At 39.9% G+C, this 72089-nt stretch overlaps 2 protein-coding genes and 1 long non-coding RNA gene across 4 annotated transcripts; 1 reads left to right on the top strand and 2 right to left on the bottom strand.

The window, feature by feature from the left end:
• Nucleotides 1–23756: 23756 nt before the first annotated feature.
• Nucleotides 23757–24503, bottom strand: LOC138897406 (uncharacterized). Its single transcript, XM_070183373.1, has 2 exons — nt 24309–24503; nt 23757–24140 (listed from the first exon to the last, which is right to left on the bottom strand). The coding sequence occupies exons 1-2, from the start codon at nt 24501–24503 to the stop codon at nt 23757–23759; spliced, it is 579 nt and encodes a 192-aa protein (XP_070039474.1).
• Nucleotides 24504–24690: 187 nt separating this feature from the next.
• LOC138897407 (uncharacterized) lies at nt 24691–28989 on the bottom strand. Its single transcript, XM_070183374.1, has 8 exons — nt 28908–28989; nt 28472–28539; nt 28139–28425; nt 26343–27796; nt 25964–26074; nt 25822–25840; nt 25252–25599; nt 24691–25189 (listed from the first exon to the last, which is right to left on the bottom strand). Exons 1-8 carry the CDS (start codon nt 28987–28989, stop codon nt 24691–24693), a joined length of 2868 nt encoding a protein of 955 aa, XP_070039475.1.
• A 24604-nt stretch (nt 28990–53593) lies between these two features.
• Nucleotides 53594–62303, top strand: LOC108945970 (uncharacterized). Of its 2 annotated transcripts, none has more exons than XR_001970196.3 (2): nt 53594–59291; nt 62033–62303. It is a non-coding gene; the product is annotated as an uncharacterized lncRNA (long non-coding RNA). The 2 variants fall into 2 exon arrangements; XR_001970195.3 differs by having other exon boundaries at nt 53594–59269.
• The last annotated feature ends 9786 nt before the right edge of the window (nt 62304–72089 follow it).

The raw sequence follows: 72089 nt of genomic DNA on the forward strand, positions 1-72089 counted from the left end.
AGTCATCGTTTTAGAGTTTTGCTATAGAATTATGGGTAGGCTGTGGCCTTGTCCCTATCATGTTTCGATGTCAAATACTCTTAGAGGCTTTGTAGACATAGGTTCATTATGCATAGTATGTCAGTATCCTTTATGGCTCGTGTGTATTCATGTTTTAAGTAGGATGGCTCACTGATACAACATTTGTCCACTTACTATTACACATTATGAGTTGTGGCCATGTTGGCCCATGATAGTTACAAAAAGAATGAGTTCATCCAAGTCATCCTATATATATTCTAGTTTTCGTCTAACGATCATGAGTTACTGAGTGGTTCTCCAATACGACACCGGGTGCTAGCCACGCCTCCCCAGGTTTGGGGCATGACACCTTTTCTTGTGTGACGAGGTCAGACTACTATTGTTGCCATGTGGATGAGTTGCGGTCTATTGCAGCCCTAGTGTCAGTGTAGTCCACAGGTTTGGGGCCATATACAGTGTATTGTGATGATTCAGCGTTGTCTTGATGCGGTGTGAGAGTAGAATAGTAGGGTGATTGCTTAAGTGCCCTGTCATAGAAGCACATGCGAAGGATTACTTGATTAATAAATTGGAGTTTGGCATTTGTAACATCAGAGGCGAGGCATTTAGGCTATGGATGTTCATGCCTTGGTTGATTCATTTATGAGATTGGGTGTTTCTGAGTTGAGTAGTGCTCTTGAATGTGTTGTTGTGCAGTCTTCCTTGTTTGGGCGCATTAAGCATTGTTGGTATGATGGTTTTTGTTTTCTTGTCCTCAGAAACACAGTCTTATGAGGTAGTGCTAAGGAGGTGGTCCTTAGTGGGGCCGATGCGTTGCGACTTGGGGCCGAATTTGTATTTACAATATTGATGGTTCGAGGGAGATGATCATTGGGGAGGCTCGCAGTTGTGGTATTCTATTTGTACAGAAGATACATAGATGTATTATGCTTCGAGGTAGCATTTCTATGGAGAAGGATGAAGAAGGACACTATTGGGCAAGTTTCACGATGTTTGATTATTAGTAGGTCGAGAATAAGCATCAAAGACCGAATGCTTTACTTTGGAAGATGGCTATACTGATGTGGAAACAGTTGAGGGCATTTCTTATTTGTGGTGATTTCTCACATTTTGAGAGTTCGAAGTTGACGAGAAGGGGTTCGCTTGGGCTACTAAGGAATTTTGAATGCTTGATTATCATCTTGGTGTACATACCGCCACGTGTTTGGAGGTGTTGAAGTCTTCTAGTTGTTCATTGATGGAATGAAATCAATTTTTGCATCTTGTGAACGAGTGTGGTCTCGAGAGAAGTCATTGACTACATAGCATTGTACCATGGCAAGTCATAGAAAGATGTTGATACGAGTCACATAGGTGGGCTATCTCCTGTGAGGAAGTTACGGGTTGCATGATTTCTTATGAGGTTCCTATGAAAAGTTTCACCTTCTATCTAGTGGGGTGTGTGTGCTACGACGTGGATTCAGATCGCTTGAGGAAGATGGCACGATTGTCACGAGATTGAGTGTGCATTTGGGCTAATAATTTGGGATGAATTATGGTTGGCGCAACATGAGCTTATGAGATATTATGTTGAGTAATAATGTGGGATTATGGCAGTTAAAGAGGAGCGATCATTATGGGTTCTTGGTTATGTGGTTGCGGCTTAGAGCCAAGTGGGGGAGTCTACCATCAACGATTGGGTCTCCTAGTCATGAGTTGTTATGAATTTTGGATTAAGGATTATTTGTGGGTTAAATTTAATTGTAGGAGAATGACTTCGAGGATGATTCGAGCAAGGGATTAGTTTGAGCGTATTGTATTTCACCTTAGAAGTATATGGAGGTTGTGGGAGGACTCATGTCCAATATTCCTCTATGAAGGTAATGTGCAAGGGAAAGATTTGAGCAGTTGCTTACTTTTTGAAGTATTCATGTGCTAACTGAGCACTAATTGTTCGACATGATTGGTTATGTATTCGGGACTAGGATTGAGTGGCTGACGCTCAAGAAGGTTCTAATCGATTCAAGATTCAATATGCGGTATCTAAGAATTTTTTGATTTGTGTGTGACTAAAGATTCGAGATTTATGATGGTTTGCAAAAGAGACTTGGAGCATTTATGTATCATTATCGGTTCTGCAAGGCAGTGTTTGAGAGATGGAATGAACAACTTCAGATTCGTAGAAGGCTTCTTCTGAACAGGTACGTGGGCTAGAGGTACTACTTGATGAATAAGAGGGAAAACAGTGGCTCACGAGCCTTAGGACAACAAGATTTCATATTGTAATCACGTAGGATGAGTTTTGATTGAGGTCTATAGTATATTTGGGAAGAGTAGCATTGTCGTGAAGGCGGGTCATGAGTGATCTGAAGAGGTTGGGTCTATTTAGCAGTGGCTTGGATCAGCATGGTAATAGCGACGATCGGTTTCTTTGGTATTACAAGGATGTGCATATGTTTTGTGGTAATACTATTAGGATTGGCAGTCTATATGACTTGGGTGATATAGAGAGATTCAGTTCAGTTGGTTTGGTTGTGTGCATATGGGTTCCGAAGAGTTCCCGATGATGTTGACCATGACTTGCGGTTGGTATCTTCTACACGCATGGGAATTTTGTTGTGTGTTGTGACTTTCTCCTGAATTGAGATTAGTGGAATGCTTCTAGTCGTTGGGGTGTGTATCCTATTTATGATTCGGAGTTGTTAATGGGATTCTCATATTTTTGCATATTATTAGGATAGTTGCGGTGAGTTGTGTGGAAATTAGGATTGCATGAACAAGGTTGTTGTTTAGTTTCGAAAGGAATCTTATGACTTCTAGACAATTTGAGAAATATTAGATGTTAAGAGACTGGTAGCACTATTTTTGTATCACTTGAGCAGGTGTGTGTTTTGTGAAAGATGCATTGTGTATTGATTGTGGACGCTTGACTAGTACTACAGAAATCACATGGTGGGTAGCCACTAGTGTTCAGATTCTGCCTCATTAGTGCAGAAGATTATGGGAGTTTTTCACATGGGTTGATTGTGTGTTGATTGTGTATGCGTGACATGTTAGTCATTTAGAGTTCATGTATGAATATTTTGGTACTTTCACTGTTTGGAGATCTTATTTTGGAGAGGTGGATTATCCCTCTGGTTGTGGACTATGGAAGTGTGTTCAGGTATTGGCAGTTGATTATATGTATCATGGATAGGGTCACCATGGAATTTAGAAGACTATGGACCTATTTTGGAATTACATGTATCGGTTTGGAGGCCCATTGATAGGTCTAATGAGAAGGTGTATTCTACATGGGATTGGATTCGCTTATTTAGCGCAGCATTTTCTGCGGATGTGTCATCGGGCGCAATGGATGTTATTCATGTCTTGATCTGTTTTATGTGTCACTTTCTTATGCCATGATGGGTGATGAGACGACTTGATTATTCACACACATGTGGTGATTCTGTTCAGGATTTGTGGTGATATTTGAGCAAGATCGCTCTGGAGATGTTGATTTTCCTATTGCACCTTAGTCGTGCTTGGCCTTTTTCATTGCGCATTATGCCCTGTGTATCCCCGTGGTTATGTTTATGAACTTTACGAGCTTATTGTTGTTACACATGTGTTTAGAGAGTATGAGAATTACGGCTCGATGGATATTGCCATGTAGACGAATATATGTGGATCGGGTTGCACACCACAACTGTATTATGTGTTGATGGGGTTGCACGCCCAATGGGGTTATGTTGGATATGATTCCTTGTGCTTATTTTGTCTATTTTGTTTCTCCCTTGAGGGTTAGATTCATAGCATTATGCTCTTATGGTTGTTTTTGTTAAACTTGCGGAATAACCCTTTTGGTTCTCTTTCTATTTACTGATCATATTCAAGCGATTTCTTATTGGCGCATAGATAATGTCGTATGAGGTTCTTGATTGTATTTGATGTGTCATGTAAGGTCGAGCAGCGGGTGAGACGAGGTTATTGGACCTGGAATCAGTGCTATCAGATTTGCGTAATGTATTTTTGGAAGAAGAATGTTACTAATCAGCTCAGAATTGGCAATTCTTCTTGTCGAGTGATAGAACTCCATGACTTATTAATTTAACGGGTGGTTATGAGTTTCCACATGTTCCTTTCATCATTTACAGTATTTTGAGGGTTGGTACAAGTTTTTTATGCGTCATGAGGAATATTACTAGTACCGGGTTTGGTAATGAACAACTATTATGGCCGGAAGATATTGCTATGGGCATCTGAGTTATTCTGGTTTTAAGGATTATATGCTAAGGTTGAAGGAAGCATTTTCAGTTAGGATTGTGTTAATGAGATCATATGGATTGAGATGGCATGAGATCATCCATGGGTATCTGTATGGTGAGTTATTCAGTGATTTGGCAGCTTTGAGAATGACTCTTAGCACGTTTGAGGACGAATGTTTAAGTGGAGGAGAATGTAACAACTTAACCGATCGTTTTGAGATTTAGCATGAAGTTTGGAAGTTTGAGACCTTGAATAGCTTCACATTATGCATTGTGACTTGTGTGTATGGTTGGTTTTTATTTTCGAGAGGTTCTGAGTTGATTTGGGAGAGTAATTCTCAATTCAGAAGCTTTAAGTTAGAAGAGTTGACCAAGAATTGACTTTTGAGTAAATGACCTCGGATTTGTGATTTGATGATGGCAATTGATTCGTATGGTGATTTTTGACTCTGGTGTATGTTCGGATTTGAATTTGGATGTCTCTAGAAGGTGTTGACTCTATTTGTCGAAAGTTGGCAATTAGAAGAATTGAAGAGTTCATAAGTTTGATCGGGAGTTGACTTTGAGGCTATATGGGTAAATTTGTTGTTCTATAATTTAGAATAGGTGCATTTCATTATTTGGGACTTGTGTGCAAAGTTCAGGTTCATATCAGATTTGTTAGGCGTGAATCGAATGTTTTTGAACTTATGAGATTGATCTTGATCGATGATTCTTTGTTTTGATGTTAATTACGGTGTTTGGAGCCCTTGTGTCACGCCCCGACCATGGGGAGCGCGACCGGCGCCCAACTGAGATACCCCGGCCGAGCAAGCCTGTACAATAACTTCTACCCAACTCACCCATGAATAAAGAGAAGATACATTTATATCATTAATTAAACATTAAGAGGTCATGTGAATAACACCAGTTCATTTCCATTAGTTACATCATTAACAAGTCCCCAAAACAGTACACAATACTTTCGTAGTTAAAGTGGGACAAATGATACAATTACAACAAGTTTAGTTCAACCTTCCCAAAACAAGATACAACCCACACTATGTCTATGGAACCTCTAACAGAAACAAAAGAGTGCTACGACAGTACCGGCAACAAGGCCCCGACTATACCTTAAACACTATGTACAAAGAACAAGAGATACATGACCTCGAAATGAAGTGGGGATCACCAAGTCAGTTGAGGAGAGGGTGTACTGCTATCACTGATCAATACCACCTGCTATGGAACTACCTACATCCATTAAAGATGCAGCGCCTCCGGCAAAAGGGACGTTAGTACATATGGAATAGTACTATTATTTAAACTTAAACACCCTCTCAATAGAACGAGTAACAGCAAACAGAGAAGGAAACATGAAATCAATAAGATAATCAAATAGTATCAAGGTGTCAAGTTAGGGGAAAGGAAAATTTCAAGTAAGTTCCAATCTTTTTAAGACCAATACACCACCGTGTTTTAGCACAAAGTCCAATCTCATCCCGATCGGCTAAGCCGTCTCACCCTGAGATATCTACTCACAATACCACCATGTGCACGGCATGGTATCCGATCTCATTCCGATCGGCTAAGCCATCTCGCCATAATTCCGTGTGGGTCGACATCACTTCATATCTCGCTAGAAATAATCTCCTTCCATACAAGGGGAAACAACTCAACACATCAATCTCATCCCATATAAGGGGAAACAATCTCATCATATTAACATGGGGCTTTACCCCTCAATCACTCCTACACCGGCACGTGTAGTTTCGGGGTTAGTTTATTTCGACCTACCCTTCCTCGGTGGCTAATCGATACTCCCAAAGCATTTACTATTAAAAGGATTTACCACTTATTTCGTAATCTTTTGCATATCATTCATTTCATTGGCACCAATGGCCATGACGCAATATCATTCTTGGAACGTTGGCTGCACATCATATTCCATATTCTCTTCTTTCACTTTCAAATATCATCATATATAATTAACAACAAGGCCTTTCAAATTAATACTTTAAACACACATTTGAGCAATTTAGGGTCTTAGGCACATGTGATTTCCTACACAATTTGACTTGATAGCTTTCATTAGAATCATGTTTTTAAATCATAACATAATAACACATAACCCATACTTAAACCACATTCTCAAAAAATAACTCAACATAACAAGAATCTTTGGAATACATATTGAACGCATATTTATTTTGACACAAGGCTTATTTGGAATAATCAATTTATAATAAGCATCACGGGACTTACAAGGCCATGGTGGGGTTCAATTCTAAAAGAGGAGTTTAGCCAACATATCTTAATTTGAGCTTTCCTTAATTCACTGCACAGTTCCGGAATCCTAGCAACTTTCATCTATTTAGAGACACAACAACATTGAACACGAATTAGGAAGGAGTTCATGATTCCAGCTCATTTGAGCATTTTATCAAATACTAGATGGCCATTATGATCTCAAGGTCCTCTTATGGTGGATTCCTCTATTTCACTACCCAAAATCTATCAAATTGAGCTCAACAATCTCCCCAAACCCTAGATAGTACATGCATGCACAATAAATAACGCCCACACCCATGAATTGCTTGGCTTATTACCTATTTTCAGTCAAATCTCGAAATTGAAGGCTAGGGCTAGAACCTTACCTTTTGGTTGAAGACATTGTGAGTTACCCTAGAGAATTCTTCAAGGCTTGAGCAAAGATTGATGAACAAGTGACTTGGAAATTCCTTTTCTCACTCTAGACCACCTTCCTCTCTCTAAAATATAAGTTTGAACCTTCTAAAATGATCCCTAAGACTGTTTTATAAGAATAGTATCGGGTTCAAAAATTAGAAAAAATAAAATCCCGATGCAGATCTGCGGTCGCATATGCGACCGCATAATGCTTCTACGGTCTGCAAAATGGACTACATAATGGCCCTCCAGAATTGGGCACTTCTGCCTCACTCTGTGACCGGTCTGCGGTCCGCAGACCAATTTTGCTGTCGCATGATGTGCCACAGAACTTCCCTCCTGAAAGTTTTGTGTTGGGTCTGTGATGGGTTATGCGACTCACAAAATGATTATGCGGCCGCATAATGGACCGCATAATGGTCCAAATATTTGTCCAAGTTCTTGCTTCAATCTGCGGCAGATCTGCGACCACAGAATGGACCGTAAAAATGCCCTACACTTCCAAAAAATTTTCTTCAACTCCCCAACGTACTGTTGAGCCCAAAAATTCCGAACCGCGGCGAGCTTTAGGTAAAATAAGTCTACTTTGGCACCACGAAACCATGGGTTTTAGGTAAACTTTACGGGGCCTTACAACTTGGATAGGTTTGGAAGATGTATTTGGACTTGTATGTATGATTGGATGGGGTCCCGTGGGGCTCGGGGTGAGTTTCGAGGTGGTTTCGTGCCATTTTGGTGAAGTTTTGAACTGCTGAAGTTGCTAGTTTCAGTGGTTCATCACAATCGCGGATAGGCCTCGCGATCATGGAAGGTATTTGAGGCAGAAGGATTTTTCTTCATCGTTTTTGCTACCTAGTATCGTGTTCACGAAGAGTCTTGGTCAGGAAGGCCGCGTTCGCGAGACTGGGCACGTGTTCGCAAAGTTGTGGAGTTTGGCCTGGGATTGGTTCTCTGTGTTTGCAGTCGTTATGACGCGTTGGCTTAGAGTATGTAGAAGATGCATCGCATTAGCGCTTTAGACTTTGCATTCGTGAAGAGTAGCTGGGGTTCGGAGGCAGATTGGCCTTCATGATCGCGAGAAGACGACTGCGATCGCGAAGTGTTTACTTGGAGCATATCTTTAAGTTGTCAATTTTGGGACTTTGCCCAATATTTTATATTTTGATCCCTAGACTTCGAGAAGAGGAGATTTTGAGGAGAAATTTCTCTAATACCTTGGAGGTCAATAATTTTTACTTGGATTTGGTATTATATATTGATTACCCATAGATCTTTATACCTAAAACTTAGAATTTTGAAAGGAAATTTAGGGTTGTTGCCTACACTGTAATAGAGTGTATTTTGGGGATTTGGGTACTGATTTAGACTAGATTTTGGAAACTAATTACATTCTTAGACTCGACAGGTTATGATCATCGGATTTTAGTATTTGTTTCAAATTTCGGGCACATGGGCCCGAGTTGACTTATGTTGACAATTGGAAATTTCTTCAAAGATCGAAGCTTTATGGATTGGGATCACTTCCTATGAGATTGTTGACATCCTTGGATGATGTTTTGCTTGGATATGTGCAATTGGAGGGCTAGATCAAGACTTTGATGTGATTCGAGGTTGAAGACTAGCTCAGATGAGGTAAGTATCTTGTCGAAGTTTTGTTTGAGGCTAATTTCCCCATTGTCTATGATATTTGTTATATGTTGGGGGTGACATATATGCGAGGTGATAAGAGTACATGCGTGCACCGTGGTTATTCATGATCCGATTAGAACTTAGGCTATTATATGCCTTGTTTTGCTATCATACTTTGTTAATATCGTGTTCTCTCCACTTCTATGACTATGTGAGCTATTATTCATACTAGAAATCATGTTTAGGCTATTTGTTTATCTGTTGAGACATAATATGACCATTTTTGCAATGTTGAACCATTTGCCTTAGCCGTAGTCATATTTTTCATTCATGATATTAAATCTGTGAGTTATATCTCTGCCTCCATGCATTTTTATATGTTATCTTATATGTTGTTGGTGTCATAGTACGTGACACAAGTTTGAGCTAAATTGTAGTACGTTGGCTTATTCCATGTGGTATGTTGAATTATGTTTCTGTGAGATGCTAGCATATTCCATAGAGGTATGTTCGTATTGATAGTGAGGTGAAGCGTGCACCAAGCCCCATGTTGGGATGACTGGTATTGATATTAAGGTGATGCATGCGCCAGGTCCCATGTTGGGCTGATTGATATTGATCATTGACTTAGATCCGATCGGTGCTTTGGCTAGGACTTGCCCCTCTGAATTCACGTATTAACTTGTGGGTGCAGGACCACGGGTCATACATGTGCTTGGTGAGGGACTTGTGTCATGCAGGTGTACAGTGCTGAGTGTATGTGAGAGTGTGCATGTGTGATGGTCCATGGGCATTTTGCCAGGTATCGGGAGAGTAATTTGAGTATGATTTTGGGGCATTGTGCCAGGCACTATGAATGTGATGAGATTATGTATATCTGATATTTAAATTATGATTCTTTATTGATTTCGCACATATAATTGACATGCAAGCATATAGTTGTATGAATCCTCATGCTAGTTGGTATTTGATGTCTCTATTTAATGTTTAGAGCTTGATATTATAGTTCTATCTTGTTAAATCCATGTCTTAGTGAATTGTGTGAAAGAGTTGATGTCTTGACTGTTATATCTAAAAAGCATGCCCATTTCTCATTTTGTTTTGTTTAGCCGAGCCTATTATTATTTGCGTTGCTTTTCTTTATATGCTATTATTCTATTGTTATTATGTTTATTGGCTTTGAAAAGTGAGCATCGACCCTTGCCAATCTCGTCACTGCTTTCAGCCCGAGGTTAGGCTTGCTACTTATTGAGTACATAGGGTCGGTTGTAGTTATACTATACTCTACACTTCATGTGCAGATCCAGGTGTTGCTGATAGCGGCGGTTATGTCACGACCCAAACCGATGGGCCGCGACGGGCACCCCGTACCTTACAAAACCGAGTACCAACATAATGTATCTTTTCGTATCATACTATCATAGATAACTGAGCCGGAGAGGCTCTCGTGAGATAAGCAGAATACAACATGTAATACCAATTTATACATAAGACATACGGGCCTATAAGACCAAAATAACCACTCGTACACTGAACTTAGGCCGACAAGGCCATACAATCTTTTACGTACATGACATCTGTCTACAAGCCTCTAAGAATACATAATTATCATAAAGGTCGGGACAGAGCCCGGCCATACCAAACAATACACGTCAAAATCATACTGACCAAACAAGCAACTCCGGAGCAAATGTAACACACCAACACCTTTCGCTGAGCTGATAGCCTACTTGGAGGACTCTCGACCTGTCTATCGGGACCTGCGGGCATGAAATGCAGCATCCCCAGGAAAAGGGACATCAGTACAAATAATGTACCGAGTATGTAAGGAATGAACATCAGTAAATAATAGACATGAGAGGAACATTGAGTAAAAGACTCAACATGTAAGTCTGAAGAGCTAGTGATTCATTAATATTTACAATGTCATGCATATACATATAAATGTCATACCATGCTTAGGTATATACGTTCATAACATCATCAAGCCTCTGGGGGCATCCCATCATATCATCTCTGCCACTATGGGCAAATCATCAACGTATACCAGCTGATCAGGTGGTGGTGCGTATATAACACCATAACCTTTTCCCATATCCCATATACAAATAATATACGTGTTTATAATGCCATCTGGTCATGGGTCAATGTACATGTATAAATGCATGAAATGTATAAGAAATACGTTAATAAGATTTCTCAAAATGTCATAAAATCAATATGTTTTTCGGATAAACTTTATCAAATACGTATTTTTCTGAGCCCATGAACAGAAGATATAATAATAATTCACATGGGGAATCAAGAATATAGGCACCCCTAGTACTTCTATGAGTAGAGTCATTTATGGAAATTGTGCATTTGCTCGTTTCGCTTGTATCGTATTGATCATGCCAAAAAGAATGAAGGGATAGCCTTAACATACCTGGACCGATTCTCTTGACAATTCCTCTACGACACGTCTTTTGCGACGAACACGTAACAACAGATCGAATTACGAAAAAATCCATATGATATTCTCGAGAAAGATTGCACCGTACTCCTTTAAAATCGCAAAAAACTCGTTGCTATAACATTACGTAGTATAATTTTGTATGAAGATTTCTTGGCTGAAGATCCGTTACATTTGTAGATGTAGAAGACCTCCATTTTGGTGAATTTGATCACAATTTTGGATGGCTTTTCATGCTGAAGCAAATCACGTTTTCCATTCTATATATTTTTGAATTTGAGAATTTAATGGCTTAGCCAAGATTCCTTCTAACTTTGACTTGGGAGATTCATTAACGTTGTTGGAGTCCTTTTGATGCATAAATTCATGCATCCAACTTCCATAATTGAAAAGTGTATTTGTTTACAATAGTTGGTCCAGCAACATCCATGTTTGATTTATTTTGTGCCACCGTCATCTGTGCATGCAAACACCAACACATAAGTTTAATTCAAATTTCCTATAACTCAGTTCTATAGCACGATTTAGATTTCAAAGAAGTGTAACCAACTCCTAAATGCCCTGTAGTTCCTTGCTTATATAATGTGGTGCACAACACATCTATAAACAAGACCCTACTAGACACGGCTTGTAGACTCCCTAGGACAGAACTGCTCTGATACCAAGTTTGTCACGCCCCGAACCTAGGAGCGAGACAAGCACCCCGTGCCTCACCTAACCTGGCGTACCAAATTGCGACTAAGGGACTCTGAACACATAATGTCATACTTTGGCCATGGGGCCACCTTGCAAGACAATTTGCGAAGCAAAATATAAAACTGAATGGAAACTAGCACTAACTAAATATCAATATAAAGCTAGGCCGACAAGGCCGTCATAGCTACTACAGCTGACAAACCACCAATTTATACAAACCCAACATACTGCACTAACCAACAGGATATGCCTACAAGCCTCTACTGATAGATGTACTGTGATCGGAACAGGGCCCCGACCTACCCATAACATATATACAGATATACATAAGATGTACACAAAACTCTAGTCCTGGCAACTCCGAAAGACGTGGAGCTTACCGATCAGGCGGAACTCGGAAAACACCTACTGAGGAGGTCTACCCGTCTGTCTGTCTGAACCTGCACGCATGAAATGCAGCGCCCCCAAAAAGGGACGTCAGTACGAAATAATGTACCGAGTATGTAAGGCAATAAAATAACTGAAATCTGAAACTGAACTGATAATATGATAACTGAAATTAACTGGGAGTCAAAGATGATCTGGAGATATACTTACCTGCTGATACTGACTCAACTCCTTCAATATAGTAAGTAAAATAATTGTACGGCCTTATAAGGCTCGGTATATATATAACTGCTCTGCCATAGTAGGCTCGCTCATAGGCGCTCGGCCATACTAGGCTATGTATCTCGGCCATGCTGGGCTCGCTCATAGGCGCTCGGCCACAGTAGGCTCGGTATATAACTTTCCATCTGATCAGAGGTTGCCCAATAGGGGCCTGCCCATCGATTATAGCTCGATGGTAATGAAAATACTGTAATACTGTATATATAGGCTTGCTGCTCTCTTGACTGAAAGAAGACAATACTAAAATTGAATATAGAGTCTCGATAAGGAATAATATTGTAACTTATGAGACTAGAATAGTGTAAATAAATTCATGAATATGAACTTCTCTTTTTGTCTCATTACTAACACATGTAGCTACGAGATCATGCCAAAATGAAGGAAGGCTTAGCCTTAACATACCTTATCACAATCTTTTCAATCACCAAGTTGAACTCACCTCTTCGCACCTTAATCTACAAGAATGATAATAATACTATCGTTAAGTTACGAAAGGTACAACTATCGCACAACGAACGACAAACCTATTTTGTATTAAAACGGGCAGCATCTCCCCTATAATATGCCCTTCCTCCAACTTCAAGATAACACCAACAATACAAGGACAGAACAATAACAACATATATACATCATTTTCCAGCCCTATATACACCATCAAATACTACAAAACAGCCCAACACACCCCAATCTCTTCGTACACAAAACGACCACCGTAGTAGTGTCAAACGACCCGAAAATGTTATGACGAATGACCAGCCAACCACCCTACATTTATATGGTGTTTATAAACCCCCTTCCTCCTCCAAAACTCCAAAAAATAGTAATAAAACACGCAGCCCAACAGCAACACAAAACAGTCCACAAAACAGTCCGCTACAAGTGAATAACTCGAACTCACGGCTTCCGATCACCATCCCGTGAGTTCTTACAAGTATAGAACGACTTACCATGAATTTACAGAAGAAAAAATGGATGAAAGAGAGCAGTAAACTCACCTTATTTGTTGGATAACTCAGCTCCTATCTTGGTTCTTCAAACTCTAAGTTTTACCTCCAATTGGAACTTGAAAGGGAGAGAAAATCAATTAGGGTTTGTGGGAAATTTTTGGGAGGATTCTTTGCAGAGCTTATGTCTGGTTATTATGCTCTATTTTAAGTCTAATATATGAAGAAAATAGGCCCTTAAAAGGCCTCTTTGGACGACCCGAAATGGCCCATTTTTGGGCTTTCATTTAAGCAAGTAGGTGACACACCTACTTGTCACCTAGCAGCTTGCGCAGTATCGCAAAAATGCACATATCTCTCTACTCCGATGTCGTATTGACAAATGGTTTAATGCGTTGGAAAATAGACTCATAGATCTTTAATTTGATATGTGGAACACACCATAACTCTAAGTATATTGGGAGAAAATTGCAGTTACATTTGACCCAAAGTTTCAGTAAAACTTATGAATGTAACTTGTGATGACTTTCATCGACTTTTGTTCCACAACTCGCTTGACTTAAAAACATAACACACGGATGTAATACGACTAATATAAATTATAACATAATCTCTTTATCATGTTAATCACCCTAGTCTCACCCCAAAGGTACATGTTATAACATTCCCAACTTGTCGACTTTCGATGAAACATTGTTTTATTTAATTGCTTTAGCTTCTGAACTATCCAACCCTCTTTGTACTTGTTGTTCATGATCTTCAATATTTGTAACCTCAGAGGTAACATGATTAACTTACTTTATATACTTTTAAATATTATCTCATTTTTTTGTCCTACATTAGTTTGCTTACGACGCATTTTTACATACGAAAATATAGGGTGTAACAGTGACAACGCTGGGTGGATTCGTGATATTGAGCATGTGACCTCACCAGGCAGATTATGATATTGAGTTTATGACTACGCCGGGCTGATTACACGTGACTACATTGTGCAGTGTGTGGATATGGATCCATCCCCCAAGGGTCACCCTCTCATGTGACTTCTTGATACTGTACACGCGGATTGTGAGAAACCGACGGGTTTCTGGTTGATGTGAGCTCTAGGAGAGCTGGTCTTTTGTTTGGTTCAGTTACTAAGATTCTAATGTGGGCCTAAGAGTCGTGATGTGATTTCTATTTAGATAGGGTTGCACACCACAACTGATTGATATTTTCTTATTTCATTTCATCTTTACTTGCAATTTTCTTGGTTGTTTACTTGATTTATTTGCATATCTTGCTTATATGCTGGATTATTTACTGAGCAGAATATATTAAGAAACATTGAGAGCACAAAGGTGGGTTTTTTTGTGATTTAATGATTTGACATATTTTATGTGCTACACTTATGGGAATTTATGAACATGTACATGTGATAGGCGGGTATCTTTTATAACTCTTGCTTCTATAATCTCGCCAAGGTTAGTTATGATACCTGTTGAGTACATGGGGTCGGTTGTACTCATACATTACTTCTGCACCTTGTGTGTAGATCTTGGAGATGAGATGATGTCGATGACGGGAGCTGGCTTTGAAGAAGTACTTCCTTTCCGGATATAGCTACCACCTGTCCTTGGTAGTTTTAGATTTGAATTATGTTTATGTATATTTCAAACAGATGTATTTATTTCATACCAGTTTTGCAAATCTAGTCTTAGTGACTCATGACTTGTACCACCAATCCTTAGGTTTTTGTATGAAAATTTCAGTTATGTCATTTACTGGTTTCTTATTAATTTATTAGAGTTGTGTTGATTGTTACTTGTCTTACCTAGCGAGATGGGTTAGGTGCCATCACGACTAGTTGAATTTTGGGTCGTGACAAGTTGGTATCAGAGCTCAGGTTCATAGGTACAACGAGTCATGAGAAAGTATCTAGTAGAGTCTTGCATATCGGTTTGATGACGTCCATACCTATATTCGAGAGGCTACAAGACATGTAGCAAAAAAACTCCCATTTTTCTTTCCTTATCGTGCAACATCGATTCAGCTTGAAGTGTGTCCCTTTGAATTCCTTCCATCTACTCGTGTGTTATGTGGATCACTCGGTATTAGTTATGTATCGACGGCTTGTGATATCATGGATAAGGTGCGAGATGTGTTTTCGATGTTGTGGAGATAGGCCAGCCTGGAGGACTTGAGATCAAATTTTAACCGTATCTTGGGTTCGGTGGTTTCGATTGTGTGAGATGTGCTTTCAGACTTATATGTCTCGTAGTGTCCCTTGGAGTGGGATTGATAGCTCAGTGAGTGGTTGGATAGATATATAATGTTTATTATGTGACTGAGGAATGTGCTTAGACAGTTGGATGTGACGAGAAGAATCTTGCTTGGGATGTGAAGAACTATGGACGCTTGATTTCTATGTTGATGTGTTATACAATCTTGAGTAATAAGTGCATTGAGGGGTCGTTCATTTTGTTCATTTGTGGAATGAAGCAGATCCTTATTTCTTGTCGAAGAGTTTAGACTTGGAAAGATTAAGTGATTACATAGTGGTGGTGACCATGATGGGGTCATCGAGAGATACCAGTTTTGGGCTAAGCAGGTGGGTTATCACTTGCGGGGTGGCCTACTGATATTTGATCTTTATGATATTTTTGTGGAGAGTTTTCTTTCTACCATCAGGTGTGTTGCAATTTGAGTTTAGAATGATTGATGGAATTTGCGTGACTAGCACGAGGATAGATATGCACTTAGCAGAAGATTGAGGCATTCTATGGCTGGTGCTATGTGAGCGTATGAAGGGTTTAGTTGAATTACAGTGAGGGATTATGACAATTATGGAGTAAGGGTATTGTGGGTTATTTAATGTTATGTTATATGGCTTTGAGCCAAGTGGGGGAATCTGCTATCGACGATCAGATTGTGTGGTCATGTGTTATATGATTTTGGACAAGGCTTGCTTGACGATCGATTATCACTTGAAGAGGTTTCGAGGATGAATCGAGAAAGAAAATTCCGGGTACATGATGTACTACACTTTATGGATATATGGAAACCTAGGAATGATTCGGGTTTGTTATTCATTATGGATGTAGTGTGCTAGGAGAAAGGATTCACTCGATTAAAAAAAAGTGGGGTTACTTCTTAGATGTTGAGTGCTAATGGAGCACAAGTCGTTCGGCTCGTTTTGGTTGTGCATTGGAGATAAGAGCAGAGTTGATGACTCTCGAGGAAGTTCTACTGAGTTCCAGATTCATATGTGGTATTTGAGGATTTCCTAGATTTGTAAATGGACAAGATCTGAGATTTGCATGGGATGATGTCGGGATATGTGGCATTTTATATCATCATGGATTCTACATTTCAGTATCAGAGAGGTTAAGGAAACAACATCAGATTCAATGAAGGTTTGTTCAGAGTGGGTATATCGGTTGCGGTATTTTTTGGGTGCTTTAGAGGGAATACAGTGGCTTATGAGCCTTAGGACAACATGGTTCATGCTTGGATCTCTCATGGTGAGCTTGGGTTTAAGGATCATAGCTTATTGGCAAAGAGAAATGTTAAGTTGCAGGCATGTCAAGAGGGGTTCGGATAAATAGGTCAGTTTGGTAGTGGTTTGGATTAGGATGGTAATAGAAATGATCGGTTCTTTTGGTGTGGCGAGGCTTTGTAGGTGTGTTATTGCAATGCTCTTGGGTTTGGTGACCTATGTAACTTGGTTGAGTTAGAGGGATTCAGTTCTGATTGCTTCGTTATGTGCAAATGGGTTTCGAAGAGTTCTCGATGGTGTCGACCACAGCTTGAGATGGATATTTTCTGCAGGCAGGGGGAGTTTGTTGCGCGTTTTGAGCTTCTCCTGGATGGGGCATGTTGCGAACAAACACACACGCAAGTATACGTGGTCGTCAAGTAATAAAGTAGTGAGTAGAGTATCGTTCCCACAGAGACTTATGATTAACTTTCAACTGATTCAAACTCAAACAAATTATCTATTCAAGAGATTTCCTTTTTTCAAAATGTGTAAGTAATTAATTAAAAACCGAAGAAACTACCAAGCAATTAAATAAACTAGAGATCGACTAAAACACGTAGGCAATTTCGGATGAAAATCAGTAGGAGAGGATATTGCAGGGTCATAGGCTAGCTAGAAATGTTGTTGCGTTCTCGGTTTAAATTGACAAATTGATTTATCTGGTTTGTTGATTGACAAAGTTAATGTTACTCGTAAGAATCTGTCGAGTTCTTACTCGCCTTTTCAAGTTAAATTAATTCTCATATGTCTGTGGAATTAAGACTAACAAGAACGTATTTACACTTTCTATAATTCAACCAAGCAAGATAATTAGGTATATTTCTATCATAATTGCGAATCAGTTCCCCGATGCCCGAGTTTAAGAACTTGCTATATTTAATCCTATATGCAATCTAGAATTCCCACTTTTGAGTTCAACTCTAGATTCGTAAATAGTATTTCACTGTTAGCTACGTAGCAAAATAATTTAAGAACAAGATTAAATAAATAATCCAATATGATAAAATCAAACTCATCAATTCAAACTTCAAACATCAACATTCATGTAGTACCCATGACCCCAGAACTAACGTGTTTAGCCACGCATGCTCATGGTAGCAATATCAAATAATTTCCAAAAATACATAAAAATCAATAAAATAAGGAAAAGCTAAGAACTCAAGACGAATTCCGTGGTTTTCAAACTTTGTGATGGCTTTTTCTCCGCTTCCCCGTGTGTTAGATGGCCTAAAAGAGGCATTTTGGCTTATATATTGCGTACAAAGGTCATGGGCCAAAGTTTTCCTTTTCCTATTCCGACTCAGCTTCAGGGATTGATGATGGGGTGGATGCTTCGCATCCACCTGAGCTTCAACTTCTCTGCATCGCATGCTGGGGTGGATGCCTCGCATCCACCCTCTGTTCCTTCATCCCTGTTGTGCCTAGGTGCAGATGCTAAGGCAGATGCCTTCTCCCGACTTCACTGCCAAGGATGCACCAAATACATTTATTTTTCTAGGTTGGATGCGACGCATCTACCCTCTTCTCCTACAGCTGGAGCAACTTTTTCATATTTTTGCACTTCAAACATCATAAATCATCATCACACACAACTCAATTAGTCATAAACCAAAAATTAACACATGTTGGGCATTTTAAAGATCAAATAGCACAAAACAACTGTTAAAACATAAGTAAAGTAACATTATAGCATATAGAAATAAGCCCAACATCACCACCCCACACTTAAACCTTTGTTCATCCTCGAGCAAAGTAGAATCAACCTACAATAGATCAAACAAAATTAAGCTTATCGCTATCAAGCCACACATTTCAATTAAGCTCAAGCACCCATAACTTTGATTTCTACCAACAACTAGCCCTTCGCATATTCATACTCGGACTTTCTTCCCCATGTTAACAACATGCCAAGCACAATAGTGAACAGTTCAAAATAATCAAATAGCAACTTCGGGACATCTCAACCTCAGAAAATGACTCCGTAGCATAACTACTTTCAGGCCAACTTACTCACTCTGACTGAAGAGTTTAATAAAGTCACCTATCCATCATGAAACATGTGCCCTCACCACGAAACAAAGAGAGATAGTCTGCACACTCAAATAAAATTCGAACGTAATTTAAGGACTTCAAACAATAGAAGAACTCACACACTCTCTCAAAGAAGTTCACATGCACAGAAAAGGTCCCATATGCTTGCCCGTTATGTAAATCTCTACTAATGTAGGTCCGCTCAGTCTAAAATTCATTAGGTCTTTATTGTGGTTGTAACGTGGGCTATGGAACGAGTAGGATAGATATAGGAAACAATGGTTAACCCTCCTAAGCACTTTATCACATCAAGTAATCACTTCAAGCGCAACTTTCTTCAACCCCACTTCAATTTCACAACAATATCACCCCAAAAATATTCCCTTTTTCTTTATGCACTACTTTAATTCATACCCCACTAGCAAGAACAAGACAACAATTTATTCATCTCTATTTTATCTTCTTCTTTTTTCCAGATTTTCCTCTTCTTTTTTTTCAACTATTCTTTTTTTCTATTTTCAATTTTTGCTACTGGTGTATTATTTTACAAAATAAGTGCACATTTCTCCCTTTCATTGGTTCCACTCGAAAGCCACCCAAATCCCCTCCTTACTTCTTTTAGCACTCATTTCACAATTAAAGTGTTTCAAGAGGTGCAAGGATAAAAAGTTTCAATTAAGAACAAAAGAGCTCGTATTGTGGGTGCCAAATAAAAGGTCTACAGGCTCAAAAGAGTTAACTAGGGATGATTATATTTGTGGTAGCATTACAACTCGAAAAGGATCAAAGAAGGCCTAAAATCATATTTCAAACCGAGCAAAACCTAGGATTTCGCTTCAACTCACATGCAGGGCAAGTTCTAGACACAAATATACTATATGGAACTACACAAAAATTCTCACCACACTTTAGCATATGATTCAATTAGGATGGCTACATTCTAACTCTCAATCAAAGCAAGTACAGAGGTTCCATGTGTAGTTCCATATAGTATATTTGTGTCTAGAACTACACTTTAGCATGACTCCTGTGCTAACTCTCAATCAAAGCAACTCACATGCAGGGCTAACCGTTAGCACAGGAGTCAAGCAAATGAGCCTAAGCGTTACAAAAAAAACTATTCAACTTTTCAAGGCAAAAATAGTTCTCAAAAACTCATGGAGAAAGTTATAATCCACATGCTCAGGTCTAGCTCTGTTGGTATCAAACAAATCACTGAATGTGCTAAATTTCATCCGAGTCTTTTTATCCTACACTACTCTAAAAATAAAAACTAATACCCGGTTCAAAAATTCATCCCCTAAAAAAGAACCGATGGCCAAAGAAACACCAAGGAGGATTATTGCCTAATAGATTAAACTTACTAACTACTCAAAGCAAATAAAATATTGTTGTACTTTTCTTTATTTTTCTGTCAATTTCCCTATACTAACACTAATTTCAAGAATAAAATGAAACTCTTTTTGTATTTTTCCAAGGACTTTAATCCATCAAGAGAACTGTCCAGGTAGTCTGTCGTCGGGAAAAGTCCACTATTTTCTTTTTTCTTTTTTATTTTTTTTATCTACCAACTATTATAAGGCTACTTACTATAATAGACACAACAAGAGACTGAGAGTTACTACCTATAGACGAATTTAACTAACTATTACAGGCTATTAATTCAATGAATATTACAACCCCAAAAGTATCAAAAGCAACAAACATTGTAATAGTTAAGTACATTCATCCAAAAAAAAAATGAATAACCCCCACCCCACACTTAGAACCGTGCGTTGTCCCCAATACACACAAATAAAGTAGAGTAGGGTGAGAAGAAACTCCCTGAAGTCGAGGTGGAGGGATCATCCGTGGTCTGTGGAGGAGCATCAGAGATAGTGGTCTGGAAAGCCTGGACGGGAGTAGTAGCAACAATCAAGTGAATACTCGAATCATTCATGACATCTATCATGGCCCCCTCTAGCATAGCAATATCATCCTCACGAATAGGGGACTCGGTCACAGTCTTATCATCACTAGGTGGAGCTGAGTCTGTAGCATGCGGCACGACGGTCTCAGTGGGCATGGTGGATGGAGACCCCGGATCTATATGAGGAGCAGAAATAGTGGATGGTACAAGCAACTGTGAAATATCTATATCTATATGTTGGACCAATGCACAGAGGAGTAGTGATACATCCCTCATTATCGTAACCTGCTCAGCCTGGACTTGACTTAGATCTGCACGAGCTTGAATCAACTCACCTATAGTGGAACTCAACTCTGCACGAGTCTTGATCTACTCAGCCCTGTTCTCTTGCATATCAGCGCTCATCTGCTCAAACAACTGTTGAATGGTGAACTTAGAAACCCTCCCCTTGGTCGGCTCTAGTACATGAGTAACATTACACGGTCCTGGAGCTTTAACCTCGATGTCATCATTCTCCTTGTCCCATAACACTCTCATCTCCGTCAAGTAAGCCGATAAGGTATTCGCACAGAACATCCTCCACTTGTAGTTTATCCTGGTGCGCTGCATCTGGTCGTGCATGATGGCTCCCAAGTTGAGCGGGATCCCCTCAAATAAACCATACATCACTACTGTTCGGTATCGAGGGACATTAGTTTTGTGTTGGCGCGGTATTAGGCGATTGCATATGAAATTCAGCACCACACGTGCCAATGTGCTCATGAACGCTTTGGCCAGAGAATGGTACTCCACACTTCTATGCATCTTTCCTGGTAGGGCATAGGACAGACTGAATATGTGAGTAATCAGGATCTTTGCATATAGTGTCATACCTATCTGTTGGTGTGTGTGACACCCCTAAAAACTCATTCAGAGCTACATCTGAGACACTGATATCCACCCATCGTACTCTCACAATGCTGCCTCGTGAATGACACCAAATGGTATAAACTCTCTGACAATAGTAAGGTTGGTCTTGTCGTGGCCCTTCAAGATAGGTCCCCATTGTTGCACCTCTTGAATTGAGTTTAGAAGATCAGGATAATTTTTCTTCAGTGCTCCAATGATGATTGGCTTTTCTGGGATATATTTCTTTGAATCCAGGATTTTCTCATAAACCCGAAATGCTTTTTCACTAACAAAATTCTTCTCCCAAGCAGCTCGGTCAATTGGTTCACCCCCATCTTCATTGCTCATGTTGACATTTGTGAGCTCATAGTCCGAATCAGACTCAGACTCAGATTCTAAGGTAACTTTCTACTTCCCTTTATCTTTCGGATCAATCTACTTGGTGGATTTGGTCTGGTGCAGCACAGGTTCTCTGAACTCTATCCCCTTGCTTGGCGAATTTGCTGATATTTTTGTGGTACTCATTTTCACAGTCCTCCTCACTAATGGTTCCTCTTCTTCTTGCTCTGATTCATCAATTAATCGCCTAGTCGGTGGTGCCTTTGCTTTCTCAGCCCGCTTTCTTTTGTTCTGTGGGTTTGGAGCACCAGTTGCCTTTCCAGTAGGCTTTTTAGGCGGTTGCTTGTCATTATCTCTTTCTTGTTACTTGGACGTTTTGCTCGTTGCCGCCCTTGTGAACCTAAGTACCTGGCAAAACAAAGAAGTCAACAATTAGTTAGCAGAACATTGAAGTTTCAGATGTGGAGCAGCCGTGCAAAAGTGTGTACTTCCAATCATTCGCATGCTTATACCATTCAGTACTTCATTCAAACATAGCCCGTGGCTTTCAGCAGGAATCAACTAACTTGTAGTACATGAGTGAGCAATGCACTTATAGATACCATTATGCACAATGAGAGACTGATTCAAGTGTTGCTCGCACATACCGCAGCAACTTACTCAACTATATGACTTGCAACCCCACACTTAGTGGCAAGATATACCACTATGCATAGAGTACACATAATGCAACTGTAGGAATAATGTACATCACAACACAAGCTGTTAAGCACTTTAATCGTATTTAATTCAACCCGAAACTTGGTCGCTCGAAAGCCTAACGACCATCAGATGCCTCAAAATGAAAGGTGAAAGAATGATGAGCACCCCTAGCTCCTACACTATAACATGGTTGTAGACAGCCATTCAAACGACCCCAAACTTGTTCACTAGCATATACTAGTGTCGCTCTACTCAGACTTCGCCGGCGCCTAAATTTTACCTCTCAGACATTTTGTCGAACGAGTAGAGTGCAATAGTTTTGCCTAGTGTTTTCTAATAGTTGGGCAATTCAAATACCCTCCCAAAATCAATGATATGAAGGGACTTGTAGTTTATCATCTCTCAAACATCAACAACTAAGAAAAAACAACAACCCTAAGCCTCAAACCTCTTTTAGTTGCCCTCTTAGTTTATATGTAGTATTCACATCTGTGAGGCCTAACATAGGGGAAATTTGGGGAAGGGATTATGCTACTACTTAGAGAAACAAGAAGAGATGAGAATTGAGAGAAAGAGGAAGTACATACCTGAGCGTTGATCAAAAGGAGCAGCACCAGTGAGAAGAGATGTGCAAGGAAGCGTGTTTGGGTTGAGAGGAAACATGTGGGAGAAGTATTTGGGGTTTTAAGGTGTGTGATGTGTAATAAAAATATAACATTTACTTGGACGCGATGCATCCTAGCTGATTTCCTTAAATTTTCACGGATGCGGCTATGGGCGCTATGGGCAGACTTCACTACCTTGAGAAGTTGGCCCGTCAATGTTTTGCACTGAGGAGGATGCGACGCATCCACCTTGTTTTCCCATACCTGGAGTTTTTTTTCCCCGATAAATTTATACAAGAATTAACTCCTACAAAATAAAAGTTTAAGGAACTCCTAAAAAAAATCAAAAATACAAAATGAATGGGAAAATCAGTAAACTACGAAAAACAAAAGAAAATGCTTGGGTTGCATCCCAAGAAGTGCCTGATTTAACGTCGCGGAACGACGCAACACGTTTTTCAAGCATCGGCCAAGGCCATCGCGGTCTTGTGACGTGCAATGTCACCACCCCAATAATGTTTTACTTTCTGTCCATTTACCAAGAATGTACCACCTGAACTCGTATCATGCAATTCCACCGCTCCCTGAGGCTTCACACTAACCACTTCAAAAGGACCCGCCCATCGAGACGTAAGCTTTCCGAGGAAAAGCTTCAGCCTCGAATTAAACAAGAGAACTTCTTGACCTGGCTCAATCTCGCGATGTTGGATGTGCTTATCATACCACCTCTTGGTCTTTTCTTTATACAATTTGGCATTTTCGTATGCGTTCAATCGAAACTCATCAAGCTTGTTGAGCTGTAACAACCTCTTCTCGCCGGCTAAGTCCATATCCATATTTAGCTTTTTAATCGCCCAATAGGATTTGTGTTCAAGCTCAACGGGCAAGTGGCACGCCTTCTCCTAAACCAACTTATGCGGAGATGTTCCTATGGAGGTCTTATATGCAGTTCAATATGCCCATAATGCATTGTCAGGCTTTCCGGCCTAGTCCTTCCTATTTCCACTTACCGTTTTCTCCAGAATTTGCTTCACCTCTCTGTTTGACACTTCCACTTGACCACTCATTTGGGGATGATAGGCGGGGGCAACGTTGTTCTTAACTCTATATTTTGCTAGAACATTGTTCGACAACTTGTTACGGAAGTGAGTTCCTCCATCACGTATCAGCACTGTTGGAGTCCCAAAGCGCGTGAAGATGTGCATTTTTTACAAAGTTTACCACTACCTTTGCGTCATTAGTAGGAATAGCAATGGCCTCCACCCACTTAGTCGACCACCAACAAGATGTATCTGTGACCATTAGAGTATGGGAACGGTCCCATGAAATCAATCCCCCAAACATCAAAGATCTCTACTACCAGAATAATTTGTAAAGGCATCTCGTGCTTTTTCATGATTGTTCCGGTTCTTTGGCACTTGTCACACTGTTTAACAAAGGCGTGTGCATCCTTAAATAATTTTGGCCAATAGAAACCCGATTGCAACACTTTTGGGTGGTTCTATCCCCACCATGATGACATCCATATGGAGAAGCGTAACTGTCATGAAAGATTGCTTTCATCTCCTCCTTAAGAACACACTTTCGTACTAACTGATATGCGCATTGCTTATACAGGAATGGCTCATTATACAAGTAAAGCCTCACATCATGTAGAAATCTTCTCCTATTATCAGGTGATAATTCAGGTGGCATCACCCCACTTGCAATAAAATTCACATAGTCTGCATACCACAGGGCTTCACTGGAGGTGATTGCCAATAACTGCTCATCCAGAAATATTTCCTTAATCGCACCTCCCTTAGCCACATGGTTTCGATTTTCTAATCTGGACAAGTGATCACCTATTTGATTCTCTGTTCCTTTTTGATCTCGATCTCCAAGTCCAATTCTTGCAAAACGAGGACCCAATGAATCAGCCTCGGCTTACCGTGTCTCTTTTCAAACAGATACCTTATAACTGAGTGAACGGTGAAGACGATGACTTTGGTTCCCACTAGATAAGCTCTGAACTTGTCGAACACCCACACCACTATAAGCAGCTCTTTTTCAGTAATAGTGTAGTTCATCTGGGTTGGATTTAGAGTTTTGCTCGCGTAGTAAATAGAGTGAAAAATTTTCTCCCTCCTTTGCCCCAAAATAGCTCTTATTGTGACGTCACTCGCATCGCACATCAATTCAAATAGCTGTGCCCAGTTCGGGGCAATGATAATTGGTGCAGTCACCAATATATTCTTCAGCTCTTTAAATGCTCTCAGACAAGCATCATCAAATTTGAAGGGGATATCTTTCTCAAGAAGCCTGCATAGAGGAGAAGAAATTTTTGAAAAATCTTTAATGAAACGACGATAAAACACCTGCATGGCACAAGAAACTACGAATGCCCTTAATTGATGCTGGTGGGGTCAGTTTTTCAATCACCTTCACCTTTGCCTTGTCCACCTGTAGACAATTTTTGGATACCTTGTGCCCCCAGACTATACCTTCTCGTACCATGAAATGGCCCTTTTCCTAGTTTAGCACCAAGTTTGTCTCTTCACACCTAGAAAACACTTTATCAAGGTTCATTAAACAATTATCAAAAGAAAATACAAACACAGAAAAATCATCCATGAACACTTCTACAAATCTTTCAACCATGTCAGTAAAAATAGCCATCATAAACCTTTGAAAAGTCGCAAGTGGATTGCAGAGACCAAAGGGCATTCTCTTGAATGCATACGTGCCATAGGGACACGTAAATGTGGTCTTCCCTTGTCCTCTGGGCTATAGAAATCTGATTATACCATGAATAGCCATCAAGGAAACAGTAGTATTCCTGTCCAGCTAGTCTATCAAGCATTTGATCAATAAAGGGGAGGGGGAAGTGGTCTTTGCGAGTGACATTGTTTAAATTTCTATAATCTATGCAAATTCTCCACCAAGTCATAGTTCATGTGGGAATCAAGTCATTATTTTCATTAACCACTACAGTCATCCCCCCTTTTTAGGCACACGTTGGATAGGGCTTACCCATTTGCTATCAGAGATTGGAAATACAATACCTGCATCGAGCCACTTAATCACTTCTTTTCTTACCACCTCTTTCATGATTGGATTTAGGCGGCGTTGGTGCTCTACACTTGGCTTGTGTCCATCCTCCATGAGAATTTTATGCATGCAGAAGGCTGGACTAATGCCTCTAATGTCATACATCGTCCACCCAATGGCTCTCTTGTGCTCACGCAACACTCTTAACAGCTTTTCTTCATGCAATTTAGACAAGTCAGGGGAAACAATAACAGGTACAGTGTCACACCCACCCAAATAAGTATATTGATGGTGAGGGGGCAAGAGCTCAAGTTTTAATTTTGGAGCCTCTTTAATCGACGTCTTTGGTGGAGGCCCACTCGACCTATTTAACTGCTCAAAGGGGTTTAATCCTTGCATGTAGACACATGATGCATCCAGTATATGCATCATCTCCCAAACCTCATCATCAATCTCCAAGCTATCGAACAACCTGAGTGCTTTCTCTAGAGAATCGTCTAGATATACACTCTGATCTATTAGTTTCTTCTCCACCTCCACAACAGATATCATAGAGAGCTCCTCATAATAGCAGGGAAGTTGAATCTCCTTGTAGACATTGAAAACCACTTCCTCGTTGTCCTCCCTCATAATCATTTTTCCTTCTCTTACTTTAATAATTGCATCATATGTATCTAAGAGAAGTCGTCCCAATATAATTGGAACTTGTTCATCAGCCTCATAATCTAGGATAATGAAGTCCGCTGGGAAGATGAATTTCCCAATTTGCAGCAACACATCTTCAATCACTCCTTTAGGGTAAGCTATGGATCTATCAGCTAGTTGCAACATCACAATGGTTGATCTTGGAGCTCCCAGATCCAATTTCTTGAACAAGGACAAGGGCATCACATTTATGCTCACCCCCAAATCACAAAGAGCAGGACCCATATCAATATTACCAATCCGCACAGGGATGGTGAAGCTGCCAGGGTCCTTAAGCTTTTGAGGAAGCTTATTTTTGACCGTCGAAGTGCACTCCTCAGTATGTGTGGTTCTATTAAATTCAGTTAATCTCCTCTTGAGAGCCACTATATCTTTGATGTACTTAGCATATTTTGGAATTTCACAGAGTACATCCACAAATGGAGTATTTAATTGAACCTGGCTTAACAAAGAGAGAAATTTGTTAAACATGCAATCATCATTCTTCTTTTGTAACCTTTGGGGGAAAGGTGGTGGTGGCCTTGTAGCACTCGCTGGCTCTGAACATGCATCATCTTTCTTTGACTCAGGTGTTGCCTTAGGAATCAACTTTCCCTCAGGTGTAAGCTTATCTCTTCTCTTCTTTAGAGCTTCTTCCAATTCCCTCCCGTTTCTTAGTGTGATTGCATTAACTTGAGGGTTCTTCTCTGTATCACTGGGAAGAGCGCATACAGGCCTGGTATTTTGATTTGATGCTAACTGCCTAACTTGCCTCTCAAGATTTCTAAAATCGGTCCTCAATTGTTGATTGTCAAGCAGCAACTTCTTCAACAGGTCATTTGTACTCTCCTCGACTTGCTGGGGTTGCTTCTAAGGTTGACTATAAATTCCTTGAGGCCTATATTGATTCTGAGTCGCCTGATTTCCACCCCAGGAGAAGTTAGGGTAATTCTTCCAATTTGGGTTGTAAGTGTTCCCATATTGTGCTTGCTGACTCATCGGACCTCTACTCTGTTGCCCCACATAATAGATGTATTCAGGATTCGTGTGACATATGTCACTCGTGTGACCTTCACCACATAACTCACAGCAAGTCGACATCTATTGCACATGTTACATCTATTGCGTTTGGTGCATTGTCATTCTATTCATCTGATTTGCTAATTTCGCTATATCTGCTCTCATGGCTAAGAAATCATCAAGCTCAATTACACCTGCTGCTTTCTGTTTAAGTGCTCTTCGTGATTCCCCATCTCCTTTCCAATTATTATCATTAGCAATGAAATTATTTAACAGGAGTTGGATTTCACTATATGGCTTTGCCATGCAACTGCCTTCACAAGCTGAGTCAAGATTCATCTTTGATGTCTCGTCCAACCCATCAACGAAAGTGTGACCCAATACCTCATCATTCTGACAATGATGTGGGCAGTCTCTGAGTAGCTTCTTGTATCTTTACCAAGCTTGATGAAGAGTCTCGCCATCCCGTTGTTGGAACCCAAGAATCTGGCTCCTCAGCGACATTGTCTTTTTAGTGGAAAAAAACTTGATTAAGAATTTTCGTGCTAGATCATCCCAAGTATGGATCAAGCTCGCTGGCTCCTTTTGCAACCATTCTTCGGATTCCCCCAGAAGTGAAAAGGGGAATAATGTCAGCCTGACTTAATCCTTGGAAACGTTCGGATAATTGTAAGTATCCGTACTTTCTAGGAAGTTTTGAATATGCCGCTACGGATCTTCATGAGATAGACCCACATATTGCCCTGTGGACTGAATCAGCTGCACTATGTACTGTTTGAGTTCAAAGTGACCCGTGATATCAGGCTTCACAATAGCCTGAGTCATATTAGCAAGATTGGGCCTTGCGACTTCTATCACCGGACGCTCTTAATTACCTTCCATCTCTAGTGGCTGTGGTTGAACTACAATGTCCTGACCTCTTTCTATTCTAGTTCTATCTTCCACTTCCCTCCTCATCCCGTGAAGTGTTCGTTTAATTTCAGGATCTAAAGGAAGGAGGTTGTTTGCGCTTCTACTCCTCCGTATTCAAGAGAAGAGTCTGTGTTAACACAAACAAGGCAAACTGAAAATGAAAACTTCAACAAATAACTAGTAAAAGCTTAACTCAGACAAGTAGCTAATTTCTAAGTCCCGGCGACGACACCAAAAACTTGTTGCGACCAAACACACATGTAAATATACGTGGTCGTTAAGTAATAAAGTAGTGAGTACAGTATCGTTCTCACGAAGACTTATGATTTACTTTCAACTGATTCAAACTCAAACAAATTATCTATTCAAGAGAATTCTTTTTCAAAATGTGTAAGTAATTAATTAACACCCGAAGAAACTACAAAGAAATTAAATAAACTAGATATCGACTAAAACGCGTAGGCAATTTCGGATGAAAATCAGTAGGAGAGGATATTCCAGGGTCATAGTCTAGCTAGCAATCATGTTGCGTTCTCAGTTTAAATTGACTAATTGATTTATCTGGTTTGTTGATTGACAAAGTTAATATTACTCGTAAGAATCTGTCGAGTTTTTACTCGCCTATTCAAGTTAACCTAAAAAATGCCTATATGTCTATGAAATTAAGACTAACAAGAATGCATCTACACTTCATGTAATTCAACCAAGCAAGACAATTAGGTATATTTCTATCCTAATTGCGAATCCGTTCCCCGATTCCCGGTTCAAGAACTTGCTCTATTTAATCCTATATGCAATCTAGAATTCCCACATTCGAGTTCAACTCTAGATTCGTAAATAGTATTTCACTGTTAGCTATGCAACAAAATAATTAAGAACACGATAAAATAAACAATCAAATATGATAAAATCAAACTCGTCAATTCAAATTTTAAACGTCAACATTCATGTAGCACCCATGACCCCAGAACTAACGAGTTTAGCCACGCATGCTCATAGTAGCAATATCAAGTAATTTCCAAGAATACATAAAAATCAATAAAAGAAGGAAAGAGTAAGAACTCAAGACGAATTCCATGGTTTCCAAAATTTGTGATGGCTTTTTCTCTGCTTCCCCGTGCGTTAGATGACCTAAAAGAGGTGTTTTTGGCTTATATATTGCGTGCAAAGGTCGTGGGCTAAAGTTTTCCATTTCCTATTTTGACTCAGCTTTAGGGATTGATGCTGGGGTGGATGCTTCGCATCCGCCTCAGCTTCAACTTCTCATCATCGCATGTTGGGGTGGATGCCTCGCATCTACCCTCTGTTCTTTCATCCCTGTTGTGCCCTGGTGCGGATGCTCAGGCGGATGCGTTCTCCCGAGTTCACTGCCAAGGATGCACTAAATACACTTTTTTTCAGGTTGGATACGACGCATCCACCCTCTTTTCCCAAAGCTGGAGCACTTTTTCTTCATATTTTTAAACTTCAAACATCCTAAATCATCACACACAACTCAATTAGTCATAAACCAATAATTAACACACATTGGGTCATATGCTAACTAGAAATCTTGTTGCGTTCTCGGTTTAAATTGACTAATTGATTTATCTGGTTTATAGATTGACAGAGTTAATGTTACTCATTATGTCGAGTTCTTACTCGACTATTCAAGTTAACTTAATGCCTATTTGTTTATGGAATTAAGATTAACAAGAACGCATTTACACTTCTTGTAATTCAACCAAGCAAGATAATTAGGTATATTTCTATCCTAATTACGAATATGTTCCCCGATGCCCGGGTTCACGAACTTGCTCTATTTAATCCTATATACAATCTTGAATTCTCACTTTCGAGTTCAAGTCTAGATTCGTAAATAGTATTTCATTGTTAGCTACGCAGCAAAATAAATAAGAACAAGATTAAATAAACAATCCACTATGATTAAATCAAACTCGTCAATTCAAACTTCAAACGTCAACATTCATGTAGCACCCATGACCCCAGAACTAACGAGTTTAGCCATGCATGCTCATGGTAGCAATATTATGTAATTCCCAAGAAAACACACAAATCAATAAAAGAAGGAAAAGATAAGAACTCAAGATGAATTCTGTGGTTTTCAAACTTTGTGATGGATTTTTCTCTGCTTCACTGTGTGTTAGATGACCTGAAAAAGGCATTTTTCGCTTATGTATTGCGTACAAAGGTCGTGGATAAATGTTTTTTTTTCCTATTTTGACTCAGATTCAGGGTTAATGTTGGGGTGGATGCTTTGCATCCGCCTCAGCTTTAACTTCTCAGCATCGCATGTTGGGGTGGATGCCTCGCATCCACCCTCTGTTACTCCATCCATGTTGTGCCCAGGTGTGGATGCTAAGGCAGATGCCTTCTCCCGACTTCACTGCCAAGGATGCATTAAATACACTTTTTTTCTAGGTTGGATGAGACACATCCACCCTCTTCTCCTACAACTGGAGCACCTTTTCTTCATATTTTTGCACTTCAAACATCCTAAATCATCACACACAACTCAATTAGTCATAAACCTATAATTAACACACGTTGGGTCATAGGCTAGCTAGCAATCTTGTTGCGTTCTCGGTTTAAATTGACTAATTGATTTATCTGGTTTGTTGATTGACAGAGTTAATGTTACTCGTTCTGTCGAGTTCTTACTCGCCTATTCAAGTTAACTTAATGCCTATATGTTTATGGAAGTAAGACTAACAAGAACGCATTTACACTTCATGTAATTCAACCAAGTAAGATAATTAGGTATATTTCTATCCTAACTGTGAATCTGTTCCCCGATGCCCAGGTTCATGAACTTGCTCTATTTAATCCTATATGCAATCTAGAATTTCCACTTTCGAGTTCAACTCTAGATTCATAAATAGTATTTCACTGTTAGCTACGCAACAAAATAATCAAGAACAAGATTAAATAAATAATCCAATATGATAAAATGAAACTCGTCAATTCAAACTTCAAACGTCAACATTCATGTAGCACCCATGGCCCCAGAACTAACGAGTTTAGGCATGCATGCTCATGGTAGTAATATCAAGTAATTCGCAAGAATACATAAAAATCAATAAAAGAAGGATAAAGTAAGAACTCAAGACGAATTCCGTGGTTTCCAAACTTTGTGATGGCTTTTTCTTCTCTTCCCCGTGTGTTAGATGACCTAAACGAGGCATTTTTTGCTTATATATTGCGTACAAAGTCCGTGGGCCAAAGTTTTTCTTTTCCTATTATGACTCAGCTTTAGGGATTGATGCTGGGTTGGATGCTTGGCATCCGCCTCAGCTTCAACTTGCATCGCATGCTAGCGTAGATGCCTCGCATCCACCCTCTGTTCCTTCATCCCTGCTGTGCCCAGGTTCGGATGCTAAGGTGTATGCCTTATCCCGACTTCACTGCCAAGGATGCACTAAATACGCTTTTTTTCTAGGTTGGATGCGACGCATCCACCCTCTTCTCCTACAGCTGGAGCACCTTTTTTTCATATTTTGGCACTACAAATATCCTAAGCGATCACACACAACTCAATTAGTCATAAATCAATAATTAACACATGTTGGGTGATAGGCTACCTAGCAATCTTGTTGTGTTCTCTGTTTAAATTGACTAATTGATTTATCTGGTTTGTTGATTGACAGAGTTAATGTTACTCATTCTGTCGAGTTCTTACTCACCTATTAAAGTTAACTTAATGCCTATATGTTTATGGAATTAAGACTAACAAGAACGCATTTACACTTTCTATAATTCAACCAAACAATACAATTAGGTATATTTCTATCCTAATTTTGAATCCGTCCCCCGATGTCTGGGTTCACGAAATTGCTCTATTTAATCCTATATGCAATCTAGAATTCCCACTTTCGAGTTTAACTCTAGATTCGTAAATAGTATTTCACTGTTAGCTACACAGCAAAATAATTAAGAACAAGATTAAATAAACAATCCACTATGATAAAATCAAACTCGTCAATTCAAACTTCAAATGTCAACATTCATGTAGTACCCTTGACCCCAAAACTAACGAGTTTAGACATGCATGCTCATGGTAGCAATATCAAGTAATTCCCAAGAATACATAAAAATTAATAAAAGAAGGAAAAAGTAAGAACTCAAGACGAATTCCGTAGTTTCCAAACTTTGTGATGGCTTTTTCTCTTCTTCCCCGTGTGTTAGATGACCTAAAAGAGGCATTTTTGGCTTATATATTGTGTACAAAGGCCGTGGGCCAAAGTTTTCCTTTTCCTATTCCGACTCACCTTCAGGGATTGATGCTACATCGACCTCAGCTTCAACTTCTCAGCATCACATGCTGGGGTGGATGGCTCGCATCCACCCTCTGTTCATTCATCCCTGCTGTGCCCAGGTGCGGATGCTAAGGTGGATGCCTTCTCCCGATTTCACTGCTAAGGATACACTAAATACACTTTTTTTCTAGGTTGGATGCGACGCATCCACCCTCTTCTTCTACAGCTGGAGCACCTTTTCTTCATATTTTGTACTTCAAACATCCTAAATCATCACACTTAACTCAATTAATCATAAACCAATAATTAACACATGTTGGGCATTTTAAAGATCAAATAACACCAAAAAATGATTAAAACATGAGTAAAGTAACATTATAACATATAGAAATATGCCCAACATCAGGGCAAGTGGAAGATTCCTGGTGGATGGGTTGTGTATCTTGCTCGTTATTCAGAGTCCATAATGGGATTATCGTGTTTTCCTATGGTTCAATGATAGATGCGGTGCGACGTGTGGGATCGAAGTTTGCTTGTACAAGGTTGCAGTTCTGTTCGAAGGGAAGGTCATGAGTTCTAGACAACATAGGCGGCTCAGATGTTTAGAAGAATGTTTGCATTATCTGGTATCACCTGGGAAGGGTGCGCATTTCAGAAGGCACACTGTGTTTTGACTTGAGGATACTTGACTGGTATTACGGTAATTTCCTGGTTGATGACTGCTGATGTTCAGCTTTTGCTATGTGGCACGGAAGAATTATGGAAGTATTCCTCATGAGATGATTGTGTATGAGGGATGTATCAGTCATTTGAATGGTGGAGTTAGGATCAGACATGGAGATTCTTGTATTCTAGGGATTTGAAGACTAGGAGGATTCTGAGAGACAGATTGCTACTTGGTTGCAGACGGTGAATGTATGTTAAGAAGTTGACGGTTGATGGTATTGATACTTAAATTTGTCGTCATATTTTATAAAGTATTTCATATACTTTCAAAACATCATTTTGCACTATTACCCAATTTACAGGGGTCCTATAAGTGATTTCTATAATTTTTAAGCTTTTAAAATTGATTTCCTGCATCTTTAATTATTCAATATTTACTATTTATTCCCCAAATTATTTTAAGTGATTTAAACTAGTCATTTATATCCTTATGCACATTCTACTCCATTTATATAATTATATTTTGATTTTTTTATTCTTATTTACAATATTTACAATAATAGCATATACTTTACAATTAATTGTTTTATATTTTTACAATCTTCAGTTATTATTTTTAAAATACTAAGTTGCATAAACAATATTTTTATTTAGCTATTTTATTAATTTATTTTTCTTTAATTTTATTTTGTTTTAAAGCTGGCCCAACCAATTTTCGGACCCAAATTATCAGTCCAGACCTCAAAAGGCTTGGCCCAATCCCCCAGCCCAAACCAAATGACCCTTTTATGTCCAACCCGGTCGGGACCCGATTACTACCCACCCCGCTATCACTTTTAATCCTGGTCGTTGATCTCAAATGATCAAGGGCCCAAAATAAACCGCACATTTCCCCTTATATCCCCATAACCCCAAACCGTAACCCATTTCCCCTCCACATCTGCCCTCACACGCTCTCTTCTCTCTCAAAGACTAAACCCCAACCGACTCGGGAGATTTACCATTCGCCCTTTCCTTATATGCGTTCATACGCGGATCTCACTCGCCTTATTTGTTCTTCTTGCTCAGTTATGGTAACTTTTGTTACCAGTCCATCAATGGCAAGGATGATTCTCTTGAATCAGGTAGATACGACTTCAACCCTATGGATTTGGATACGATCTTGGCTTTATACACCCAGAAAGAGGGAATATTCTCTTGATTATGGCGTGTCTCCGTTGATTTCTTCGTGATTAGGGCTTGTGAGCGATTTTCCCTAAATTCGATTCCCACTGGATTTGCATGGTTTTGATTATTTCCTAATTTGTTCATATGTTAGTGGTACTATAAAAACCCCTCCCCCAATTCCCCTAAAAAATGGAAAATCATTATCACTCCCTCAGTTGCTCACTCTCACTATTCTGAAACTCATGATTTTGGTCGTCTGCAAGCCAAGGTCACCATAATCGACTCTATTGACCTTTCCAGTGCGAGCACTACTCGTGGCTCGTCTGAAGCTTCTGTGAACTCTGACGCACTGGGGTTTGGGGTTATGTTGTTCTCTCTTTGCTACTGATACTCGATTTGTTACTGTCACTTGGTTTTCTCCTTCATTTGCTTGTTAAATCTGCAAACCAGTAAGTGTTTAGACGCTCACAATTATGTTTCTTCCCTATTTATTTCATGCTTCTGAACATCTATGTTATGTGAACTCTACTAAACCAATATGACACTATGTCGACCTTGCCTTGAATTTCTTCTATCCTTCATCAGAACTTGTATAAGTCTACATATGTTCATTCAATGTATTCAATTTGGAAGATTTGTGGCTGTTATGCTTGTTTGAGACTGTCATGTCTTTGTATGCTCGAGTTCCTATATTGGTTGTTCGATATTGGATACACTCATGCCTTACCTTGAAATTTTGTACTGAAACTTCTAAGGAACTAGCATGCCTAGAATTTTCCATAACAAGTCTCTTATGATCTATCGTTTTCTCTGATCTATGCCTATGTGAACCTTGTGTGTCAAATACTGTCTTAATGTTTAGCCAAATATGTTTCTCTATTATTGGTAAATTCTAATGTTGTGCTCCCTGATTTGTTTAACTTTATATTCTTTAGTGTTGCCTAAGACTCCTAGAGTATATTTTAGTATTTAGTTTCTTCCTCTATATAAATTCAACTAGTATTAATCTAGATGCATGCCTGCCCTGTTGATCCAAGTGACATGTTTCTTGAATTCTTCTAGTGTTATGACTGATGCTTAGCATGTTAATTTCGTCATGTTCAAACTAAGTAATTGCTTGCCATGTCAACTAGGCCATTTGTTATTCTAGTTCGCTGCAAGTTAGTTGTGATCATGTCTTCATTGGACTCTCATGTTTAAGTTTTCATGTAAAACTGTTCCTTACTTTTGTTCATGATCATGACTCCTCTAAACTTACATGTTAAGAATCTTATGTCTAAACTCCCCATTTAGGCTAATTCTGAACCATGCTTCACTTTGAAATTCTGCTTAATGTGGTTTGCTATCTTATGATGCTCCACATTGTCACTCTGAACTTGTAATCTGGAAAATATAGCATGTATCTATCCTGTGTATGCTATGTATACCTGTTGAGACCTTGTGTAATCTTGTCTCTGTGCCTTTGGTTTGGAAAGCTTTTGTTTCTCTGTTAGCTGCAGCATTAAGAGCTAAGTGTGTAGATTCTAGAGTTGCTTAATTGACCTAGTATGTAGCTTGTCACTTGTACGATTAATTTGACATCCAAATAGGTAAGCAAGGCATTGGTTTGGGCCTGATTGTTGGGCTAGTTTGGTGCTGAGAGCTGCAGCATATTGATAACTGTCCGAAGCATGTGCCTTCTCATCCGCACGAGGCTCCAAGTTTTGGTTGAAAGCTAAGGAGCATCCTTTATTTGATTTGTATCTATGTTGGGCTTGTAATTGTCTTAGTTAGGACTGTGATCATTATTTGAGCTTGTATTACTATATTTGGGCCTATAATAATTTGCAATGATGAATAATGGGGAATTAGTGAAAGTGTGGGGGATGGGATATTTTAATTCTTGCATGAATAGCTAGAAAACATGCCTATAGGATTCAAAGTGTTTTACTTGGTACTTACTTAACATGCTCTATATACCGTTAGACAACATGCCTATAGGTTCAATCTTGCATGATAATTTAGAAATTGCATCTTAGGATCCTAATATTGATCTTGCCTACAAAACTCATAACATGGCTAGAAATCATGTCTATAGTATTCAACTCAAACTCGTCTGATATTGCTCAGCATCTTTTACCTCTATAGACAACATGCCTATAGAATCCCGTTTAAGTAATTGAAACCGTTCACATTGATACATCTCTCCCAATTGTGCGGCTCGCATAGAAAGCATGGTTGTAGGATTGATAAAATAAACTTGCATTTTAAAATAGCTCCATTGCCTGAATCTAACCGTCTAGAGATCACGCCTATAAGATTTTACTGTTGAAAATGTTTAATCGTGTTTTCTCACTTAGAAACCATGGCTATAGGATTAATGCAATAAGAATCGACACTACTCAACTGCTTAGTGCTAAAGTGTCTAAGTTTGATAATCTCGACATCATGCCTATAGGTTTTTAAATGACACAACCTGCTCCATTTCCATATCTGCCTACTTATAATTGCCTGTCCACCTAACAATTCTGTCTTAATCATGGTTAATTTGAATATCAACTGCCTGTTTACTTGATCGTGTGCACTTGAGCCTATGTGAGGAGGTGAATTTGAGCCCTTTTATGATGATTATGTGTAGTCCTATTTGTTTTGAATGCGCGCCTAGTTTTCTCATTTTGAGCAGCGTCAGGGAAGTCCAGAACTACCAAAATAGTAGGTCCAAAACCTCGTGGACTATAGGCAAGGGACTGGTAAAGCACGCATAGGATGCGGTTTAGAATTGAACTAGAACGTTTTTAGGTAAACAACTTCAAGATAGTAATTGGGTAGCAGGAGATGATAGTCTATGCCTACTGAATAATATGAGCAACCATTACACTTAAGGGAGTAGCGAAGTATTATTTATGTTGCATAGGGTGATCCTTTAGGCTAAAAAACTTAGGATCCCCCATAGTTACTGTTTGTACACTTGTTCGTTTGAACTTAGGTTAAACTAGGTCATGTCTTATAGTCTTGAAAGATTGTATCAACTATTTATTAACGTATAATCTGCTTTCTTTCCTATGTGCAAATTTGTTTTGACTTATAAATTTAGAATCCCTACTCTTCTTTAACTTATATGACCAAATAGAGTAATTGTAATTCAATAATCCCCACATAGTTTAAAATTCGGCCGGGAACTACAGTTGCCTCGAAGAGTGCCTAATACCTTCTCTTTGAAGTAATTGAGCCCTTACCCGATCTTTGATAATACAGACTAGTTAAAATAGAGTTATTTGCAAGTAGGTACCCTAACGCACCTTAAAAATTATTAGGTGGCGGCTCTTCTCTTTTAACACCCTTTTAAAAGAGTTGCCACATGTCAAAACCCGCTTTCGCGAGAAAATGGGGCGCGGCGACATGGCAAGTCTGCTGGGGATATACTTAGGCTCTTACCATAAATAATTTTACTTGTGTGAATTATTGAATTATTTGACTTCATCCATGTATTCCCCTCTTCCCACCCCTTTGTTTGCTTGAAATTGCTACATCATGAACCTCCCTTCCCCATCCCCTTTATTTGCTTCATTTAATTATGTTTTTAGAATGATGTGAACCATGCTAACTATTTCCTTTGTCTTTTCTTTTCCCTTTCTCTTTCGCTTATTCTATCATATTATTTAATACCGCCTTTATGTGCTTTCACCATGAAAAATACTTGGCTACATGTTATTATTTTCGCATAAGCATGCTTTCAACATCATACTGCACTCGTGCCTATTATCAACATAGCGACACTTGATGAGTGTTTGAGCTTTCCTAAAATACCCCTTTTTAAATTGAGTGGGCTTATTAACAGTAGACTAGTCAATCAATGGTGCAGTCGTCCCGTGCCTTTCTCTCTCAAGTCCTCCGCTTGAGAGTATCAGTCTAGACGCATCTAGAAACCTCATTTTAATTTAAAATGTGTATGCATCATGTTAAAACCTAGTATGGATTAAAAAGTCAATGACACATAAATCTGTTTAGATAAGCCGTGTCCAAAGTCCAAAGGGATTTCCACAATCCCAAAGGACACAATCATGCTATATGCATTACTTGGAGAAAATGTGCCAACATGTTGACCGTTATTGTGTAAATAATAAAATCTGGAGGGGGAAAGGGCTAACCTTTTATTTAATTGCAGAAAATGAGGCACGAAATTCTCAGGTTTGGCATGGTCCAGAATATCCCACCTCTACTGATTAATTGGTGGAATGACCTCGTGTTGTGTGACATAAACAATGTAAGAAGAGTATTGGGTAATTTACCGTCCTTGTTGAACATCTAGCCAAACAGAGAAATAATTGAGGCAGCCACCATGTTTTGGGATGAGAAGAGGGTTGTCATCCGGTTCAGCAATATAGAGTGGACTCCTCTTTTAGAAGAAATTGGGGGTTTTGCCAAACTTCCATGGGATAGTCCGGGTCAGTTGGTACTAGAAAAACGTACCCCATGCGGTATTTTGAAAATGCTAGGGTTCAAGAAGATTGACAAGTTGGGTTGCTTAAAGAAATCCTATATTCATTTTGAGTTTCTCTATGAACGGTATGGGCATATCAAATCATACCCTTTGCATCATGAGGAGTTGGCTATCACCTCTTTGGGATGGGTTCATCGTCGAGTTTATGTCTTCATAGTCTATTTTCTAGGTTTGCTAATTTTCCCGATGCAAGGAGTAAAGATTGACACTCGTTTGGCCATGGTTGCTAGGACCATGATGGAAGGGATCGAGGGAAAAAAATACAATATTGTTCCTATGATACTAGTTGAGATTTACCGAGCTTTAGATCGATGCAAACATGGGTTTGGACACTTTGAGGGTTGCAATCTTCTATTACAGGTTTGGCTGCTAGAGCAATTTCACAGGGGAGACTACCGTCAGGAGCTCTTGCGTAGACCACTAATGACTATATCGCCAGTCATCATCCAAAGAAGGTGACATTTGCTCCAGATAGGTTTGCAAAGCCAGGGAATGCTGAAGGGTGGGTATGCTTCTTTAGTAATTCGACTGACGAACAAGTGCATTGGATGTTTGAGTGGTTTCCCAGCAAAGTGTTCATAATTAAGTCCAAAGGGATCACTCATTTGGTATTGATTGGGTTACGAGGCATCTATCCTTATGCTCCTATAAGGGTAATGAGGCAAGTTGGGAGGAAGCAGGTCATATCTCGGGTTTCTAATATGATTCAGTATAAGGCACACTTCAAAGGGGACGTTATTCCATTCAAGTTTGAGGCTCAGCACATGTAAAACCAAAAATTCATTGTAGATGGAGAGACTATCAAGCCGGACAAGTACCACGCCAGACATATGTATTACTACCTTTCATGACGAGAGGATGACATAACCGGGGACGCCAAATCGGGAGTCATTCTGAAAGACAGGATCAAAGATGCGGTGGTCGAGGCTCAGGTAAAGTACAAGAGCTATGCAAGACAGTGTTTGAATCTGATGCCAAGCATCTAGAACAACATAAGGTAGACATGGAGCGATAAAAGAATAGAAAGAGATCACGAACAAGTCGACAAAAAGGTTGAAACAATCAGAGCAAGGGTTGATGGAATTGAAGGAAAGATGAGGAAGAGACTCTGGGATCGCCAACGTATGGGCTACGACGAGGGAGGAAAGCTGGCAATGGCATACTTGCTGCTCGAGATGCGTGACCTTAGGAATGTGATTGATGGAGCCAAAAGAGAAAAGCCTAGAGAAGGTCCTTCTTGGACCAAATAGATTAGGAGGAAATTTTCTTTACTGCTTTCTAGTTAGATAGACTTCATGTCATTAGTGACTTTGTATTATTATTTCGATTTAGTAAGAGTTTGGTGTGATTTATTTTTTGCATTAATGGGATGAGGAAACGTTGGCATAAATTTTCTCCAAGTCTACTTGTCGCTTAGGCCTACCTCGGGCACAATGAGGTCCCAAAATTAGGATACGAACTATAGCATGCCTTTCGTGCTACTTGCTTAAATTCTGCAAACGATCTTTTATTTCATCTTACTGACTTGGCTACCTTTTTGTTTTCTTTCTTTTGATTATTCCCAATCATAATGTTGGCTCGTGCATTCTGGCATCATCAGCATATCACACCAGATCCTGAGGTCCTCCACCTCCTTCTCCACCCAACGACATCAAAAGCAAAGTCAAAGGAAAGATGGACGTTTTGAGTGGTAACCGAAAAGACAATGCTACTATAGCAGAGAATGTAGAGACTTCAGATGGAAGAAGTACGCCAGGACAAAATGAATAGGTTCTACGTTTAGATCAGAAGATATTTTTGTTACAAGGGGAACTCGAGCAAGTTTGAAATCTCGCCAACCTCTACCTTACTTTTAATGTCCCCGACATCAATCATCAGAACACCACCACTCAAAACCAAATGCCACCCCAAAACAAACAACCCCAAAATCCATCACCCTTAGCTCCATAAAATCCTCCCGCAATGCATCAATATCAAAAACCCTTACCCCCGCAAAACCTTAACCCTCCACCATTACAAACTCCTCTGCTACATCACCATAATACGACCCAGTATCCATAAACCACCACCTATCATACCCCTCAGAACATGCCACAACCTACCCCCGATCCACCTCAGACCTCAATAAATGATCACCCAAACACTTAAGCCCCAGGAACACACCAAGGCAACCCGATATACGTGTAGACCCTACCACACACCCCACAAAAAACACTATACCTACCCGAACCAACCGAGAAGGACTTGCTCATCCAAAATATGGCTGAAGAGTTAAAGAAGTTGTCTGGAAGAGTCCAGAGTGTTGAGGGTGGAAAAGGTGTTGAAGGTTTGAATTATGAAGATTTGTGTATCCAGCCAGACATGGAGCTGCCGGAGGGTTACAAACCTCCTAAGTTTGAGATGTTCAATTACACTGGTGATCCCAAGGTAAATTTGAGGACTTACTGTGATGAACTCTTGGGAGTAGGCAAGAACGAGCAAATCTGTATGAAGTTGTTCATGCGGATTCTCACTGGGGATGCTTTATCCTAGTACATCAGCCAAAATCTAAAGAAGTGGTCTAACTGGGTAAGTATGGAATCTGATTTCATGGACAGATTCAGGTTCAACACAGAAAATGCGCCAGACGTTTTCTATATCTAGAACCTCAAGAAGAAGCCAACAAAGACCTTCCATGAGTATGCTACACGCTGGAGATCAGAAGCCGCCAAGGTGAGGCCGCCGCTAGAAGAGGAACAAATGAATAAATTTTTTGTCAGAGCTCAAGATTCACAGTACTATGAGAGATTGATGGTTATAGAGAATCACAAGATCTCTGATATTATTAAGTTGGTAGAAAGAATAGAGGAGGGCATCAAGAGTGGTATGGTTACTAAGTTTGAAGCGCTGTAAGCTACCAACAAAACCTTATAGTCTGGGGGCATTTCAAAGAAGAAGGAAGTGGGTGCCGTGATGGTAGCCCAAGGCCCTAAGTCTCCCCTTACCTATCAGACACCTCCACCTGCATATCAACCCACACCTCCAAAGTACCATTACCTAGCCACCATCTACCACACCTATAATACCCAGCCAACATACTACCACTCATCTCCCCCCGCCAGCCAGAACTACCCAAAACACCGACCAAACTTCGACCGTAGAACTCCCAAACAGTACACCCCTATTGTCGAGCCCATGGCCCAATTATACGAGAGACTGAAGGCTGCTGGTTATGTCACCCCCATTCCCGCAGGTGCTATTGAAAACCTTTCTCAGTGGGTCAACCCCAATAAGACTTATGTCTATAGCACACCCATGAAGGGACATACTATCGAGGAATGTCGCATGTTGAAAGATAAAATCCAGACATTGATTGACACCAAGGTTATACATGCGAAGGAGTCTGCACCAAATGTCCGCAATAAACCCCTTCCTGATCACAAGGGCGAGGGAGTAAATGTGATCAAGATCCATAGGTCTTATCAGAGAGGAGACACTTCTAAAATATCTCATGTCACTCTCTCACAAATTGTGGTGCAGACCAAGGTGCCGTTCAAGGTTAAGGTAGCTACACCCAGGCCACCATTCACTATGATGGTAGCTCCATCACCGTCCTACAAATCTAACGTTGTTCCATGGGATTATGTAGCATAAGAATGGAGAAAAGAAAAAGCCAAGATGGAAGAGATGGGTGTCGCCCAGGGAATGACCAGAATAGGCAGGGTCTACACACGGGAAAATCTTGGAGAAACGAGTAAGTAAACCGCACCAAAACCATCTGTTGTGGAGATAGGTGCTGACGATCTTTGGAGGAAGGTACATGCAAGGGAGTACTTTGTTGTTGATCACCTAAAAAGACTCCCGCTCAAATATCCATCTGGTCGCTGTTACAAAACTCAGATACACACAAGAACGCCTTGATGAATGTGTTGAGTTAAGCTTACATACCTGCTGGTATCGCTAGTGGAGAGATGGAAAACATGGTGGGACAGGTGCTGGAGAGTCACATGATCACTTTCCATAAAGATGAGCTGCTGCCAGAAGGGTTTTGATTGATGGGGGTTCAAGTCTGAACATAAAGATGAGCTGCTGCCATGAGTTTGGGCATATGTATACCAGAGATACGGATGGGAAGCATGAAAAATGAAAGGGTTTGATAGGTCTCAAAGAGCTACTATTGGAGAGATTTACCTAGATCTAAAATGGGCCCGATATGGTTCGATGTCGAGTTCCAAGTGTTGGACATCTTTGCTACCTAGAACTTGCTGCTGAGACGACCATGTATACACGCGGTTGGGGCAGTTACTTCTACTCTACATCAGGCCGTGAAGTTTGAGTGAAATCATCAGGAGGTAGTAATCCATGGGGATGGAAGTAATCCTATCTATACTAACCAGACCGTGCCAGCAATTGAGAATAGAAGGAAATTGGGAGGAGAAGCATTCTACAACATTGATCAGGTGAATACCATCGAGAAAGGATGATGGTGGAGCAACAAGGTGCTAAGCATGCTGCAGTGGTTAGGGTCTGAACCAGGCAAGGATCTTAGTCCTAAACTCCAAGGAATCACAGAACCAATATGACCACAAACTCATGGCACGACCTTTGGTCTCGGGTATAAATACACTATGCATGAATATAATGATTGGACGCAACCATGGATTGACTTCTACAATCCATTTTATCAACCCATACCACTAATACACCAGACATTCCGCCAGGCCGATATGATTTGGGGTTCTGAGAAGGATGAGGTTTTAGCTGGCATGAGGAACCTATTTCTGGATAAGTTAGAGATGGATTGCAGTGCAATCTTGCAGGAGGAGGAGGAAGACCTTACCATCCAGACAGTGGGAGATAAAGTAACAGGACTGCTGCACTATACCGGGCTCGCCGAGCACCTAGGTAGCCTTTGAACAACTAATATGATTTCTTTTAAAATTGTTTTTCTCGGTGCCATACTCGGCCCGAGCGTACCACTCTGTAACTGTGAATTTTGGAGGGGTAACCCTCAACTTAGGCCGATGAGGCCATATTCTGAATCATCTAAAAATAATGTCTCTCTCATCTGAGGGGTAAACATACCCAAAAGCTGGTATATATAATTATGCAGGCCGACGAAGCCGCCATGAGCATCTACTGATATACAAAATATATAAGACTCATCTACAAGCCTCTAGAGATGACTGTATCATGGTTGGGATAGGGCCTCGATCTACCCATCAGACCTGTATAAAAAATGGACTCCAAGGTCTAGACTTGGTAACTCCGAGGGAGTGGAGCTTACCAACCAAGCTGATGTTTGACTCTGTCTGCTGGGAAGGTCTATCCTGCTGTCTATCAGGACCAGCTGGCATGAAATGTAGTGTCCCCGCCAAAAGGGACGTCAATACGAAATAATGTACCGAGTATGTAAGATAATAGAATAACTGAAAGCTGAGACTGAACTGATAATATAATAGCTGAAAGTAACTAGGAGTCAAAGATAATCTGAAGATATGCTTATCTACTGATATTGACTCAACTCTCTCAATATAATAAGTAAAATAGTTGTCCGGCTCTATAAGGCTCGGTACGTATAACTGCTCTGCCATAGTAGGCTCGTTCATAGGTGCTTAGCCATAGTAGGCTCGTCCATAGGCGCTCAGCCATACTAGGCTCTATATCTCGGCCATTCTGGGCTCGCTCATAGGTGTTCGACCATAGTAGGATCGGTATATAATTTACCATCTGATGAGAGGTTGCGCAATAGGGGCCTGTCCACCGATTATAGCTCGATGGTGGTGAAAATACTGTAATACTGCCCAATATATATATAAACCCTATGCTCTCTTGAATGGAAGAAGACAATGCTTGACTAAATATAAAGTCCTGATAAGGGAGAATATGATAACTTATGAGACTAGGATAATGTACATAAAATTCAAGAGTATGAACTTCTCTTTATGTATCATTATCAAACACATGTCGTTACGAGATCATGCCATAATGAAGGAAAGGTTTAGCCTTAACATACCTTAACCTCGTTGAGTCCTTAATACCTTCCAAGCAACTCTTCAAACAACTCAATCTACCATAGCATAAAGAGATTCAAAATCAGTGCTGAGTAAAGGCTAAGTCCGTTACTTAAGCTATTAGCTCGTTGACGTAAATCCGGCAGCATGTCCCCTGTAACAAGGGCCTCCGCCAATAACACATACCAACAACAACAACAACAACCAGAGAAATCCAGCAACATATAAATATCAATAACAAGACACCATATAACAACAATAAGTCACCACTACTTCACGACGAGCGGCAAGCTCCGATTTGAATCCATATAGCCCATATCACCCCTTATAGACTTCTTACTTTAAATTAACAGTATCATTAACATGATAATGAAGTCATTCTTCAATGATTCTAGCCTTATACCATATATTTATAACAAAGGAAACAATCCACAACTCCAACTATCCTCAGTTAGCAACTTTATTCACTAGTTCATGTCTAGTCCATCCATTTAACTTAATCAACATCAATTTAACCTTAAGCACATGCAAGAACACAATACACATACCTCTTACAATAGATTCAAGTAGAAATCCAAGTTATATTTAGCTTACAACAACCCTCAATGCCAATACCACACCATAGAAGTGACTTAAGCTAATCTTCACTTCAAATCTAAAGTTTCATATGTTCTTTCACCAATTCACTTGATAAACATATAGACATGCATAACAACAAAAAACATATCATAATCAAGTTATTTTCCCCATTTTTCAGCCATAACAACATATATATATTTAATACAATTTTATAGATTAAGAGAGAGAGAGTACCGAGTAGGATTTTAACAACATAATCTCAAAACCACTTAATTATTACTACTTTCATCTTTTAACAACATAATCGCAAAACCACTTAATTATTACTACTTTCATCTTTTAACAACATACTCTCAAACCACTTAATTATTACTACTTTCAATTCTACTTTTACTATTATTTATATATATATATATATATATATATATATATATATATATATATATATATATATATATATAGCCTTAAAACAACCCAACAAAAGATAACAACATCTCTTCCCCTTATAAGTGATATCTTGTAATCTTTCACTCCAAGACCACAACCAATATGTAATTAACCTTAAACACCATCAAAAGGATGTTAAACATACCATAGGCAGTAGATAAAATTCGAACCCTAAACTTAAATTAGTTCACCATCATCCTTATTAACATCACAACACCATAGAGGGGTTATTCTTCACCTTTGGCTAACTTTGATGTTGGATTATGGTGTATATTTTTTGGAATTTGTTTGGAGCATAGGGGAAACTATTTGGGAGAGTTTGGAGAGTGTGAGGATGGAATTAGTTCATAAAATTAGTAAATCTCATCCCAAAAACGAGATAAAAATAGGTGAAGGTCGGCCACCGACCAAGTGGGTCACATAGGGGCTGCCTGCACAGTCTCGCAAAAATGCAAATATCTCTTTAATCCGATGTCGTATCAACAAAAGGTTTAATTAATTAAAACTAGACTCGTAGATCTTAAATTTGGTATGTGTATCATCCCTTAATTCCCAGTACATTGGGAGAAAAGATCATTTACATTTGACCTAATTTTCAGCACATTTATGACTGTAACTTGTGATGACCTTTGCGAACTTTTGTTCCACAACTCGCTTGACTTCAAAACATAACACACGACTATGATACGACTAAAATAACTCATAGCATAACCTCCTTATCTTGTTAATAACCCTAGTCTCATCCCAAAAGTACATGTTATAACATTCCCAACTGGTCGACTTTTGACGAAACTTATTTTTTTCAATTTATTTAGCTTCTAAGCCTTCCAACCCTCTTGGTACATGGTATTCATGATCTTAAGTATTTGTAACCTCCAAGTTAACTTGATTAACTTACTTTATGTTCTTTAAAAGATGAACTTATTTATTAGCTTACATCAATTGACTTGCGACGTACTTTTACGTACCAAAACATGAGGTGTAACACATTGAGGGGCTTAAATTTGGAATTAAGCTCATTATGGCTAGGGAGACCGAGATATGGACTACTTTCTTGCAGGAAATGGAGATAGCACAGAGGATTGAGCACATTCGTGGTCATAGGAGAGATGTGGTGAAGGTTAAGAGGCCTTGTTATTCAGGAGGATTCAGGGGTGCCTCGTCTGGAGGTAAGAGTCATTTTGGTAGAGGTTATTCTAGTATGCCAATCCATTAGCACTTCACACATCTCATAGTACCCCAGTCAGTCATGATCCTCACAGTACTCGTTTGGGGCAGGCTTCCTACAGTGCGCCCCCAGCTCATAGTTCTTTTGATGGTTATTCTGGTCAATAGGGACAGACTCAGTCTCAGCAGTCACGCCAGCAGAGAGCTCGCTTTGAGTATGGAGATTCAAGGAATATGATGAGGGATTTTCCTAGGCTTCATAGTGGTATATGTACGTAGGGTACTCAGACTATGATTCTAGCCCCAGTTGCCATACCATTCGCCCAACCAGTTAGGGGTGGAGGCCAGCCAGCTAGAAATGGAGGTCAGCCAGTCAAAGGTCATCCTAGAGGAGGGGGAAAACTAGTGGAGTCCAGGATCATTGCTATGCTCTTCCTGGTTGACCAAAGGCAGTTACATCCAAGGTAGTCATTACAGGAATTATTTTTGTCTATCATGGAGATGTTTCGGTATTGTTTAATATGGGTTCTAGTATTCGTATGTGCAATCTTATTTTGTATCATATTTGGTTATGACTCATGATTCATTGGATATTCTTGTTTATTTGTCTACGCCTGTTGGAGATTCTATTATAATTGATCGGGTTTATCCGTCTTGTTTGGTTACTATTAATGGGTATGATACGATTGTGGATCTGTTGTTGGACATGATGGATTTTGAGGTGAATTTTGGCATGGATTAGTTGTCTCTGTATCATGCTATCTTGACATGCCTAGATTAGAGTAGAGGGGTTCACTTGGTCATTTTACAGGTAAGGTGATTTCATTTTTGAAGGCTCATTGTATGGTTGAGAAGGAATGTCTAGGATATTTGGCTTTTATTCAGGATTCTAGTACGAAAGTTCCCACTATGAATTCGATACCGGTTGTGAGAGAGTTTCTGGAGGTATTCCATACGGATTTGCCAGTATGCCACTAGATAAGGATATTGATTTTGATATTGACTTAGTTCCAGGCATGTCACACCCCGACCTTGGAAGCGGGACCGGCACTCAACCGAGTTACCCCAGTCAAGCAAGCCTACTTAGTGCCTACCATTCAACCTTGCCTATAAATAACTCACGAATAGATAGTCAAACCAGAGGGTAAAATGTACACTTCCAATTTCACAAATTAGATTCATTTGTAGAAGGCAAAATAATACAAGTTCATAGGTTGAAAGTGAGATCAACTGACAGGTTCAATAATTATAGCTTTCTCCCATTCAAAACAAGACCCATAGTATGTGTACGGAGCCTCTAAATGACATGATAATAGTATAGAGTTGCCGATGACAAGGCCCCGGCTATATCTCAAAATAATATAAAGGTGTCAGTACAAACATACGGCCCCAATATAGAGTAGGGCTCACCGAGTCAGCTGAGAAGAGGGCACACCTATCAAGAACCCGAGCCGCCTGCTGCAGAGCCACCTGCATCCATTAAAGATGCAGCGTCTCCGGCAAAAGGGACGTTAGTACATATGGAATAGTACTATTATGTAAAGCTAAATACTCTCTCATGGAATAGAATGTGATAAGAAGGAGAGAATCATAAAAGCAGCAAGGAAAACCAATAATATCTAAAACCCAAGTTAAAACATAACCAATTTTCAAATAAGCATTAATATTTTTGGTTGGGAGATCATTAGCCACCGATCATCACACCATGCACGAAATATGGAGTCCGATCACCGCTCGACCGTCTAAGTCATCTCACCCCAATGTATGCAGGTGGACATGGATACCCAGTACCCCCCATGCACATGGAATGGAGTCTGATCTCCGCTCGATCGGCTAAGCTGTCTCACTCGGAATGAATATGGATCAACATGATGATACGAATCAAATATAATGATAAGAAGAAGGAACCACCATGTATGTGGCATGGTGTCCAATCACCACCCGATCGGCTAAGTCGTCTCCCCACAATGTTGTGTGGGTCGACATGGTGATATAAATAGGTGTTAGCAACAAACTCATCCCAATTAAGGGGAATAACCTCATCATAGTACAAGAAAGTTTCTATCACTCAGCCGTTTCCTACACCGGCACGTATAGTTTCGGGTGTGGGACTTTACAACCCACCCTTCCTCAGTGCGCTAATGATACTCCCAACAATATTTTGTATATAAAGGAAATATAAATATAAATATATTCATCTCATATCTTTTCATGCCATCTATCGCTTCATTTCACTTTTCACCATTCACAACATCTTCATTTCATTGTCTCTCTTGGCCATACCTAATGTTCCTTATTCATGGCACGTTGGCCACATTTCATATTTCACACTTTCATTTCTATACTTCAAAGGATCATTATCATAAACCTCAATATATAGAACATTCTAGAAATCATAGGTTTAATTTCATTAGTAATTCATTAGTAATGAATTCCTTTCAAAGATTGGAGCATAATGATTGGCAATTGAAATACAAGTTAAAATCATAAGAGATTAATATACCATTTATTCATGGAATACTTTTTCCAAAAGGGGAGCATGATATCTATAGCTTCAACTCATGAGTATATAAGAACTCAAACACATTGGAAATATTTACAAGGGAGAGCATGGTGATTTACAATTGACACATGGATTCAAATATTATGCATTAGTTACAACAATCATATTTGAATAATTTCCCACGAATGGGAAGCATCATATGATAGGGGTAATTCAAACATGACTCGACTACATAAGCATTTAGGCAAATCAATCTTCGAAAGCAATTTGGAACAGTTGGGATAGGAGTTTGAACAAACCACATTTAGAACTTACGAGGAACTCATGGATTTCGATTCTAGAAAGGGAGTTTAGCCAACATACCTCGATTTAGCTCTTTAGTGATACTAAAATTTCCAAATACTCTTACAACTTCAATCTACATCAACATAATTCAATTGGATAAATATTAGTAAAACTTTCCAGGTTTTAAGTTATTTTAGCATTTTATAAAACACCTAGAGTGCATAGCATTCTACTACCTCTAGTAGTGGTGTTTCTTCATCCAACAATCCCTTCTTCCCACCAAAAAGAGATACTACAATATCCTTTGACTACTAACTGCCTTCTTTAGCATCATTATAATTATTAATGAACTAACATCCACCAAAATTTACTAATTAACTAATTACAAAATCTCTACAACACCCAATAATCTAGGTTAAGAACTTATGGCTTCCAATCACCATCCCATAAGTGCTAATACTTATTTCTTGCTCATATATTCCCTAACAATCTATACATGTAAGTTTAAGGGTGAAGAATTACCGCTTGTAGCCCAAAACTTGAAAGCCAACTTTTGGGGTGTTCTTGAGATTTTGAAGAAATCCTATGGAATCCAAGACAAACCCCTATTGTAACTAATGATTGAGAAGTGAAATCTTCATAAAAATTCACTTAAAACCTCACCTTTAGTGTGTATTGGAAGTCTTGGTCGGATGGATGGTGGAGAGAAAAGCCCTAGCCTTGAAATCCCTTTTGTTTCTCTCTCCCCGCTCGTGTATTAATAGGTACAGGTACAGTAGTTTTTCACTGGTGCTATAGCAGTGCTATAAGGCTTTAGCTCACTGGTTTGCTAAAATTCCTGCCTCCGTCCTGTGCTATAACTGTGCTACGGGGAGATATTTCACTGTCTTTTCTGTATTTTTATTGCTTTGAAATTAACATCCAAGTGTTCCCCATTGATCCAACACTCAAAGATTAATAAAATAATTACCCCCAAGTATCCAAATAACATTATCCACTCCAGTAATTTCTCATAGAGTTCGAGTCTAAATTAAATTGTATTCCTAAGCTCGAAATCGCTCGAATTAGCTATAGAAATTCATGGGGCCTTACACCCTCCCCCGCTTAGAATCATTCGTCCTCGAATGAGGGTTAGAGTACACCCTAGACACCAAGATAACTTTGCTCTTCACTTAATCACCTTCATACGTCTCTTCTTACTTATCATTAATCACTAGTGCCTCCAAATTTGGCTAACTCTCCAGATTTTTAAATATTTCGACAGAGTTTTTCCTATTTTTAGGTATATCCACCTGTCAGAGAGCCACAGAACCCAATCCTAACAACACATCCACAACTCAATGAAGCATCACAAAATATAAATAACATCAATCTCAACATTACAAGCATTACATTACCAAAAGGGCATATTAACATAAGTTGTACGAGTTTAAAATATTACTCATAGATAGCACACCGCTAACATTCTTTAAACACAACCATTGGGTTATATATCAAATGGGAACATTTTCTTTTCTTATTTTCCTCGGCCTCCCAGGTGGCCTCTTCGACATAGTTGATTTTGCCACAGCACTAGACAGAGGCAATCTCTCCATTCTTCAACTTCCGAACATGTCTATCAATGATGGAAAGGAACCTCTTCATGGGTCAAACCTTCATAAATTCCAATATTCTCCATAGGGACAACGAGTGAAAAACCCCCTAATCACTTGCTTTAACTGGGACACATGAAATACTGGATGCATGGATGATAACTCTTGAGATAATCAAACTCATAGGCTACTTGGCATATTTTCTTCTAGATTCTGTAAGGTTGAAATGTGCACTGGACTCAATTTATCTTTATTAACAAATCACATAATGTCTTCATGGAGAAATTCTTGAGAAGAACCGATTCACTTTCCCAAACTCCAAATTTCTATGTCGAACATTTGAATTGGACTTTTGGCGACCCTCAACCTCCTCCACCTTATTCTACAATGAGTTGGAATGAATATGACCATAGAGTCTCATGCCCTGTATGTTTGATCATGGAATGATATTTTTACATGTTTGAACCTTAAACACCAACAAGTTTAGTTCAGTTAGGAATGACGAGGTTCGAGAGTGAGCTGGAATTATTCAAGAATTCATAAATGTGTTGAGTGGAGTCATTTTTAGAAGTTATATCCTAAGAAGTATCAAGGTTACTGTTGACACTCAATTTTGACCCTCCGTATTTAAAAATTAACTTATGCATGCTTCCTAGTCAAAAATGATAAAAATATAGTTTTTACACGTTATTTAGCATTAATACAATTTATTGATAATTATTCCTATTTTTACAAAATATGAAAATTTCTGTCATTTTATTGCAATTATTCAAAAATGTAGTTTTTGCACATTATTAAACTTTAATGCAATTTATTGATAATTATTCTTATTTTCACAAAATATGAGAATTTCTATCATTGTATTGCAATTAGTTAAATACTGTAGTTTTTGTGCGTTTTTCTAAACTTTTAAGCGATTTATTGATAATGGTCCTATTTTTCAAAAATTAGGATATTCTATCAATTTATCGTCTTTTCAAAAATAAAATAATAATTACTACAACACCATTGTAGCAGTTACATTTTAAATAAATACTACTCCCTCCGTTTCAATTTATGTGAACCTATTTTCTTTTTAGTCCGTGCCAAAAAGAATGACCTCTTTCTCTATTTGAAAATAATTTACCTTTATGCAATGATTTATAGCCACACAAAATATATGTGCCTCATTTTACACCACAAGTTTAAAAGTCTTCTCTCTTTTCTTAAATTCCGTGTCCAGTCAAATAGGTTCACATAAATTGAAATGGAGGGAGTATGAGATTTTATAATTAAAAAATCATATTTTATTTCGTAGCACAGTCTATTAAATTACATCGAAGCCAGTTCTGATTAAATTCAATGTCCAGTCAATAACTGGTGTGACAAGACGTTGACGCGACAAGACATCATGATGTGACTAGTCAATTGATGTGACTTGATGTGACTGATGTGACATGACCTCCTCCTTTAATTTTGACCACATATATTTCTTCTATTTTACATATATTTTCACCTAAAATAAGAACCAACATCTTTTATTTACACACTCACTATATACATATACCCACACCTACACACTCCCTCACTTTATAACATCAGATTTTTATAACCCAAACCCTAAATAATCTCTCACTCTCCATTGAGAGAACTCATAGCCACACACCCCATTTTTTGGGCTTTCTCAATCTCTCATTTTTGAGAGACCATGTCTGCTCCTTCTTCATCTCCAAATTCTCTCTTCATTATGGAGAGACATGGCTGTCGCTCAGGTCGCTGCCGCCGGAGTTGACCACCGGCCAGGCGGCGATTCCTATCTTTTCCTCTCTTTTCTCTTCGGTAGACTCCACTGGTTGGAGAAATTGACACTTCTCGCCAGAGTTTGGCCGGAAACTTTCAGATCTGTTGTGAAGTATTGAATGTCGGTGGCCTCTTTTACTCATCCCTTTATGATTTTTTATTGTTATTCTTTACGGACCTGGAGTTTATGGCTTTTCCGGCGGGCTCCTCTGTTTCTGTTATCCTTTCGATTAAGCCGGAGTTCATCGCCGGCTAGCCTTTTGTGTGTTGTTTTATGGAGTTTTATGACTGTTGGCCCATCTTCAAGAGACATGTGTATTTCTGGCAACCCACTGTTCGATTGGTTATTAATTTTTATGATAGTTAGGTGTCATTATCACTGTTTATAATTGAGACTAACATGGGTTTTGATTTTTCCGACGAGTTTCGCCTTCTCCGGCGGATGATGATGCGGATTCTAAGTGTTCCATTTTTGTGTTTGTTTTCACCATTTTGCTATGGCTGACAGCTTTGTTTTGATGTTGTTTGGACCTTTTTGTGCACTTTGGGCAGGCCAGCCACTGATCGATTCTTTTGGCTTTTCGGAAACGGTTTAACTGATTTTCTTGACATGCTGGTGACGGTATATATCTTGTTATTTGATTCGAACATATATTATACAAGATTGCGGACGATGAGAAAATAATCTCCGAGTTATTGAGGCCATGACGCCCCATGACACCCCGAATGACACTCGGACTGGGCCCTAAATAATGAGGTGATGATGATAAACATAGAAAAATAAAAGACGAGGATGCGATGACCCAATAAAACCTTCGGAAGGCGACACAGTTGGCCACCAGAGTTGTTACCGAGGCGGTTCCTGTTCTCTTGTCTAGACGGATATCGTATATTACATATATCTGAGCATCCTATATTATTTTTAAAACTATCTTTCGAAAACAATTTCCCAAAAAAATATTTTTTTTTTTTGCAAACAATCTTTCAAAAACAAAACATTTTTAAATCATTTTCAAGAGAAATTTCCCAAAAATATTTTAAAACAAAAACTATTTCAAAACATGTCACTTCCTTATTTTATCTTTTATGTTATATTATTTAGCTAACAATTTCATTTTTCTCTCATTTTGCGAGGTACTATCACACGGGGTTGCTTTCAGAGGATGACATTCAAAGACGAAAAGATAAATTCCCGTTAAGCTTCCCACTTCGTAACTTTCTATCTTAGATGTACAAAACGCAAGTATAGTGAAACCATAGATAGATAACGTATTTGCTAGCTTACTTATTATTTGCATATTTGCCAACACTTAGGATGAGTTGCATCAAGTTATTAATCCGTTTAACTTACGAAGTTGTGTATTATATAACTCGTTAAGCTTATATATACATGTTTAGGATGTCGAGTATATTTCGTAACTTGTTTGGATAATTGGGATAGATATGCATGTAATTAATTAAATTAGATACTACATAACAAAACAAAAAGTATTCCATCTTTTCTCAAAACAAATAAACTTACCTTTTTTATAATCATACTAGGATGCTTTTCGAACTAATCTACTTGTATATCGTTCCTTAATTATACACCCCAATTAGACATAACTTGTAGAAATCATAATTGAGTCTACCATATTTAGGATTAATTCAATTGTTACATCCATTTAGGCCTAACCCGATAATTGCCAATATTCTCCATGAGTTATTGTCTTAAAGGCTATTCTTGTACAAGGTTTATAATATTCTTAGCCTCTTTGTGTATTTGTCTGATTTCTTATATATGCATTTTATTAGTATTTATTTGTTTATTCAATCCTTTTAAATCAAACTCTAAAGTCTTTCTTATATGGTCCTGATTTTCTTTTGTCATAAAAATTTATATTCCTTTATATCTGTACATCTTAACAAACCTTTTTTACGTTTTATTCTTTATATATCTAGTCAATTATGTTAGTCAATCACAAAATACTTACTCATTTTTTAAGATAATTTTCACCACTATTTATTCATTTTTTCACATATTTTTCTTATATACTTAATATAACTCATTGTAGTAATTATTTGACTTTAATCATAAATTAACTTCTTCAGATTTATTCAAACTCTTTTTTAGATCATTTCAATTGTTGATGTACATTCCATGTTTGATTTAATTACTCAATTATCACATGTAAGATTTATGTGGATAATTTCTTTCTTATGCTTTCCTATCATCACAACCCTCCTACTATATTTGGTCATTTCTTTAAGCTAATTGCTAGTTGGTTTTTATCCAAAAATAATTCTTCACCTTATACCATGTGTATTCAATTAAGACTAACCTTTTATAGTTAAATTATTTGGCTTTAATTGTAAGTCGAAGTTTCCTTTATACTCTATTTTGAATCCAATTCTTTCAATCAAATCCCAAAAAGATTTTTGTTTATTAATCTGCTTGCATATTTTGTTGTATAAATTTTATCACAAATAAAATAGTCACGCTTTGAATATTTATTCACTACGTGACAACTGTGTTGACTGCTCTTTGATAGAAATCCTTTGTGGCGTAGTTAATCATTCTTTTGAACCTTTCCTTCCTTATTTGATCGAGTCCACATGAACTATCTTTTGTGGATCTTGAGGGATGCCTAAAACCTTCCCCTCGAGATAACTTGAACCCTTAACTAGAATCTCAATGGTTTCGTAGATCATAGTCGAAGTGTACATTATATAGTGTAATATAGGTGTCCTAGTGTACCTTAAACATTAGGTGTCGACTCTAAACTTTAATAACCTTGTAGAGTACTATAAGTTGTAGTTTATTTTGTCTCATACAAAATAGAGTGCAACAACATGGCGACTCTGTTGGGGATACTTCAAGTTCTAACCACAGCATATTCGATCCAATAGTTGAGGGATTACAGGTTCTCCAATATTCCAACTTTTATTCTCTCTATCACATGCTTCAGGTTGTATATTCTCTGCTTCAATCATATACTCTTTGTTTCAAGCTGTATATTTCTTGGTTTAAGTTGTATATTATTTGCTTCAAGTGGTATATTTTTGTCGCATGCTACAATTAGTCCATTGTTTGTGATGCGATTCAGGCGGTGTATTCTTTGTCAATCGATATATTCTTTGTCGTTTGCCTCAAGTTGTGTATTTTTTGTTGTATGCTTCAAGCAGCATATTCTCTATTGCGTGCTTCAAATCGTGTATCCTCTGTTGCATTCTTCAAGCCGCATATTCTCTGTTGCATGCTTCAAGTCGAGTATCCTCTGTTGCATACTTCAAGCTGCATATTCTTTGTCATATGCTTTAAGTGGTATACTTTTGTCATCCGCTTCAAGCGGCGTATTCTCTGTCATGCTCATGTTGTATATGCTTCCCACATGTCTATGTTGTATATTCTGTTACATATGACTGTGATGTATACTCTTTCACACATGCTCTTGGTGCTGCCTTATCCAATTATCATTACTTTTCTATTGACACTATGTCGTGCACAATCACACACAAGCCACGCGAGGATTGTCTTTTCACCCCTCCAAACCTTCTTTCAAAACTCCTTAGTTTCAAAGATCGGCAGACGAGGTTAACTACGTACCATCTCACAGTTGTCCTTAACTCATATCCGAATCTAGGCAAATCAACTCTTAGAATTCCTAGGTCACTGTACACACAATCTTGCATCTTGGTTCAATTGAATTAATCCCCGCATATCCTTTACTTGCTATATATTCTTTGTATATTTGGTATATATTCTTTGCCTGCCATTGCTTTGTGCCCTCTATCTGCTACATATGCTTTCTACTTGTTGTCCACCACTAGGTTCTCTTTATCTAACTATTTTAGTTGACTTGTGTCGAACCTTGAATCTCTCAAATGCACATACCCACTCCGGTCTTTATGACCATCCACCATAATCACATCATCATTAGGACTCTACCATCCTTTTCAAAGATACTTCAATCTAGCTTGGTATATCTTCCACTGATTTGATGTATTCTTCTCAACATACCTCACACTTTCACTGACTTCCGTCATTTGAAATAAATCCATGCGCTATGCTACCATCTATCTCTTATTCAAAGGTTACCAGTCTCCACCCACCCGGGAATTCACACTAGTAATTGCACTTCTTCTCTAGGAACAATTAATCATTCATGAGAACCATACAGATCCCTCGTGGTTCTAGTAGTTGTCTGAACTACGTTTTGACCTAATTTTTTCTCTATCAAGATACGTAGGCAACCCTACATAAGGGTTCGGTCTCCCCACTATTTCAAATTAATTTCCTCGGCATTGAAAAGTTGGGGCAGTTCTTTTGAAATAGTGCAATGATGCTCTCAACCCAGAAATCTTTGAGAGCGTCAACCAAACATCACCCAAAAAATCCAAACAAAATACCATGTCAACCTTACTCTGACCCTCACCCGACTTAAATCCCAACATATGGGATGCAAGTCCTTTCTTCAAACATCTGGCTATAGATTCATGGTGTTCACTACCACTTCCCAAGTTCAAAGATTCAATACAAGTCAACCCATTTTGTTACAGGGGCAAGTCGTTAGTCAATTTTCAAGGAGTGTCATTCTCGCACGACTCAGACAAAAAGGAAGAACGGGCAAAGACTCAAGTCAACATGAATCAACTTCCCTCCATCGAACTAAGAATTTTTCTTTGCACGCAGGAGGGACAATACAATGTCCGGAACCATCAGGGATTGTCGACATCACGTTTTCGATCACAACCGGATACACCACTATTGCGCGGCCTAACTACGTACCCTCTTAATTTTATAACTTCACCTAAAAGGGAATCTAACATTTTCTCCTCTGAGTTTTGCAGGTACATCATCTCGGGCACTTCCCAAGAGATAACATCTGGTCTCGGACTTGGTAGAACATTAGTCAGATAATCAGGGGAGTAATAGTTCACAATTAACTTCACCATTTTTTATGACTTCGTTGCTCTCACCACTTTGCTATATTCAGATCAGAACATCGTTCCCTGTTATCAACTGGGGACGATCATCAAATGGTTCATGTGGATGGGCGAAAGGTGCATCATCCTGGGACTGCACGTGAAATAGCATCCGACATCGGACATTGTGGAACATCAACCGAACAATCAGCGGAGTGTTAGTTACAATTCTTAATTCCATCATTTACGACGGCATTACTCTCACAATATTTCTATATCTTGATCATATTATCACCCCGACTAATAGCCGGGGACGATCACCCAAAGGTTCATGTGGATAGCTGGAAGGTCGCAACAAAACATCCATATAGTCAATTGAGAGACGACCACAACAACTGTCTCGCAAACAGTCAAGGGCATCGAGGCAACTGTTCGAAGGAGCAGCTAGGGCACATCTTCTGGAGGGATATGCACTTCAACTCCAGAGATACCACACCCAATCATGGGTACAACTAGGCATTACTCTAAGTTTGTCTATGCCCTTGCATTTCATACATATCTTTGATGAAATTAGTATAGTTAGTTGTAATGCCTTGAAATAGGAGAGTAAAAGAAGTGTTGAAAATCATACACCTCATACTCTCCAACCTTCACGAACTACGCGTACCTGATTCTTGACCTTGTGTCAAGATAAGTAGGCAACCCATCATGGGTCTTGTCTTTCTCGTTCTTAATTGAATGAGTCGGTCAAGTCTGGCCACTTGGGTCACAGTTGACCAAACAGTCCTTGCAAAAGGGTCATCTCTGAAAATGTAACGACCCGGCCGATTGTTTTGAGAGCTGTAGCGACGTCCCCCTATTTATTGCTCATTTTGTACTTTATAACTGTTATCTGACTTGCTGAAGTAGTCTGTTCGGGTCAGGTGTGATTTCAGAATGAAATGAGATAGTTAGTCTCAAGGTTGAAAGCTTAAGCTGAAATAATTGACCGGATGTTGATCTTTGGGTAAATGACTCCGGACCGGAGTTTTGATAGTTTTGTTGGGTGATTTTGGACTTAGGAGCGTGTTCGGATGGTAATTTGGAAGTTCGTAGTGGAATTAGGCTTGAAATGGCGAAAGTTGAATTTTTGGGAAGTTTGACCGGGAGTGGACTTTTTGATATCGGGGTCGGATTCCAATTTCGGAGGTTGGAGTAGGTCTGTAATGTCATTTGTGATTTGTGTGCAAAATTTGGGTGTCAATCGGATGTGATTTGATAGGTTTCGGTATCGTTTGTAAAAATTGGAAGTTCAAAGTTGATTAGGCTTGAATCTATGTGTGATTCATGTTTGATGTTGTTCGAGTGATTTGAAGGTTCGACTAAGTTCTTATCGTGTTATAGGACATGTTGGTTTGTTTGGTTGAGGTCCCGGAGGCCTCAGGTGGATTTCGGGTGGTTAACGGATCAAGTTTTGAACTTAAAGAATTTGTTGAAGTTGGCAGTTGCTGGTGTAATCGCACCTGTGGAGTGGGCACCGCAGATGCGAGCCTGCAGAAGTGAGAAAGAAAGCGCAGAAGCGGTCAAGTATGAAGCAGGTAGAGGTCGCAGGTGCGAGGTCCTTTCCGCACTTGCGTGTCCGCGGATACGGTGAATTTGGCACAGAAGCGGGAATGAGTGGGGAGGCTGGTCTACAGAAGCGGACTCTTTTGCATAGATGTGCACCCGCTAAAGCCCGGTTGAGACCGCAGAAGCGGATGGTCAACAAAACTGAAATCCACAGAAGCCGTGCGGCAGAAGCGGCTAAGTATCCGCAGAAGCGGAATGACTAGACAGAACATATAAAAACAAGAGTTCACGATTTTTCTTCATTTTGGACATTCCAAGCTCGGTCTAAGGCAATTTTTGAGAGGGCTTTTGAGGAGATTCTTGAGGTAAGTCCCTTGTTCTCGTTTTTGATCAACAGTCTTATTTTCCCATTGATTTGTCCCCTAGTTGGTGTGTATTTAAGGTGTAAATTGGGGGTTTGAGGCTAGAGATTTGGGGATTTGGGTGACGATTTGGTGTCGGATTTTCATAAATTTGGTATGGTTAGACTCGTTGTTGAATGAGCTTTTGGGTTTTGTGACTTTTGTCGAATTTCGAGATGTGGACCCGGGGGCCGGCTTTGAGCCGATTTCGGAATTTGATTAATAACTTCATATTTTCTAGTGAAATTGATTCCTATAGCCCGTGTTGATTGTATCACATTGTTTATGGTTAGATTAGAGGAATTCAGAGGCCGTTTCGTGAGGCAAGGGTGTATCAGAATAGAGATTTGCTCGGACTAAGATAAGTAATAGTTCTAAATTTGTTTCTGAGGGTACGAAAACCCGTATTACGTGTCATGTATTTGGTTTTGGGGTGACATACATGCTACATGACGGGCATGTGGGCGTGCACCGTAGGAATTGTGACTTGGTCAAATTTCATGGGATTGTGTAGTGAATAATTTGTTGTTATCTGTTATTCTCCATGTACTAGAGAAATTGAACCACAAATCATGTTTAGACTATGTGTGTGCATTGTAGGGACCCAAAGAGGTCGTGTACATGTTGAATTATCTGCTAAATTGTTGCCTTGTACTCAGTCACAGTTTATTTGTATATTACATCTCAGTCTCTATTGTTCATTTTTTATGCATCATATCATTGTTGTCTGGGCTGCTTTTTATGATTTTTTGAGAGCCTGAGAGACTGGAGAGGATGATGATTGAGTGAGGCCGAGGGCCTAATTGTGAGGTATTATACTATAGCACGTGAGTTGTCCGTGCAGCACGTGAGTTGTCCGTGCATATCCATATATTATATTATAGCATGTGAGTTGTCCGTGTAGCACATGAGCTGTCCATGCAGATTATAGTGCTTGGGATGAAGGTTCCGGAGTCTGCACACACCCCCAGTGAGTGTAGGTACCTACTGAGTGCGAATGCCGAGTGCTGAGTGAATGGGAGGGCTGAGTGACTGTGGCCATGAGAGGATGTATTTGGTTTCATACATGTTGCACTTAGCTGCCATGTATCACTGTCTTGATAATTTTTGAAGGATATTGCGATTTGTTTCAGTTGAACTTGACATGAAATTACTGTTTTGGCCTTAATTGTTGAACTTGAAAGCATGCCTACCTTCCATTTAAAAATCATTGTAATTGAACTATAATTGTAAAGCTCGTCACTACCTTCAGTTCTTTATTTAGTATTGTTACTTGCTGAGTTGGTTGTACTCATACTACACCCTGCACTTCGTGTGCAGATCCAGGTGTTCCCGGACATAGTGGGTGTTGATTTTCGCGCCCAGTGGATCTTTTGGAGATTTCGAGGTAGCTGCCAGCGTTTCGCAGACCTTGTTTCTCCTTCCCTATCATTTCACTTATTGTATTTGGTTTCAGATTTTCATAGATAGTATTTTTCGGACTTCTGATGTATAGATGCTCATGTACTTAGTGACACCCCGATGTTGGGAATTTCCGCGTTGTATTTTGGATTTCTATCCTATTTATGAGGAGTTGTTATCATTTAAACTATTTTAAATCCGTCTTCTGTTAAGTGTTGGAGTTATTTCATAAATGTCGGCTTGCCTAGTACCACGATAGGCGCCATCATGACAGGTTAAGATTTTGGGTCGTGACAAGTTGGTATCAGAGTCTAGGTTACATAGGTCTCACGAATCATTAGAAGGTTTAGTAGAGTCTTGCAGATCGGTACTGAGACGTCTGTACTTATCTTTGGGAGGCTGCCAAACCCTTAAGAAATTTCACATTCTTGTATTCTTGTCGTGCGGATTTGTTGTTCTGGTAACTAAACTTCTGTATTCTATTCTCTCATAAATGGTGAGGACACGTGCTACCAGAGAGGATGGATGGCCACCAGTACCACCAGCTAGGGCCATGAGAGGTCGCGGTCGTGGTAGGGGTCGTGGTAGGGGTAGAGGTGCAGCTCGTACAACAGCTAGACAAGCACTTGCAGATCCACCAGTTGCTCCAGCTCAGGAGAAGGTTCCAGATGTAGTTGAGCCAGTGGGTCCAGCCCAGGCACCAGTTGTGCCCATCGTGATTCCAGGCCTTCAGGAGGCATTGGCCCAGATATTGACAGTTTGCACTGGTCTTGCTCGGGTGGTTTCAGCTCAGGCCGCACCAACCCCTTCTCAGGTCAGGGGAGGTACTTATAACCCCGCTGCCCATACTCCAGAGCATGCGGTGCAGGGACTTCAGACATCGGAGGTACTACTCGCCCAGCCGGTTGCAGAGGCTCAGGTTTCAGTGGTCCCAGTTATGACTGATGATGAGCAGAGGAGACTGGAGAGATCTGAGAGGTTTCGCCCTCCATCATTTAGCGGTGCTGAGTCTTAGGATGCCCAGGGTTTCTTGGACAAGTGTCAGCGGATGCTTCGTACAACAGGTATTTTGGAAACCAGTGGGGTCTCGTTCACTACTTTTAGTTTTCTGGGACTGCCTTCAGATGGTGGGAGGCTTATGAGAGGCGCATGTCTGTCGGTGCAGCACCACTTACATGGCAGAAGTTATCCTTTATCTTCTTGGAGAAGTTCGTGCCGGAGTCTCTTAGAGAGGAGCTGTGCAGACAGTTTGAGCAACTTCGGTAGGATGGCATGTCTGTGACCCAGTACGAGATGAGGTTTTCTGAGTTAGCTCATCATGTAGTTTGGTTGGTTCCCACTGACCGGGATAGGATCATGAGGTTCATTGATGGCCTCACATATTAGCTGCGGTTGCTTATGACTAGAGAGAGGGTATCTTATGCCACTTTCGACGAGGTGGTTGACATTGCTCGACAGATAGAGATGGTTCGTAGCCAGGAGCGGGGTTAGAGGGAGGCCAAGAGGCCTCGAGGTTTGGCCGATTTCGGTGGTGTACCTTCTGGGGCCTACCAAAGTAGGGGTCGTCCTTATAGGCCCGCTCAGACGACTCGTCTAGCTCATCGTGGCGTATCAGCTAGCCACGGTTCTTACGGTGCTCATTCAGGCTAGTCTTCATTCAGTGTACTACCAGCGCAGAGTTCTCACCATGCCTCATCTGCTCAAGCTTCTACAGGTAGTTCATCGGGTTATCCAGAGCAGCAGTTCCGTCACAGGAGGGGTTGTTTCGAGTGCGGAGACTTTGGCCATATCAAGAGAGATTGCCCTAGGTTGTTGAGTGGGGATCCACTTTAGAGTTCTCGGTTGATGGCACCAGTACCAGCAGTTACACCACCGACTCAGCCAGGTTGGGATAGGGCCCAGACAGCTAGAGGTTGCCCTATAGGGGGAGGCCTAGCAAGGGGCGATCAGGCCCGATTCTATGCTAACCCTGCCAGACCATATGTTATTGCCTCCGATGCAGTGATCACATGTATTGTCTCAGTATGCCACAGGGATGCCTCTGTATTATTTGACCCTGTTTCCACTTATTCATATGTATCATCGTATTTTGCTCATTATCTGGACATGCACCGTGAGTCCTTAGTTTCATATGTTCGTGTATCTATGCTAGTGGGAGATACTATTATTGCTTAGTATGGTGGACTTCGAAGTGATCTTGGGTATGGTTTGGTATTCTCCATGTCATGATGTTCTGGATTGTTAGGCTAAGACCGTCACGTTGGCGATGCCGGGGTTGACAAGGATCGAGTGGAGAGGTTCTCTAGACTATGTTCCCAACGGATGGTTGGGAAGGGTTGTTTATCTTATTTGGACTTTGTGAGGGATGTTGGACCTGATACTCCTGCTATTGATTTTGTCCCGGTGGTGTGAGAGTTTCCGAACGTGTTTCCTGCAGACTTGTCGGGCATGCCGCCCGACAGGGATATTGATTTTGGTATTAACTTGGCACCGGGCACTCAACCCATTTCTATTCCACCATATCGTATGGCACCGGATGAGTTGAAGGAATTGAAGGAGCAGCTTCAGGAACTCCTTGATAAGGGGTTTATTAGTCCAGCATGTCCCCTTGGGGTGCACCTGTCTTTTTTGTAAAGAAGAAGGATGGTTCTATGCGAATGTGTACTGATTATCGCCAGTTGAACAAGATTACAGTGAAGAACAGGTATCCATTGCCACGTATTGATGACCTATTTGATCAGCTTCAGGGTGCCAGGGTATTCTCCAAGATCGACTTGCGTTCAGGCTATCATCAATTGAAGATTCGGGAGCCAGATATCCTGAAGACTGCTTTCAGGATTCGGTATGGTCATTACGAGTTCTTTGTGATGTCTTTTGGGCTGACCAATGCCCCAGCAATATTCATGCACTTGATGAACAATGTATTTCAGCCCTATCTTGACTCCTTCATAATTGTGTTTATTGACGACATTCTGGTGTACTCCCGGAGCCCGGAGGATCATGAGCAACACCTGAGAACTGTGCTCCAGACCTTGAGGGAGGAGAAGTTGTATGCAAAATTTTTGAAGTGTGATTTCTGGCTAGATTTAGTGGCATTTTTGGGTCATGTGGTATTGAGTGAGGGGATAAAGGTAGATCCGAAGAAGATTGAAGTAGTGCAGATTTGGCCCAGACCATCCTTAGCTACGGAGATTCGGGGTTTCCTTGGCTTTGCGGGGCATTACTGTTTATTTGTAGAGGGTTTCTCGTCCGTTGCAGCACCTATGACCAGATTGACCTAGAAGGGTGCTCCGTTCAGGTGGAACGAAGATTGTGAGGAGTGCTTTCAAAAGCTCAAGACTGCTTTGACTACAACCCCAGTGTTGGTGTTGCCTACTAGTTCGGGATCTTATACCGTATATTATGATGCGTCGTGCATTGGTCTCGGTGCAGTGTTAATGCAGGACGGTAGAGTGATTGCCTACGCATCTAGATAGCTGAAGGTGCATAAGAAGAACTATCCTGTCCATGACCTCGAGTTAACAGCTATTGTTCATGCCTTGAATATTTGGCGGCACTATTTGTATGGTGTTCCTTGTGAGGTTTTCAACGATCACCGGAGTGTACAATATCTGTTTAAACAGAAGGATCTTAATTTGCGGCAGCGGAGATGGTTGGAGCTACATAAGGATTATGACATCACCATCCTCTATCATCTCGGAGAGGCCAATGTGGTGGACGATGCCTTGAGTCGCAAGCCGGAGAGATTAGGGAGTTTAGCATATCTACCAGTAGCAGAAAGGCCTTTAGCCTTGGATGTTCAAGCCTTGGCCAACCAGTTTGTCAGATTGGATGTTTCCGAGCCGAGTAGAGTTTTGGCTTGTGTGGTTTCTCGATCTTCTTTATATGATCGCATCAGAGAGCACCATTATGATGATCCGCATTTGCTTGTCCTTAAGGAAACAGTTAAGCACGGTGATGCCAAAGATGTTACTATTGGGGAAGATGGGGTATTGAGGATGGAGGGTCGGATTTGTATGCCAAATGTGGATGGGCTACGTGAGTTGATTCTTGAGGAGGCCCACTATTTGCAGTATTCCATTCATACGGGCGCCACGAAGATATATCAGGACCTGAGGCAACATTATTGGTGGAGAAGAATGAAGAAAGATATAGTGGGGTATGTAGCTTGGTGCCTCAACTGTCAGCAGGTAAAGTATGAGTATCAAAGACCGGGCGGATTGCTTCAGAGGTTAGAGGTTCCAGTGTGGAAACGGGAGCGGATCACCATGGATTTTGTAATTGGGCTCCCATGGACTTCAAGGAAGTTCGATGCTATTTGGGTAATTATGGATCGGCTGACCAAGTCCGCGCACTTCATTCCAGTTGGGACTACTTATACTTCGGAGCAGTTGGCTGAGATTTACATCCGAGAGATTATTCGCCTCCACAGCATACCAGTGTCCATCATTTCAGATTGGGGCACACAGTTCACATCAAAGTTTTGGAGAGTCGTGCAATGAGAGTTGGGTACCCAGAGTGAGTTGAGCACAACATTTCACCCTCAGACGGACGGACAATCCGAGCGCACCATTCAAATATTGGAAGATATGCTACGCGCTTGTATCATGGATTTTGGGTGTTCTTGGGATCAGTTTCTGCCACTCGCGGAGTTTGCCTACAACAACAGCTACCAGTCAAGCATTCAGATGGCTCCATATGAGTCTTTGTATGGGAAACGGTGTAGATCTCCAGTGGGTTGGTTTGAGACTGGGGAGGCTAGGCTATTGGGTACTGACTTGGTCCAGGATGCTTTGGACAAGGTTAAGATGATTCAGGAGCGGCTTCGCATGGCGCAATTTAGATAGAAGAGTTATGCCGATAGGAAGGTCCGTGATGTTGCTTACATGGTTGGGGAGAAGGTACTGCTCAAGGTTTCACCCATGAAGGGTGTTATGAGGTCCGAGAAGAAGGGCAAGCTGAGCCCTCGGTATATTGGGCCATTTGAGGTACTTTAAAGGATTGGGGAGGTGGCTTACAAGCTTGCCTTGCCACCTAGTTTGTCGAGTGTGCATCCAGTATTTCATGTTTCTATGCTCCGAAAGTATGTCGGCGATCCGTCTCATGTCTTGGATTTTATCACAGTTCAGTTGGAAGGTGATCTGACTTATGATATGGAGCTGGTGTCCATTTTGGATCGACAGGTTCAAAAGTTGAGGTCAAAGGACATAGCTTCAGTAAAGGTGCAGTGGAGAGGTCAGCCAGTTAAGGAGGCTACTTAGGAGACAAAGCGAGAGATGCGGAGCAGATATCCACAACTATTTGAGACTCCAGGTATATTTCTAGACCCGTTCGAGGACGAACATTTGTTTAAGAGGGGGAGGATGTAATGACCTGGCCGGTCGTTTTGAGAGTTGCAGCCCCGTCCCCTCCATTTACTGCTTATTTTGTACTTTATAACTGTTATGTGACTTGTCATGGTAGTCGGTTCGGGTCCGGTGTGATTTCATAATGAAATGAGACAGTTAGTCTCAAGGTTGAAAGCTTAAGTTAAAATGATTGACTGGATGTTGATCTTTGAGTAAATGACTCTAGAACGGAGTTTTGATGGTTCCATTAGCTCTGTTAGGTGATTTTGGACTTAGGAGCATGTCCGGATGGTAATTTGGAAGTCCGTAGTGGAATTAGGCTTGAAATTGCAAAAGTTGAATTTTTGGGAAGTTTGACCGGGATTGAACTTTTTGATATCATTGTTGGATTCCGATTTCGAAAGTTTGCATAGGTCTGTAATGGAATTTGTGACTTGTGTGCAATATTTGGGGTCAATTGGATGTGATTTGATAGGTTTCGGCATCGTATGTAGAAATTGGAAGTTCAAAGTTCATTCGGCTTGAATCTATGTGCGATTCGTGTTTTTGATGTTGTTCGAGGTGATTTGAAGGTTCGACTAAGTTCGTATTGTGTTATAGAACTTGTTGGTATATTTGGTTGAGGTCCCGAAGGCCTCGGGTGAATTTCGAGTGGTTAACGGATCAAGTTTTGAACTTAAAGAATTTGTTGAAGTTGGCAGCTGCTGGTGTAATCGCACCTGCGGAGTGGGCACCGCAGATGCGAGCCCGCAGAAGCGAGAAGGAGACCGCAGAAGCGGTCAAGTAGGAAGGAGGCAGAGGTCTCAGGTGTGAGGTCCTTTCCGCACCTATGTGTCCGCAGATGCGGTGAATTTGGCGCAGAAGCGGGAATGAGTGGGGAAGCTGGTCTGCAAGAGTGAAATCCACAGAAGCGGATGGTAGACCGCAGAAGCGGTGCCGCAGAAGCAGAATGACTGGACAGAACATATAAAAACAAGGGTTCGCGATTTTTCTTAATTTTGGACATTCCAAGCTCGGTCTAAGGCGATTTTTGAGAGGGTTTTTGAGGAGATTCTTGAGGTAAGTCCCTTGTGCTCATTTTTTATCAACAATCTTGTTTCCCCATTGATTTCTCCCCTAGTTGGTGTGTATTTAAGGTGTAAATTAGGGGTTTGAGGCTAGGGATTTGGAGGGTTTGATTTGGGGATTTGGGTGACGATTTGGTGTCGGATTTTCAGAAATTTGGTATGGTTAGACTCGTTGTTGAATGGGATTTTGGGTTTTGTGACTTTTGTCGAATTTCGAGATGTGGGCCTGAGGGCCGGCTTTGAGCCGATTTTAGATTTTGATTAATAACTTCGTATTTACTAGTGAAATTGATTCATATAGCCCGTGTTGATTGTATCGCATTGTTTATGGTTAGATTCGAGGCATTCGGAGGCCGTTTCGCGAGGCAAGGGTGTATCGGAGTAGAGATTTGCTCGGACTAAGATAAGTAACAGTTCTAAATTTGGTTCTGAGGGTACGAAACCCTGTATTACGTGTCACGTATTTGGTTTTGGGGTGACGCACATGCTAGGTGATGGGCGTGTGGGTATGCACCGTAGGAATTGTGACTTGGTCAAATTCCATCGGACTGCGTAGTGAATAATCTGTTGTTATCTGTTATTCTCCATGTATTAGAGAAATTGAACCACAAATCATGTTTAGACTATGTGTGTGCATTGTAGGGACCCATAGAGGTCGTGTACATGTTGAATTATCTGCTAAATTATTTCCTTGTACTCACTCACAGTTTATTTGTATATTACATCTCAGTCTCTATTATTCATTTTTAATGCATCATATCATTGTTGTCAGGCTACTTATTATGATTTCTGAGAGCCTGAGAGACTCGAGACAATGATGATTGAGTGAGGCCGAGGGCCTGATTGTGAGGTATTATTCTATAGCATGTGAGTTGTCCGTACGGATCCAGATATTATACTAAAGCACGTGAGTTGTCCGTGCGGATCTAGATGTTATATTATAGCACGTGAGTTGTCCGGGCGGATTATAGCGCTTGGGCTGAAGGAGCCCCTCTGGAGTATGCACACACCCCCAGTGAGTGCAGGTACCTACTGAGTGCGAGTGCCCAGTGCTGAGTGAATGGGAGGGCTGAGTGACTGTGGCCATGAGAGGATGTATTTGGTTCCATACTTGTTGCACTTAGCTGCCAGGTATCACTGTCTTGATAATATCAGAAGGATATTGCACTTTGTTTCAGTTGAACTTGACATGAAATTACTTTTTTGGCCTTAATTGTTGAACTTGAAAGCATGCCTACCTTCCTTGTTAGAAATCATTGTAATTGAACTATGACTGTAAAGCTCGTCACTACCTTCAGTTCTTTATTTAGTATTGTTACTTGCTGAGTTGGTTGTACTCATACTACATCCTGCATTTCGTGTGCAGATCCAGGTATTCCCGGATATAGTGGGTGTTGATTTTCGCGCCCAGTGGATCTTCTGGAGTTTTCGAGGTATCTGCCGGCGTTTCGCATACCTTATTTCTCCTTCCCTATCTTTTCACTTATTGTATTTGGTAATATTTTCATAGACAGTATTTTTCGGACTTGTGATGTATAGATGCTCATGTACTCAGTGACACCCCGATGTTGGGAATTTCCGCGTTGTATTTTGGATTTCTATCTTGTTTATGAGGAGTTGTTATTATTTAAACTATTCTAAATCCGTCTTCTGTTAAGTGTTGGAGTTATTTCATTAATGTCGACTTGCCTAGTACCACGATAGGCGATATCACGACAGGTTAAGATTTTGGGTCGTGACAGAAAAAAATGTAAAATGTATATATTTTCCCTTGTTGCTTCGAAGTCTTTCTGTAGACATCAAAGGAAAATCAAAATCCAAAACATATTTCCGCATAATTCCTCCTTGAGGAAATTTTTAAAAAAAATCCGAAACATCTTCCTCTATCCCTAATCTTCACGAACTACACGTGCCTGATTCTTGACCTTGTGTCAAGATACGTAGTCAACCTGTAATGGGTCTGGTTTTTCTCGTCCTTAATTGGACGAATAGGTCAAGTCTGGCCACTTGGGTCATAGTTGACCGAAAATCCTTACAAAAGGATCATCTCCAAAAAGTCAAACTTATATATATATATATATATATATATATATATATATATATATATATATATATATATATATATATATATATATATACCTTTCTCTCTTTATTCTCCAGAAGTCTCTCCGTGAGACATCAAAATCAAAATCCAAAAAATATCATCCTCTTTTCTTGAGGACATTTAAAAGCTAAAACATCTCCCATTTATCTCTAATCTTCTCGAACTATGCCTGACCTGATTCTCGTTTCGACGAGTTACGTAGGCAACCTACGGGTTCGGTCACAATTTTCAAAAAATCAAAAAATCATCAATCAAGAACCCTTCCCGAGTTCGATCTCATTTTTCAAAAAATCAAAAATGCTCCTATCATGTGGAGATTTACTTTCTTGTCCCTCCCATCACGTGGAGATTTACTTTCTTGTCCCTCCCATCACGTGGAGATTTTACTTTTTTGTCAGCGCTCCTAAACGGAATGGTACCCAGCCTCGTACTAATAATACTCATATACGGAACGGTATATAACCCATCATTTTACTTTCATGTCAGCGCTCCTAAACGGAACGGTACCCAACCTTGTACTAGCAATGCTCCTATATGGAACGGTACACAACCCATCATTTTACTTTTATGTCAGCGCTCCTAAACAGAACGGTACCCAGCCTCATACTAACAATGCTCCTATACGGAACGGTACACAGCCCGTCATTTTACTTTCATGTCAGCGCTCCTAAATTGAATGGTACCCAGCCCCGTACTAACAATGCTCCTATATGGAACGGTACAGAGCCCGTCATTTAACTTTCTTGCCAGCGCTCCTAAACGGAACAGTACCCAGCCCCGTACTAACAATGCTCCTATACAGAACGGTACTCAGCCCGTCATTTTACTTTCTTGTCAATGCTCCTAAACGGAATGGTACCCAGCCCCGTACTAACAATGCTCTTATACGGAATGGCACAGCCTGTCATTTTACTTTCCTGTCAATGCTCCTATACGGAACAGTAACTACAAAGCCCGTCTAACATTCAATGATCAGATATTGCATCGGAACGGTAACAAAGCCCATCAAACCTTCAATGCTCCGATATCGCATCGGAACGGTAACTACAAAGCCCGTTTTATATTCAGTTCTCTTTGTCAAAAATCACAAAAATGATTAATTCAAAATTTCAAAAAAGATTAAAATAAAATGAAAATCTAAAAATATTTTCTTCCAACCCTTCCCGAACTACGCTTGACCTGATTCTCATTTCAACGTGATACGTAGGCAACCTTCAGGTTCGGTCTCATCTTTTAAAAAATTTAAGTTGAAAATTAAAAAACAATTGCTAAGTCAAAATCCAAAAAATAAAAAGGAGGGCACCCTTCCTCATGTTTGGTCTCATTTATCAAAAAACAAAAAAAAACAAAAAGGAAAAATCATCAATTATTGACTTGCTTGCTACCAACATAGTTAGGAGTGTGCATGGGAAAGAACAAGTGTTTAAGTGGCATGACGGAGAGGATCATCTTCGAGT

Source organism: Nicotiana tomentosiformis, chromosome 8 (genome assembly GCF_000390325.3).
Source record: "Nicotiana tomentosiformis chromosome 8, ASM39032v3, whole genome shotgun sequence".
Taxonomy (NCBI): Eukaryota; Viridiplantae; Streptophyta; class Magnoliopsida; order Solanales; family Solanaceae; genus Nicotiana; species Nicotiana tomentosiformis.

Excerpts from the sequence above, each read along its gene's own strand:
- LOC138897407 (XM_070183374.1), bottom strand. The coding sequence starts at position 28,989 with ATGAGGAGGGAAGTGGAAGATAGAACTAGAATAGAAAGAGGTCAGGAC. Across the intron at positions 28,540-28,907 it reads ACAGCCACTAGAGATGGAAG|ACAATGTCGCTGAGGAGCCA; the intron begins GTAATTAAGAGC and ends TCCACTAAAAAG. Across the intron at positions 28,426-28,471 it reads GAGACTCTTCATCAAGCTTG|AATGATGAGGTATTGGGTCA; the intron begins GTAAAGATACAA and ends CATCATTGTCAG.
- LOC138897406 (XM_070183373.1), bottom strand. The coding sequence starts at position 24,503 with ATGCACATCTTCACGCGCTTTGGGACTCCAACAGTGCTGATACGTGAT. Across the intron at positions 24,141-24,308 it reads AGCAAATTCTGGAGAAAACG|CTAAATATGGATATGGACTT; the intron begins GTAAGTGGAAAT and ends GCGATTAAAAAG.